This window comes from Arachis ipaensis, chromosome B7 (genome assembly GCF_059453495.1).
Source record: "Arachis ipaensis isolate K30076 ecotype BB chromosome B7, ASM5945349v1, whole genome shotgun sequence".
Classification (NCBI taxonomy): Eukaryota; Viridiplantae; Streptophyta; class Magnoliopsida; order Fabales; family Fabaceae; genus Arachis; species Arachis ipaensis.
In genome coordinates this window covers 37,325,623-37,397,711 of record NC_142442.1, presented here as the reverse complement: position 1 = coordinate 37,397,711, position 72,089 = coordinate 37,325,623, and the positions used below count along the sequence as shown (strand labels likewise).

Genomic DNA, 72,089 nt, shown 5'->3' with positions numbered 1-72,089 from the left:
GGCCCTTGCAAGTTGAAGCATGATGCTCTGCTTCACATGCCAGTATGGTACCTGCCTCAGGAAATCAAATCCAATAGCCTCAATCTCAGCCAACTTTGCGTTCTTGTTATGTTGTTCCAAGTGGAAAAACAAGTTGCTGATATAGCAAGGTGAGCTTCGCGTCTCAACTAGTTTTTGTCAAACAAAAATAAAAAAATTCACGATAGAACAAATAATAAAGTTGTTTGCTTCATGCCATAAATAGTGTGTTACATTTTTACCCATTTGATTTTTCGTATCGACTGTAGAATTCTGGACTGTTGGAACGCCGTGAATAGCTTTGCACACAAAAGGTCCTCTACAGTCCAATGCAAGATTCTGTTCAGTTTATAACCAAGTAAAAACAATTATAATAACATGACAAATAAACATTGTAAACATTCTAACTGCTACTTTTGACCCAATCCAAATTTCCTAGGAAAAATAAACAATCAATAAACACCTCGCACACTAAACACTGATCACTGATTCACAATTGCAAGTTAGAATATGTTTCTAGACATAAAAACTAAACTAAATCCACCATCGCAAAACGAGAGCAACATCAACTCACACAACAGTCACACCAAATTGCTTAAAAAACAATTAATAGATTAAAAGGAGGACCACAACCACAATATGTTGATACCATCAACATTAAGATCTTTGTAGAGCACTATTATATGCCAACAAAATGTAGTCAAATATAACACCCAGCAACTATAACTAAATATACAAGCCAACAATAGTCTAACATTCTTGTTTGCCATGAAAAAGAAACGGTTTTGCATCCCAAGATAAGACCCATGAAGAGAAGGGATGCCTTCAACAATAGTTTAAGGGGTCTCAGAGACCGACTCAACCAATTATAAACACAACGATCGACAAGGTAAATTCGATTTACACAACGCAATAATATGGCAGTCCCAAAAAGCAATGTTTACAACAAAAAACAATCATCCCAATAGATATTAAAGTAACCATCCGTTTCAGTTAAAATTATGACTGAATATCTAAGACCAGAACCCGCTTTGAGCATCATATATACATTTGCTTACTTAAAAAAAGAGACCCATCAAACATCACCTGATTCAAACAAGCTATCAATATACTAAAATAAAAAAAGTCACCATGATGAAAATCAACCATCCAAATGTTTGGTAAAGTAACCATCTAATTCGTACTTTATCTCATCATGTGTACATAGAATTATCAGCAAAGACAAAAGAAATCATACATCTAATATCAAGGAAACAAGGTTATATTGAATTATCACCAAAGAAAAAAAGAAAACTTATTTATAAGTGATTGACTTATGCAATGTGTATCGCGACTTGAGGAGCATATATACATTTACTGTACCTCAGGAAATCTTAAATAGGACTTAGGTATTACGCTTAGTTGTTTAAAGAGAGAAAAAAATAAACGCATAAAAAACATTAGTCAAGCAAGCTAAAACCTTAGTAAAACCAAATATCAGTCCCTAGAATAGAAACCAACCATCCGTAAACATGCTAAAGTAACCATCTAATTAGTGTCAACTAAAGATCGACAATGGTCAACTAATTTACGTCACATTGAATGCAAAGGTCCACAAAGTGAGGGAAAACTACTATGCTAGTTAAACGAAACGTTTGCGACTCTTCTCGCACTAACATTAAATCAATTGCAACCACTTACACCAACAGCTTATTCTACACGTTCCAATATACTGAAATTGCAACAATGGAGTTATTCACTATAAACAATCAAACATCTTAGCAAGATAAATTGTATCTACAACTTGAAGCAATAGGAACAGTAGTCATGAAAATAAGAAATTAACCTACTAACCGTAGATCGTCGACGACAGTACGTGTTTGGGGCCGTGATGAGCGGATATTTTATACGCTTTTTGACATTATTTTCATATAGTTTTTAGCATGTTTTGTTTAAGTTTTATTATATTTTCATAGGCTTTAGTGTAAATTTCATATTTTTGGATTCTACTATGAGTTTTTGTGTCTTATGGTGATTTCAGGTATTTTCTGGCTGAAATCTGAGTTTTGACAAAGTCTGATTCAGAGACAGAGAAAGCACTGTAGATGCTGTCAGGATTTGACCTCTGTGCACTCAAAAGAGCTTTTCTGGAGTTACAGAACTCTAAATGGAGCGTTCTTAATGGCTATGGAAAACTAACATCCAGGGCTTTCCAGAAATATATAATAGTCTATACTTTGCTTCGGAATTATAGGTCCAAAACTGGCATTCAACGCCAGCCACCAACCCCATTCCTGGCGTCCAGCGCCCACAGGGGAGTAGCTAGCGTCCAATTCCCAGAAGGGGGTCCCTAGCCAGCGTTCAATGCCCTTAAGGGACCCTAGCTCGTGGAGACACTCAAAGCTCAACCCAAACACTCACTAAATGGGCCCCAGAAGTAGATTCTCGCACTAAAAGACTGTTTTGCCCTTCTTATATAGTCCTTAGTCATTAGTTTATTATATATAGGAGAAGATCACTCTACTTTAGATCTTCTTCCCCCTCTTTTACGTTTAATTGTATTTCTCTATCAATATGAGCCACTAAACCTCCTAGGTTAAGGTTAGGAGCTCTGCTGAATTTTATGGATTAATAAAAGTACTACTGTTCTATTTCCATTCGTGTTTGATTTTATTCTAAGATGTATCTTCGTTCTTCAACCTTATGAATGAGTTGAACCGTCACAAGTTATCTCTATTCTACATGGGTATCAGTGTGAGTCTTTCATCGAACAACGCTGAACCACAAGCTTGATCATACATCTCTTAGACAACTAATCCACGAATTCGTTGGGGACTTCTCGAGACATCAGTTCAGCCGAGGTATGGGGAGATTAAAGTCTTTGTGGTAAAGGCTAAAACCAAGGCGCAGCATTCTCTGATCCAGAAGATTCGACCTTGTCTGTGGTGTTTTGAGTAGGATCACCAAGGGGAATGAGCTGTAGGAACTTCACCTTCATTCAGACTGGATGCGCACTAAGCCTGGTGTTCGGCCTAGAGGAACATTAGCGGCCTCTCAACTGGCGTTGATCACATACACCCTGCCATAGAAGAAATCATTCACAGTTGGAGTAGATAGTAAGACAGGATTGATCTAGAAGAATAAAGCATTACCGAGGCCTTAACCATCTTCTTATCACTGAATCTACAATTACTGAGTAACGTTATATTTATATTACTTTTATGCGCTTAAACAATCAACAACTTTTATATCCGCCTGACTAAGATTTACAAGGTGTCCATAGCTTGAATCAAGCCAACGATCCTCGTGGGATCGACCCTGACTTACTCAAGTATTACTCGGACGACCTAGTGCACTTGCTGGTTCAGTTGTGCGAAGTTTAATTACGCGCACCAGGCCGTAACAGCAAGGAGACCGTGACCCATCCAACAGTCAGGGCTTCAACTGGCTGACGCAGGAGGCAGAACAGAGGCGAATGCAGGGCGCGCACACCATACAGGTTACTCACGCTGAGACAAACCGGCGATGGAAGAAGAGTGCGTGGAATAGTGAGCGGTGCAGGTCAGGGGTCAACTGAAGTGGTTGCTACCAGCGATAAAAGACGACACGCATGAAGGAGGTTGGGCGGTGCAGGTCTGGTCAGCATTGATGGAGGTTCCAGGTTACGCGTGCCGCGATGGTGGGATTATCAGGAGTAACTCTGCAGGGTTTGGAGGGTAAGGTTGCCGTCGATACAAAAAAAGGGAATTGGAAAAAATTTGAATTAGGGATTATGTGGTTATAATTAACACAAAAATGAATAGGACTTTTGGAATTAGGGTAAAGGTGGGTTGATTTTCTTTTTTAACTCATATTGGGCCAAATAAACAGCCCATTGTAGACATTGTAAAGATACCCTATTGTCTCCCTAGCGGGATTCTTTTGTAAAACATCATACTCGTATGCAACTTTTTTTATTTTATATAAACCGCTATAGGATACAGCGGTTTTTAAATTTAACGTAATCCGCTAGAGGCACCCGTAGTTTTCCTGAAAAAGCGAATTTGGCAAAAACTGCTAGAGGTTATAGAGGTTTCTGAAGAAGATGCCAAACTACATAAATTGCTTGAGTAGCATACATGGAGATTATAACAATTATGCATGGAATGAAATGAATAATAAGATGAAATTGAATAATGAAAATGAATAAAAATTTAATATTTTTACTATCATTCAATTAAACTTATCTATCTTTTTAGACGACTATATACGAAAGATCATAGTTATAAACTTCTTTTATATTCACAAAACATAAAAGTTGAGTTCTTTTTAAACATTCTCAAAAGGTAATAAAAATAATTTATAGTATTTTAAAAAAATAATTTTAAATATGTTTTTATACATATTTATTATTGCTTTTAGTATAAAAATAAAATTTTTAAATTTTACTATAATAATTTTTTGTAAGAATAAATTATTTGGATAAATTAAATTTTAAAGATTTTAAAATAACATATTTCCAAAAACAAGCAGTTGAATATTGTACTCTTATTATGGTCTAAAATAAAAGAGTATTGTACATTCTATTTTTTAAGTAAATAAAGGTGATTGCTATTAACCTGTTGTGTTTAAAAAAATGGTCAATATAGAATGCATTGCCTGCCCTAGTGTCTTCTGTCCTGGCGGATTTATCTTCCTTTTTTCACCGAATATGCAGCAAATCCGTATACCCTCAACAACTTCCTCTCCTTCAGGATCATGTGTTCACACTCTGTGTCTCATGGAGATGAATTTTTCCAATCTTTCTTCAGAGTCGTGGTTCACTTGACAGTACATCTGGTTGAGGAGGTGCGTCTCGGTGGCCTAGTGCATTATCGATGGATGTACCCAATTGAAAGGTAATCATCAATTGAATTTGTGTTTATATTTTTAATTTCGGCAACCCCAACATAATATGCACCTGCTATATTCTCAAAGGTAGGTATGTCATCTCAAGCAGTACGTGCATAACAGATCACAACCAGAAAGCTCAATTGCAGAGGGATGCTTATCTGAGGAGATTCTCGTATTCTGTTCAAGGTACCTAGATAATGTTGAGAGTAGGATTAATCAACCAATGCGTGTTGATAATCAACTGCGTGAACTTATGCCTAATGAAAGTGCAACCATGTTCCTAGAGGTTGGAAAGGCTGTCGGGCTGCTTCTCTTTAAACTCTCACACCAACTAAAAAATTCCAAGCTCATCGTCACGTATCGGTCAATTGTTCGACCGTGGAAAAATTCTTAGAGTAAGTGAATTTGAAATTATGGATTTCGATAATGATCTACTACAGTTGGAGATTTTGACATGAAATTGTTGTGACCTATCCAGTGATTTTAGGGCCATCACAAAGAGAAAGATGGAAAGTAAAACAAAGTCCCAGACTCACATAGGCAGTGTTGTGCACAGAGAATTTTCCGATTGGTTCAAGTGTGAGGTGAATCCTGTTATCATTAATCCATTTACATATTCAAATGGTGTCCTGTCATTTGTATCCCAAGTTGATGAACACATAATTTTTCCTTGCAAGGTTTCATTGGGAAGCATCATGCACTCGAACGAATTGTAGTGGCTTGCATGTGGCCCCAATGTTCAAGTTAGCCGCTTTACATTTTACAACGTAAATGGATTTAAGTTTAGAACCTTGTGGAGAGAGGAAGGGTTGAAAACCCAAAATAGCGGGGTTTATGTCACTTCTTACATTATGAGTTATGCAAGCAAGCGCGACAGTAATGGTGCTATTGGTAACGGCTCGTATTACGAAAAATTAGTGGACATCATTGAGTTAAATTACAGCGGTCAATTCATAGTCGTCTTGTTTAGATGTATTTGGGCAAATACCACCTCTGGCAGAGGCATAAAATAAGACTTTTTGGGACACACAGTGGTCAACTTCTCTCATCCAATTCATACCGGTGATCGAGAAGATGACGAACTGTACATTCTTCCATCCGAGGCTTGCCTTGTATACTATGTAGATGATGAAGTTGATAAAGAATGGAGTGTAGTAGTCCATGTGAACCCAAGGGATTTGTTTGACATGGGTGAAGACATAGAATAATGTCAAGTCAAACTTTTCCCTCAACCGAGTTTGACTGGGTTGTCTGAGTTTGACGTCGAAGGTTTGTCATTGAGAATGGACGACGATTTAGAAGAACCCACCACTGATGCCATCGATACTTGCGAAGAGGCTACCGATTTATAGATGTATTTAGTCACCAATATAGGACATGTGCACTATTATTCTATGTATAGTCCTGTTGAGGGTTAGACACTTGCAAAATTATTAATTAGCAACTAGCATATAATAAAAATTAGAACATGAAAACACTTGATGTATATTACTCATTAGTTACAATTGCTCCACCTGGAAACTGATATTAATGATCTATTTTGTCTTAAAGTTATTTAATTTGTTGTATTATTTAACCTACTGTGCCTGGACTTATATATTGATTGACATGATTGGACTTAATAGGGAAATTGGAAGAGATGGACCTCTTTCTTTGTGGATCTAGCTTCTTGTTTTGCAAGGCAATGGAAAAGGCTTCTTCGTTCTCTTCGCTGGAGCATGCAACATCAATCGCAAGAGACTTGTGGTTCAACAAGTTGCCAATTTGAGCATGGTTGGATGCATTCTCAGCACACAGGCACATAGGTGATGCTATTACTACAGGGCATGGAGAAATTAAGACGATACGATGTCATATGTCTGCCTGCAAAAAGGGTCTTTTACTATATTTCAACTTGCCATAGTCAATCCGGTGGTTTTATTATTATGTAATTAAAAGACACCGCCAAAGGTCTTACATATTTGAGACTTTGAACATTGCAAGGATTGCTTCAATTTGGAGCAAAGTACCGCAAGAAATTCGGCTTTGAGTTCATAACTAGCACGGACATATTTCTTTTGCACCAAATACTGGAGGAGGTGAAAGTAAATTATGGATTTCAGTGATTTATTTAGCCATTTAGTTGGGTACGATAGTTTAACTCAATGGGGATGGGGCTAGTTGCTGAAGATTTTGCATAGTATAGTAGTGTTTATATATATGTTTATTTCTAGAATAAATGTCGAATAATTAAACTCTCAGATCTCATAATGCACGAGATCATGTGTTTCTGTTTGTATGGAGAGTTACCCAATTTCGTCCCCCAAGAGAGATCTGGAGTTGAATCATGAAGCTTTATAATAACTAAAATACTAATAATGATAAACTTTGTGTGTTGCAGTGCTTAGTACCTAATCCAAGTTCCAAGTTATTGTTATTATTACTATTTGACTATACAGATAAAGGTTTGATTTGCTTGGACTATTTTGTGCTCCACTACCATGGTTCTGCACTTTGCGCTGCCATTTTATGGTTTATTATAGCTTCCGCCACTTTCTTAATCATTCCCACCCTATTAGCCATTTTCTTTACTCATTCATTTTGGCTATAACTAGTGATGATAGCAGATTGTGGTTTAAAGCATCATTTCTTGTGAACATAATAATCTTTTTTGTGAATCTAAGAATCTAAACTAATGGTAACTTTTCCTGCCTTTCGAGGTTTAAAGCATTATTTCTTGCTTACATACAAACTTCATCAATGTTGGATTAAACGCTAGGTTAATTCTTCGTTGAATTTATAACTTTCATTGTATATCCATTACACCGCAAATTAGCGTAAGTATTAGTGATTAGTTGCAGGGTAGTATTTTTGGTAGTGGTTATGATAGTATAGTTTTGTAGCTATTAATATTAGTTCATTTGTGGATTCAAGGGTTGTATTATATAAGGTCAATGTAAACAACTTTGTACGGTGTCTTTGTGGGGCTGGAAAGTTTGATAAAGCCTTTTAGATAATATGTGAAATGATAAGCAAGGGTTTTGTTCCAGATGATAGTACATATTTTAAAGTAATTACTTTTTTATGTAATGCCTCCAAAGTAGAGAAGGCTTTTCTTTTGTTTGAAGAAATTAAAAGGAATGGCATTGTTCCCAGTGTTTACACCTATACTATTTTGATTGGTAGCTTTTGCAAAGCTGGTCTCATCCAACAAGCTCGCAAATGGTGTGATGAAATGTTATGGTATGGTTGACGGCTAATGTGGTGACGTATATTGAACTTATTCATGCATACCTGAAGGCAAGAAAGTTGTTCGATGCAAATAAACTATTCAAGATGATGGTACATGAAAGTTTCATGCCAAATATTGTTACATATACAGCTTTGATAGATAGTCATTGTAAAGTTGGGCAAATTGAAAAAGCTTGCCAGATTTTTGCCAGAATGCAAGGTGACATAGAAACCTCTGATATGGACATGTATTTCAAATTGGATGATGATAACAACACTGAAAAACCAAATGTTATTATATATGGGGCTTTGGTGGATGGTTTATGCAAAACAAGCAGGGTTAAACAAGCCCGTGAATTGTTGAATCAATAGGACTCGTCCAGATAGATTTTTCCCACCCAAAATCTGCATCATAGACTCCAAAGTTAAACTTTTTTATAGTCTCCTGATATGATTGGGACTGTTTTGATAGTCTAGTGGTGTTGATTGGGACTATTATAATTTATTAGTAGTGTATGTATCAATCCTTCAAAAGAGTAGGATTGTACATGGTTTGGTTAATCCAAAAACCAAACCTGTTTTTGGGTTAGCCAAAAATATAATTTGGTTAATTAACCAAATTGGTTTTATATGATAAAATTGGTTATTAACCGGTTAGAAAATTCAAAAACCAATTTTTAACCGGTTATAAAAATAAAACCTGTTTTGAAAAATAACCGATTTTTAAAAAAATGGTTTTCACATAGAAAAATTAGATTTTTCAAAAAAAAATTAAAAATCGATTTTTAATCGGTTAAAAACCGATTTTAACCAGTTAAAAGCCGATTTTAACCGATTAAAAACTGGTATTTACAAAAAAATCGGTTAACCAATTTGAACACAAGAGTTGCATAAAATTTGGTTTTAGTTTTGGTTAATCGGTTAAAAACCGATTTTTTAATTTTGGTTTTGGTTAACCACTTTTTAATAATATGGATATGGTTTTTAAAATTATTTTATTAAATGGGTTAACCAAAATGTGGTTATGGTTTTTTAACTGGTTAACCACAATTTGGTTATTTTATGTACACCCCTACGAAAGAGACTCAAATTACTCTCTTTTTGTTCAAAACCCATAAACCCCTGCCACTTCCTTAATCCTTATTATTGTCACCGCTAAAGCCTTCCACTCTCTGCACCCCAATTTAGTTGCCATTGGACCCAGTCTCCTCCTCCAAGTAGTGTTTAGAGCTGGTCAAGTTGGAGTAGCCGTCGACGTCCTAAAACCAGAATCCATCCGCGTCGTCGAGCTGTGTCCACCCGTCAAGAAGCTGTGTGGTGAGGTGCTCCTCTCTTACCGTCAATAACCTTCCTCCCGCTGCCGGTAAGCACCGCTAGTTGACTTTGTGTGGTTGTTGATTTGCCAATTGAAAGTTCACCTATTACTTATCCCTTATTTATGGATTTAGTTTTGTGTTTCCATGATCAAATTCCTCCCTTTGTTACTGTTACATTAGTTTAAAAATACTAAATAAGAAAAATCAACTTCAAGGAAGCATTGTTGCCATGCTGCACTTGTATAATATATTTGATTCACTAATAATTTAGTTTATCTTTGGTTCACTGCATTTGGTAGTATTTTTTGTTCCTAGTATTTTACTAGACATTTGATTTGCATTAGCAAGAAGGTTATATTGTTATCATATCAACATTTGTGGTGTTCTAATGGGAATTGTTTTTACTGTAATTTAGGAGGATATATTATGTAATATGCTACTTTTGAACAGTTTAGGAGCATGACAAAAGGTTCTCGTTGCCCTGTTCCTCCCTACTTTAATAAGTGCATATTTCAACCAAATTTTGATATCTATTTTAGATAAATCATCCAAATTTTGATATCCTTCTAGATGCTTCTTTTCATTCCATTTTTTATTTTTTATTATGTTGAATTGGTTGTTTATGATATTATTTGTATCCTTGAATTCAATAAATTATTATGCCCTTCTTTTCCTTGTCAAAATCATGTTGGATTTCTTGCTATTAAGTTTGATAGATGAAAAATTATTACAATAATGCATATATATTATTGACATCTTCCAAATTTGAGTTATATTCTTCAGGAATTTGTGCGGTTAGTAGCTTTGTTTTAGAAGTCTCTTTGACAGACATAACTTTCTTGTCATAACATTGTACTTGAAAAGCATTTGATTCTTGCATGACCTAAAGCTTCAGTGGCTGAATTGGAGGTAAAACATTACTTAAAACATACAACTAGTTTTTGCCAGGGAATATGCATTATTAGTTTTTCTACTTTAAATAATTAGTCATTTTAATGCTCATGTCTCAACTTCAAAGTTGGCTAGTTTAAATATAAACTTATCAATTTTATATTTAACCAAATAAACTATTGCTAGCAGTGTTCCTCGAAGTGTTTTCCACTATGTACGATTTTTAAGTTCTCCCGTCTAGGAAGCTGAGTTGATGCTTCTCTCTTTTTTTGGTTTGGATTTACTTATTTGCTGATATTTAGTGCTGTAAAATCATCATTTTTTTTTTCAGTTTGATAAAAGTATAAGTGATATCCTTGGTGGTACCCAGTTTACTGAGATGCCTAGGATGGGTCGTTACATGAAGAAATCAAAGTTAAACACAGCATGTCAGTGATACAAAAATTTATTGTCGGTCTAGATTTTCTTCTTAAAGAAAGGAATTACTTCGTTGTAAGCATAGCTCCAAACCAACAAACAACTCTCACATCAAATTAAAATATGGTTTTGTCACAAGTACAAACCCCAATAAAAATTAACCGAAGTATTTGGACTCCGGTTCGTCTCACAAGGAATTGCAATGAAGTGTATGCTTATTGGCTATGAAGGAACAAGGGGGTTTGATTTGATAAGAGGACAAGAAAATAAATGACAAGAAAAGTAAAGAGAGCAATTAAAGAAAGCAATTAATAAAGAGAGACATTCAAGGCAAGGATTGAGATCATAGGCTTTCCATCCTAGTCACTAATAACAATAATTAACAAGAATTTATCTTATTTCGTCATCTCCAACATTAGAAGAAGGTATCACATTATCTTCCATGAGAGAAAGTCAAACAAGACTAGCTAATCTCAATCTAAATGTCCCAATCAACTCACTAATTAAATTAGCAAGAGATTAGAGTCAATGGAATTAATATTAACTAACAACTCTAGATCACCAATCTAAATTGGGTTTTCATGACTCAATATTACCTAATTACTCTTTCCAAGCCAAGAATGCTCAAAGTCTACTCTAAATCCTAACCAAGCATTTTGTCAAACACTTGGTGGGTATAAATGGAAAGCATGGTAAATATGCAAGAATTATAAATCTACCAACTACCAATTGCAAAGAAAGTAAATTCACAACTCAAATCAACAATAAAAGAACATCAAACATTAAATTGCATTAAAAGGGATCCAAATCCAACAAGAGCATCCATGAACATAAAAGAAAGCATAAAAGGAAAATTAACACTACAAACCATGAAAATCAAAGAGTAGAAGCAAGAATTCATAAAGGAAGCAAGATGAAAACATGAGATTGAACCTAGATCTAGAAGAGATTAACCTAACCGAACCTAATTCTAGAGAGAAGAGGGAGCTTCTCTCTCTAGAAACTACTCTACATGATGCTAACACTTCAAACAATTGCCCCCCTTTGCTTGGACTTCAATTCTGCATGAAATACACTCAGAAACAAGTTGGATTTGGCCTTGGGTAGCTCAGAAATCACCCCCAGCATTTTGCCTTTAAGTGAGTCACGTGCTGGTATCGGCCGTACGCGCCATGTGCGCGTGCGCGTCGATTGGCTGTTTCTTCATCCGCGCGTACGCGGTATGTACGCGTGCACGTCTCTATGTGAAATCACTTCTGCACGTGCGCGCCCATCGATGCATTCCCAATTTTTTTTTGTTTTCTCATGCATTCTCCACTTTGCATGCTTTTTTCCTCATTTCTTCCATCCAATACTTGCCTTATGAACCTGAAATCACTCAACAAACACATCAAGGCATCTTATGGAATTAAAGTGAGTTAAAATCACTAATTTAAGGGCCTAAAAAGCATGTTTTTACTCTTAAGCACAATTCAAGAGAGAATTACAAAATCATGCTATTTCATTGAATAAATGTGGGAAAAGGTGATAAAATCCCCCAAATTAAGCACAAGATAAACCACGAAATCGGAGTTTATCAGTCAGCAACCTCAAATAAGATTTGCTGCAGCTTCATCTGTGCATCAAGTGGATTGTCTAATTTCCCCGTCTAGTGGTGCTGGTGCCCCCGCAACCTCATCTTTACGCCCCTTTCAACCGCCTCGTACCGAACCACTACCTGCTCCACAAACTTGCACGAATAGTGTTCAAAACTCGGAGCCGGGTGATGAAGGCTTAAACCCAGAGGAAGATGAGGTAGACTCTTTTGAGCAACACGTTGACAACCTGTTTGCTGCATTGAAGGCTCAGAAGCGCAAGGGACGCAAGACCACCAAATTTCGGGATGTTAAAAGAATTGGTATACAAGAATTTATCCCATTTATTTATGCTTAATTTTTCTATGATTTCATTGCATCTTGGCCAGAATGGTTACTCATATAGAGTAACTATAATTTATAGAGTCCGATGGGACATTCAAGCAAATTCATCTAAGTGTGAAGGAAGTTATGAAGCCAGCTAACGGTAGAAAGATCGTACTCAGGTTCAACGAGAGACTGCAACTAGTTGGAAATGAAGCTGATATACTGTGAGGTGTTCTTGGATTGCTAGGACCTGGCTACACCAAAAGGGCATCAACATTTATTCAATGCAAACTAACTACATGCAACCTATCTATATGCAATCTATCTACATGAATGCAACTACTTGGTCAAAATAAGTCAACTTTCAAGAATACATATATAAGTATAAGGGCTAAAGCTATAGGAGTCAAATCAAACCCACAATTGAATTGAATTATTAAAAAGATTTTACAAACTTGCAAGAAAAGAGATGATCATGGGTGGAAACATGTAATTGAGCAATTGAACCCTCACCGGATGTGTATCCGCTCTAGTCATTCAAGTGTATGGGGTTGATTCACTCAATTCTCCCCTAATCATGTTTTCCAAGATTTGTTTTTCATCTAACAATCAACAATTACTTTATGCATGCATACAAATATCATGAGGACTTTCCCATAGGTTGTAATGGGGCTAGGGTCAAGGTAGGATGCATATGGTCAAGTAAGTTTGAGATTTGGATCTTTGATTGACTTAAACTTCCCACCTAACCTATGATAACTTATACAATTCTAAACAACCTAGCTATCCATTCTTCACTTTTACACACACTCATGTATTCCCTTTTTGATCACCACACATATGTATTGACTCTTATTGAACTTCACTTTTGGGGCACTTTGTCCCCTTTTTATTGCTTTTCTTTTTCTTTCTTTTCTATATATTTTCTTTTTCTTCTTTTATATATATATATATATATATATATATATATATATATATATTATTTTTTTCTCATTTTTTTTCTTTTCAAACTAAAATATATACAAGAATATCAATGCATAAGGATTACACATGATTAATACATGAGTATGTTCCCAATTCCCAAGATTCTCAACACAAATACAAAAATACACTTTTATCTCTACCCACTGTTCCTAAAATCAAATGATGAACACTCTCACTAGCCTAAGCTAATCAAAGATTCAAATTAAGGACATTTATTGTTTTTCACTTAGGCTTGTAATGTGCTACAATTAAGAACAAATGGGTTAAGTATAGGCTCAAAATTGGCTAACAATGGAGGATAAAAGGTAGGCTATTTGGGTAAGTGAGCTATTTGAACAATGGCCTCAATCATATAAATGCATGTATACACAAAATAATTGACATAAAGAATCAAACAAATCAAGGATTACAATCATAGAAAGAGAATAATGCACACAAGAATGAAAGTAAGTGGTTATGTATGATGTAACCACACAATTAGGCTCAAATCTCACATGCTTGTGTTCTTAGCTCAAAACATGATCCACAAAGTATATAATTCAAGCAAGTTCTAAAAAAAATAATTTTTTTCAATCAATTGGGGTGCCCTTATAGATAAAATCCTTGGAAAATATCGTGATTTTGACTAAGCTTAATATATACATATGCAATGCAACCAAAAATCCTAAAAGACCTAAAAATGAAATGCAAAAGTGTTGGGATCAAAAACTTGTCACCCAAAAATGTCGAGCGGTCGGATGACCTCCCCACACTTAAAAGTTTGCACCGTCCTCAGTGCATCCAAAGATGAGCAAAGGGGATACGGCGACTTCCTAGTTGCTACCTTCAGCTGGTAGGTCGACCGATACTGCGTGTTCTCACTACAAGAAAAAATGTCTATTGCCACGCTTTTAAAGCGTGGTGAAAAGCTGAAAAAAACGTGGCGATAGCTTTTCGCCACGCTTTTTGAGCTACCGCCACGCTTTTGAAAGGGTGGCGTATGAAAGGGTGGCGGTTGCTCTATCGCCACGCTTTTGGTGACCTATCGCCACGCTTTTTCTTTTGCCACGCTTTTTACAACTGGCCACCTGTTAAAGCGTGGCCGTATGCGAGAGATATGGCCACGTTTTAAAAGCGTGGCCATATGGGAGATATGGCCACGCTTTTGAAGTGTGGCGATAGGTAGAGATACGGCCACACTTTTGAAGCGTGGCGAAAGCCTTGTTAAATTAAAAAAAAAAATTCTTTTCCTTACTTGATCTTCATTACTACATTATAAATTTTCAATCCTTTTTTATTACCAAACCTACAAAATTACAATTGAAGATGAAAATGAAGCAAAATTACAACATGATTTAAAACCGGAAAAAAAAGATAGAGATCATCATGACACTAGTTCTTCTTGGCTCCTAATGCAATTGTATGAACTCTTTCAACATCAATCTAAGCCTCTTCAGCCTGCAGAACTAGATCCAAATCTTCTTCATAAAAAACAAAAGGCATAATAAAAAAGTACACAACCGGTGAGTGACAACAAATAAAACAATGACTCCTTCATCAACCAGAAAAAACTAGAACACCACTTTAAAACACTTGTAGATATGTTAATCAATAGTTACACATTAACACAAGCAATAATTTTAGACTGGAATCGGTTCTAACTGCTTTTGCATTGACTGGTTAATGGAATTTTTTATTTATATTCTTCTAGAAAAAAAAACTAGTGCAAATATTTACTCCTTAAGTATTTAGCTTTGTCCTATGATGTTTGAATAAGGAGTTTCTTGCAACCAAATGATTTATAATGCTGTATCTCTAACTCATAATGATCAAGTGTCATTATCTTTTTAATATAATCTTCAAACTTCAGAAATGAACATGATTGGTTGAGATATTAATGGTGCAATGTGCTCAGATTAAGCGTATTATGAACCTATGTGCTCCATAAGAGTTGCAACCCCATCGCAAAACTGTAGCAGTTCCATCTCTTTCTATTAGAAATTTAGAACTAGCTAGCTCGATTTCTTTGTATCATAATGAATAATGAATATCAATTATCTTTTCTTTTTGTATGTGAAGTAATGAATATGATGCACATCAAAGATAGTTATAAATAACTAAGATATTAATAGGAACACAAAATCGAGACTATGTTATAAATAACTCCTAAATCAAACAAAGACGCTTCTTCAACAAATACGCAGATACAAGATCCTCACAAAGTCAAAATAGTATATCTAATAGTACTATAGTAGAGAAATAGAGAAGACTTAGATTACCAGCTCAACTTGTTTGGAGGCCCCAAAATCTGCAAGTTTAATGCAACTTTTATTATCTACAAGAATATTGGCCCCCTGAAATTGATTACAGTTGAACATTAGTAACTCAAAAAAGGAGATCTGACATGCTAATCAATGATACTATAAGAAAAATCACATTATTATTATTATTATTATTATTATTATTATTATTATTATTATTATTATTAAACTTTGGTGTCAGGATTCAGAACGTTCAAGACACAACTCAAAATAAGAATAGAATCATCAACAGAAGCAATTGTTTATTAAACAGCAGCAGTAAATAGCATGTTTCCCAAGTTCAAGCAAGCAGCAAACATAATTCATATGACTTAACCAGTTCCACAAACTGAAATCATTGCAGTTCATATAATATGGACCAAGCAACAAGCAGAGCAGCACTCAACAACAACAAACCAAGAAAAATTAATGAAACAGTAACACTTTCACAACATCTATTTTGGACAATGAAAAAAATACAATAAACATCAATCACAAGTCCAGAATTTAACACCAAAATAGCACAATAAACAAGTTCATCCAGGGCAACATTCAGAGGAAAGACAAATTCATTCCGAACAGCAGCAGTAAACAAAACAAAACCTACATCCACTAACCAGTCCAGATTCTCTAACCACCTAATTCAACTAAACTAAATTAGTTGAACTAAACAAGCTAAACAGAATGAGCTAAACCAGATTAAATGAGATGAAAGGGGAACCTGGGAAGCAGGGAATTGGAACAGGGGAAGGGAAGGGAAAGATTGATGATGATGAGTGAATGGCCGGAGCAACACAGTGGCAGCCTAGTGGTGGCGCTGGGGTAGCGACAGTGGCAGAGGGTGGGTGCACAATAAAACAGGATCTAGTAGTGGCTCTGGGCTCGCAGAGGAACACTAGACATCGGGCAACCATCATTGTAAAGATTAAAATGCAAATCAGAAGACATCAAACAAAAATATCCCTGAGTTCACGTCAGCAATAGTTAGTCTTCCAAACTGACGACATTTCTTGGATTCAATATTCACAAATTGCCTAAAGACTCAAACCCATAAAAGAATTGCTGCATTTATAATCTAAAGAGAGAAAATTATAATATTGGACCTACCCAAAAGCTTCAACCTATTTGAATTCTTTTGGAATGTATCTTCTAGCTTTCTCTGCCTTCACAAGATGGAGTTAATACATGGCACTGATAAACAAAGAAACAGAACAGTTAATGAAAGAAACAATTCCCATTTCCCACAAATTAAAGTTGAACATACATAAACAACACTTAGAGAAAGATTCATTGTTACAATTTTGCAGACTTAATGAATTACCTTCCTCTAAATACCCATGTGATGTCTTGTAAAGCCACCAAAGTTGTTTCCAACATGTCAAGGCCAGCCTGGTTTGCAAAGATGAACACCGGCACCGACTACGATCCAAACAGAGAATCATATATATCTTAAATTAAAGGCTTTCATGGAAATGATGAACTCTACTATGAACAAAACATCTGCCATACCTTCAAAGAACAGCACAAAATGGCATCCTGATGATGCCACAAATGTTTAAGCAATGACTCACCAATGAGAGAATCAGATCTCAGCAACTCTGCCCCCAAATAATAACTGTTATTAGAAGAAAAAAGAATAAAAAAGTGAAGGGCATCATTAGATACTTTTCAAGAATGAATATTCAACAATAAAGCTTGAACACAATACAACAGATGCAGACTTGCCTATAACTGCAGTAGATCCAGTTGGCTAGTGTAAGAGCCTCTGGAAAACCAAGAGAGAGTTTTGAGCCAACTGCCGGGTTTATACCAGATGGAAAAATCGCCATGGCAACCCTCTGCACAGAGGAAATCACACTACGGATGTACTGGCGTGCCATGACAGCAACATTATCCTGCAGACTACTGTCAAAAGGAAACTGGAAGGCAATAGTCAACACCGACCGAGCACTATGACATGATACCGCATCGCGTGAACCATTTGTTGTTGGGCCAACTTCAAAACCAGATGTCAAATCCAGGGTTTGACTTGCTGTCACTGAATCCTTTTTATCACCCTGGAAAACAATGATATCAACATGATTATAGTGTGTCATACATGCGCATCAGTTTCAGTAGCTCCTTTCTTACTTGAACAGTACTTTTTCTCTATTCAAATGCAATATCAAGAGATTTAACACTAAAAAGGACCAAATGTTAGTGGCTAACTAGAGTAATCCCGGATAGGAACAGAGTAGGCTGATGATGCAAAATTGTGTGCAAGATTTTAGATGCATTAATAGCACCATTCAAGAAAAAAGAAAATGAATAAATGAACCAAGAAAAAAATCACCAACAAATTAATTCTAGAGTAATGGATTCTGGAGCAGGGTGCCCACTTCTGTAATTAAACTAGAGTAAATAAAATAGGATTTGTCAAAAACACCAACTAGCAAACATACACACAACATGGAAATTAGCTATAGATATACCAAGACAAATCTTCTTTATGCGACAGAGCTGTATTTATTATGTTTAATGAATACCAAATAACCTATTAGTCAATGCACAATTGACCCATAATTAAAAAATATTAAGTTACCTTAATACCCCAATCATATTTCGGCCCTCCAGAATTATGGCTAGCACTCATAATAAATCCACCATTTGCCTGTTAAAGTATAAGGAAATGAGAAAAATGATTAGCAAGTGAGCTGAAAAGGTATATGCTAAAATAAACAGGATAAAAAGGGGTTAATTAGATTGGCTTGCCTTCTGCTTCCTTATCACAGCAGAAATAGCTGGTGTTGACAATATACCTTCCCGTATTAGAAAGATAAGTTGTCCTCAATTTCTATTAAGAGATTCATGTTAATAATAATACACACTAGAGGATTGCTGGTGGTAGTTTGAGAACTAGACCTAAAGTTTCAAGGTAGTTCACCAGTTCTCCAGCTGCGGTAGATATCCAAAACAAGCTCATAACAAATGCCATGATAACCACAGGTATTTGCTCAGTTTTGGGAGGTTCTTTTTCCATTACTAAATGAAGGCATGCAAGGCAGAAGCTTGTGGTGAGCACCACTGACCAGAGGGGCAAGTCAGTGTTGGGGAAGAGGAAAGCTATGGGATGATCAAATGGCACAAATGATTTGCAAGCATACAAGAGGGCTATCGGACAAAAAGCGATGTTGGCCAACGAGTAAAGTCTGCTCCATTGCGACGGCGCTGGCTCGGGGATCGACAGTTTGAGAGTTGCAACAGGAATCTCTCATGCTTTAGAAATCTGGATGAAGAGAGCAAGGGATAAGTCAGGACAACCTCCAATAGAATAATGTTTATCAAATAAACTAGAATTCTATCCCTGAAATGAACAGTATTGCCTACTTTATGTTAAAGATAAGAACCATTGCTTTAATTATACAATCAAAATGATCATGGTTACATCAATGCAATGAGTTTAATTAGAAAATGTGCACAGAACCATGTACACTACAAAAAATGATCAAACGAATCCAACGCCTAAATTCAAATGAGTTGGTAAGAACATAGATCAGGTTCCTTATTCCAACTACTATTTCTTTCATTCAGGTGCTAGCCAACAAAGTAACAAACCAAGAAAGCCAAGTTACCAGATCCAATTGCCATAAAAAACCAAATCCCTTTATATCAAACTCTAAATCAGAAAAATTATCATTTTAATTGAAATTGAAACATACCAATCCATAAGCTCCCGGAAATCCAGAACTGCGCTTCTCATTGTTCATAGATCCTGAAACCTTGGCATCGGAGTCAATGTGCACCGCAACTAATTCCTTCTGCTCCTCAAGATCTATGGAAGAATTCCCACTCTTGCCTCTGCCATCAACTACTCCCAAGTCCATATAGAACATGAGACCAACAAAGAATGCATAAAACCCTACGAATCCAATCGCCTGCCACAGGAAGATCTCCACGCTAAGATACACGTAGAAGAGGAACATCGTTGCCGTCAAGTAGAAGAGCACGTCTCTGACGAAGGGTACGGGGTCGAGGGAGAACAGAGCGGCGTAGAAGGCGACGAATCCGACAATGAGGGCGGAGAGTAAGGTACCGGTGGAGAGGATGGCGCCAAATCCGGTGCGGTACTGGCTGGAGTGGAGGGCAGCGAGGGAAGAGAAGACGTCGGGGGAGCCTGATACGACATCATTGGCTACATGTGCGGCACAGACGCTGGAACAGCAATGCCACCGGCAGCAGAGGCGACGGCGGGAGCCATTGCAGTTGCAGAGCTAACACCAGGAGGTGGAATCGACGGATTCTGGTAGGCAAGGCTGGACGGAGCGGCGCCTCCGGATGGATTTGGCAGTGGAGAAAAGTGCGGTGCTTGAGGAGACAGCGGCCGGAAGGAGGGGGCGGCGGGAGGCACGAAGGGAGGTCCAGTGGAGACCTGAGGCGGCACGTAGGAGAAGGTGGGATGATGTTGCTACAACGGTGGCGGGGGCGGTGGCGCGGAGAGCAGAGTCGGATTGGGATTAAGGTTTGCGGGAGCTGGAGATTGAGATAGGGATGTGGAAGGTGGAGCGTGAGGGGTTATTAGGGTTATGGGTTGTGAGTGACGGAGACTGAGAGAGTCTCGAAGCTTTTGAAGTTTCAAGGTTAGTAGGATTCAGGGTTATTGGGTTTGGGGTTATTAGTTTTTTTTTTTAAACCTTTTGGCCACGCTTTTAAAGCGTGCCAAAAGAGTATCAGGATATGGCCACGTTTTATAAGCGTGGCCGTAATGTAACCCTGTCGCCACGCTTTTAAAACATCCATGTTTCTCTCTATGGCCACGCTTTTGAAGCGTGGCAGAAAAAAAACGTGGCCGTTTTTCTAATCAATTGCCACCCTTACAAAAGCGTGGCCGTTGATCCTTTTCGCCAAGCTTTTGAAGCGTGGCAAAAAAAAGTGGCCAAATCTCTAATCTACCGCCACCCTCATAAAAGCGTGGCCATTGACCACTTTTGGCCACGCTTTTGAAGCGTGGCAAGAAAAAAGCGTGGCCATAGGCCTTTTTTCTTGTAGTGTCTTCTCCCGCTTCCATTTTTGCTTATGATGACTCATCCTGAACATAGAAAACAGGAGATAATAAGACAAGTAAATGCACAAGCAAGGAAGCATGGATTGTTGGAATGAGGTAAATCACTAGAATTGAGTGAGTGAATTAGTGTGACATTAATGAAAAATAAGTGTGTGGGTCCTAACTTGCATGCGGTTTAGAACTCACACCCTAGTATTTAGAAACCATGTCACAATTATACAAAAGAAGACACACATTTTACTCATTCTAGTGTGCTTGAAATACTTCAAAAGACTTGTAGGTTAAGTCAACCACACAAGTAGTGAAGAGGCATGAAAGCATTCAAGCAATTAATCAAGCAATTGTGAAATTGGATAATGCATGGACATTGATTGATGTGTAGGTAGACTTAGTGAACAAAATGGTATATGAAACTCACACAACAATCAATAACACATATTGAAGTTGTTGCAACACCTAAGTGACATAGAGGTGAAGCACATGGATGCTATGGAACTTAGGAAAAAGGATATAGAAGTCAAAAATCATTTCACATAGCAAGCATGGTCCACAAAGCTTGAAAAGCTCAAAAATACGTTACTAGGTAAGCTTTCGATCCAATTTCACAATTCCACAATCTCAATGCATGAAATAGGTGATGATCAATTAGAACAAGCATCCAAAAAAAATGCATTGATAATGTACAATTGCCTAACAATGGATGATGAATACATGGAGGCCAAAACATGCAATTCAAAGAGTTAAGATGCATGAGGGCAATGTAACATGTACTTGGTATTCACAAATGTTCAACATGAAAATTCAAAACCAAGTAATAAATTGCAACCTCAACAAAGGAATCCAACAATGACAATAACAACAATGATGTTAAACTAACATCCTATTAGTAATAAGCAGCAGTAAACAGTAAATAAGATTAGTAATCCAACTTATAATGGAAAACAAAAATTAAACTAACTAACTAACTAAAAGAAATGGTGTTACATGATGCTTGGTGGTGTTGGATGATGTTTGAAGGGTGAAAAGAGAAGAGAAGAAGGAAAGGAATGGAAAGAAGAGAAGAAAAGAAGGTGAGTGAAATAGGGCAATCCACGCGTGCGCGTCATGTGCGCGTAAGCGTGGATTGATGAAATGAAAGCGACGCGTACGCGCGGTTAACGCGTACGCGTGCATGGCAAAGCAAAGAGTCGACGCGTACGCACAAGATACACGTGCATGTGCCCTGGGGCACAAAGTTGGCACACTTCAGGCACAACTCTCGGGTGAATGTATGGGAAGTGGAAAATTTTAATCCACGCGTACGCGTACATGACGCGTGCGCATGGATGGTCGAAATTGCTTGATGCACGTGTACGCGTGAAGCATGCGTGCACGTGGATGGTGCTCTATTTTTCAAAATTTTTCTATGTTTTTGCACCAAACCAAGCATTCTAAATCTCTAAACAGCTACCGAAACATCACAAAACCTTATTTAACCTACTAGACTCCCAATTAAACTCAACTAATCAAACAAAACATGAAATTAAACCTATTTTACTAATATGTACAAAAGAAAAAAAATGAAAAGATGTTACCATGGTGGGGTGTCTCCCACCTAGCACTTTTGTTTATTGTCCTTAAGTTAGACTTATGGGGAGCTCTTCATCAATTTGGCTTGTGATTGAATTCATCCTTGAACATCCACCAATGCTTGGACTTCCATTGTGCTTCATCATTCAAAGTTAATAACTCCAAGCTTTGATGGAGTTCTTCACAAACCATAGACTCCCAAAGTTGATCTTCCTTGTGCGATCCGAGATCCCACACTTTGTTTTCACACCCGTCCTTGAGTTGATCATGGTGATTTCCTCTGGGTGGCAACAGAGATGAATTCTCATGGAAGCACCAAACTATCCTCCTAGACCCATTCAATTGAGTACTAGTCCAACCTTTGCTCTTTGAAGCTTCAACCATAATGAGCCTAGACTTACAACGCCAACCACTAAACATCCTCCTTTTACGCTTAATTTCGCAAAGCGCCCTAAGTTGGCCATCCGTCTCAAGCAAACCAAATTCAAGTGGGATAATAAAGCTAAGAGTTAGAAGTTTTACCCACTCAAATGAAGGATTAGATGACAACCTAGGTGGAGGAGTTCCCAACGGTCTTGACAAAACACGCTCCACTCCCGTCCATCCTTTTTGGAAGGCTTCCACCACTTGGCAAGATACTTCATGCTCTACCTCTTGCCAAGCTTCCTCAAGTTTACATTCTTCTTCACCAATGTCCTCTAGCTCTTTCTCATCACTCAAATCATACATAGGAGGTTGAGCGAAATCTACCTCATCATCAATTTCGAGCATAGTGGGGAAGGATTCTTCAAGCTCAAAAGGATCATATGTTGGTATGGAATCATCATAAATAGGAGGGCCTATTACTTGGGACACTTCTTCCAATTCTTCAGTCACATTGTGCCTTGGAGGTTGTGCACTCTCCTCTTCAACATCAACTTCGAACTCCATGGAAGAAGGCTCTTCAATTTGTGCTTCCTCTATGTACTCAACATATCCTAAGGCTCCAACCACTACTTCCTCTTGTTCAATAATCTCTACCTCCTCCTCTTGTTGCACTTCTTACTTTAACTCTTCTTCTTCACCTTGGAGCTTCAAGTTCACTCCCTCACTAAGCTCCTTGGTTACTTCTCCACATTCAACAATGGGAGTGCCTTGATTGTATAGGCTTAGTCGAGATGAGACTATGTTGCCAATGGCTTCTACCATGATAGCCATTTTCGCTCTTAACTCCTCAAACTTCTTTTTATCCTCCTCGTGTCGCCTTAAGATATGAGATTCAAGATCTCTCAATTCTAGCATGTGGGCTTCATCGGGAGGTGATGGTGGAAGAGAGGGTTCATTGTTTGAGGGAAGGTTGTTGTAATTGGAAGGTGGTTCATATTGGTAAAATTTTTGATGTGGTGTGTATGGACTTTGTGGTTCATGGGAGTATTGGTGTTGGAATGGTGGTGGCTCTAGGTATGGTTCATATGATGGTTGATATGGTGGATACGGGTTGGGATCATATGGAGGTGAATGGTGGTATGAGGCTTGTGAGTATGGTGGAGGGCTATATTGAGGGGTGGGATCATATGCATATGATGATTGTGGTTGACAACCACAATGAGGACCATCACACACATTAGATTGGTATGCATCAAGATTTGAATTGCACCCATAAGAAGCCGGAGGAGGTTGTTACCAAGAAGGGTGTCTATAACCTTGGGGCTCCTCCCACCTTTGTTCTCCAAAGCCTTGATGCAAATCCTCATTAAAGCTTCCATTTTCTACAACATAGTTTGAACCAAACTCATAGCCAAAGTGATGAGAATTCATGGTGATAAGAGAAAACAAAAACAAATTCTAATGAGAAACAAAGAAAACCAAATCCTAAAACTAACGAAGACTAACAAACAAAACCAAAAATCAAGCTATTCACAAAATATACAATAGCCAATAACATAGCACCATTGCAACTCCCCGGCAACGGCGCCATTAATTTGATACAAAAACTTGTTGCCGGTCTAGATTTTCTTCTTAAAGAAAGGAATTACTTCATTGTAAGCATAGCTCCAAACCAACAAACAACTCTCACATCAAATTAAAATATGGTTTTGTCACAAGTACAAACCCCAATGAAAATTAACCGATGTATTTGGACTCCGGGTCGTCTCACAAAGAATTGCAATGAAGTGTATGCTTATTGGCTATGAAGGAACAAGAGGGGTTTGATTTGATAAGAGGACAAGAAAATAAATGACAAGAAAAGTAAAGAGAGCAATTAAAGAAAGCAATTAATAAAGAGAGACATTCATGGCAAGGATTGAGATCATAGGCTTTCCATCTTAGTTAGTAATAACAATAATTAACAAGAATTTATCTTATTTCGTCATCTCCAACATTGGAAGAAGGTATCACATTATCTTCCATGAGAGAAAGTCAAACAAGACTAGCTAATCTCAATCCAAATGTCCCAATCAACTCACTAATTAAATTAGCAAGAGATTAGAGTCAATGGAATTAATATTAACTAACAACTCTAGATCACCAATCTAAATTGGGTTTTCATGACTCAAGATTACCTAATTACTCTTTCCAAGCCAAGAATGCTCAAAATCTACTCTAAATCCCAACCAAGCATTTTGTCAAACACTTGGTGGGTATAAATGGAAAGCATGGTAAATATGCAAGAATTATAAATCTACCAACTACCAATTGCAAGGAAAGTAAATTCACAACTCAAATCAACAATAAAAGAACATCAAATATTAAATTGCATTAAAAGGGATCCAAATCCAAAAAGAGCATCCATGAACATAAAAGAAAGCATAAAAGGAAAATTAACACTACAAACCATGAAAATCAAAGAGTAGAAGCAAGAATTCATAAAGGAAGCAAGATGAAAACATGAGATTGAACCTAGATCTAGAAGAGATTAACCTAACCTAACCTAATTCTAGAGAGAAGAGGGAGCTTCTCTCTCTAGAAACTACACTACATGATGCTAACACTTCAAACAATTGCTCCCCCTTTGCTTAAACTTCAATTCTGCATGAAATACATTCAGAAACAAGTTGGATTTGGCCCTGGGCAGCTCAGAAATTACCCCCAACATATTGCCTTTAAGTGAGTCACGTGTTGGTATCGGCGCGTACGCGCCATGTGCGCGTGCGCGTCGATTGGCTTTTTCTTCATCCGCGCGTACGTGGTATGTACGCGTGCGCGTCTCTATGTGAAATCACTTTTGCGCGTGCGTGCCTTGTACGCGTGCGCGTCCATCGATGCATTCCCAATTTTTTTTTGTTTCCTCATGCATTCTCCACTTTGCATGCTTTTCTCCTCATTTCTTCCATCTAATACTTGCCTTATGAACCTGAAATCACTCAACAAACACATCAAGGCATCGAATGGAATTAAAGTGAGTTAAAATCACCAATTTAAGGGCCTAAAAAGCATGTTTTTACTCTTAAGCACAATACAAGGGAGAATTACAAAATAATGCTATTTCATTGAATAAATGTGGGAAAAGGTGATAAAATCCCCCAAATTAAGCACAAGATAAACCACGAAATTGGGGTTTATCAGTCAGCAACCTCAAATAAGATCTGCTGCAGCTTCATCTGTGCATCAAGTGGATTGTCTAATTTCCCCGTCTAGTGGTGCTGGTGCCCCCGCAACCTCATCTTTACGCCCCTTTCAACCGCCTCGTACCGAACCACTACCTGCTCCACAAACTTGCACGAATAGTGTTCAAAACTCGGAGCCGGGCGATGAAGGCTTAAACCCAGAGGAAGATGAGGTAGACTCTTTTGAGCAACATGTTGACAACCTGTTTGCTGCATCGAAGGCTTAGAAGCGCAAGGGACGCAAGACCACCGAATTTTGGGATGTTAAAACAATTGGTATACAAGAATTTATCCCATTTATTTATGCTTAATTTTTCTATGATTTCATTGCATCTTGGCCACAATGGTTACTCACACAGAGTAACTATAATTTATAGAGTCCGATGGGACATTCAAGCAAATTCATCTAAGTGTGAAGGAGGTTATGAAGCCACCTAACGGTAGAAAGATCGTACTCAGGTTCAACGAGAGACTGCAACTAGTTGAAAATGAAGCTGATATACTGAGAGGTGTTCTTGGATTGCTAGGACCTGGCTACACCAAATTCCTAATCTGCTAGAAAGAATGGAGAAAGGTTCGCTCCAAGGACAATATTGATAATGAATGTGTAAAGGTAAAATGTTATATTGTTGTAGAGTTTGAAAATTTTAATTTGTCAGCTACTAACAAGTTAATTTTATTGTTGTAGGAAATGTTCCATTTTAATGAAGATAGTGGAGGTGCTATCAAGCATACAGTATTAAAAATGCTAGGGAAGGCTTGGAAGGAAACGAGGAACAGGTTGTACCATGGTTATTACAACTCAGAACTAACTATTGAACAAAATATTGAAGACCGTCCATCGGGAATTACGGCAGATCATTGGAGATGGTACCTTGATTATCGCAATAGCGAAGACACAAAGGTAATATATTTTTATTTCATAATAAAAAAAGTCTATTTATGTTACATTTAGTCAAAAAACGGTGTCTAGTAACCTTTACTTTTGATGGCATGATAGGAGAAGTGTAGGAAAAATGTTGTGAATCGATCGAAGTAGTTATACACTCACACTAGCAGATTGAAAAGCTTGGCATGGCTTGGAGAAGAAGAGGTAATTTACGTTTGACTCACTTTTTGAACATTCTCTTCGTCTACCTATTCACTATTTAAGCTATATTGATACAGTCAGAATGACAAGGGTGTCCAGTTAGTAAAGGGAAGTTATGGACCTTAACGCACAAATAACCTAATGGCTCCTATCTCTATGATGCAGCTCGGGCTATTGGTGTAAGTAATGTGTTGAGAATCGCTAAGTTGTTTCTCATAGGTTTTGTTTGTTAAAATTGTGTTGAAAGTTTATTCGGTTAGCAATTAGCTAATAAATGCTTATGCTCGCTTATCTAACTGTGTAGGAAACAATTGCAGAGATTGAGCAACATGATGAATCATCTAGACTTTTGTCTCAGAATAATTTGCTTGTACAAGCTCTTGGAAAGGAGCATCCGAGTAGAGTACGTGGCATGGGATATTGATAAACCCCGATTTTGTGGTTTATCTTGTGCTTAATTTGGGGGATTTTATCACCTTTTCTCACATTTATTCAACGAAATAGCATGGTTTTGCAATTCTCCCTTGATTTGTGCTTAAATGTAAAAACATGCTTTTTAGGCCTTAAATCGGTGATTTTAATTCACTTTAATTCTATTCGATATCTTGATGTGTGTGTTGAGTGATTTCAGGTTTATAAGACAAGTATTGGATGGAAGAAATGAGTAGAAAAGCATACAAAGGGGAGAATGCATGAAGAAACAAAGATTGGGAACGCATCAAGGGACGCGCACGCGTACATGCCGCGTCCGCGCGGATGGAAAATTTGCCAATTGTCGCGCACGCGCACATGGCGCGCACGCGCCAATACTCTTACATGGCCCACTTAAAGGCAAAACGCTGGGGGCGATTTCTGAGCTGCCCAGGCCCAAATCCAACTTGTTTCTGAGTGTATTTCATGCAGAATTGAAGTCCAAGCAAGGGGGAGCAATTGTTTGGTAGTATAGCATCATGTAGGTTAGTTTCTAGAGAGAGAAGCTTCCTCTTCTCTCTATAATTAGGTTAGGTTAATCCATCTTAGATCTAGGCATGATTCCTTGATTTCATCTTGCTTCTTTTCCAATTTCTTGTTTCTACTACTCTATTCTTCTTAGTTTTTATGTTAATTTTACTTTTATGTCTCTTTATGTTTATGAATACTCATGTTGGATCTTGTTTACATTTAATGAAATTTAATGTTGATGTTCTTTTAATTGATGATTTGAATTGTTGATTTACTTTCCTTGCAATTTGTAGTTGGTAGATTTTACTATTTCTTGTCATTTATTATGCTTTCCTTTTATGCCTTCCAAGTGTTTGATAAAATGCTTGGTTGGACTTTAGAGTAGATTTTGAGCATTCTTGGCTTGGAAAGAGTAATTAGGCAATCTTGAGTCATGAAAACCCAACTTATGTTGGTGATCTAGAGTTGTTAGTTAATATCATTTTCAATGACGTTAATCTTTTGCTAATTCAATTAGTGAGTTAATTAGGACTTTTGATTTGAGATTAACTAGTCTTGTTTGACTTTCTCTCATGGAAGATAACCTATACCTTCTTCCAATGTTGGAGATGACGAAATAAGATAAATTCTTGTTCATTATTGTGATATGATTGATTAATCTTGTTTGACTTTCTCCCTATGTGTTGGAGTTGACTAAATAAGATGAATTAATCATTGTATGACTAGGATAGAAAGCCTATGATCTCAATTCTTGCCATGAATGTCTCTCTTTATTAATTGCTCTCTTTACTTTTCTTGTCATTTAATTTCTTACCCTCTTATCAACCAAACCCCCTTGCATTTTCATAGCCAATAAGTATACACTTTATAGCAATTTCTTGTGAGACGACTCGGAGTTTAAATACTTCGGTTAATTTTTATTGGGGTTTGTTATTTGTGACAACCAAATTTTTGACTGGGAGGGTTTTTTGTTGGTGTAGAACTATACTTGCAACGAAAATTCATTCATTTTGTGTGAAATTCTATACCGACACGACAATTTTTCTTAAATCAGGTATTTCGTTTTGCGGCAGTTTAAAACTGCCGCTAATCCCTATAAAAACCGCCGCTAAATTCCGTTTCTCTTGTAGCATGCTAAGTCAAAAAAAAACTAAGGAAGTAAGAACCCAACAAATGGCCCACCACTTCCTAAACTTAACACTACTTAAGAACAGAAAATCAGAAACATACCTCGCCCAATTAAGATAAATATATGGTTAATAAATTGACGATACACAAACAGTACAAAACAAGCACAGACTAAGTGCACCTTATTTAAATGTAGAATGCATCGAAATTACTTAATAATGATGACACACAAACAAACTCAGTTCAACACAAACACACAAACAAGACTCAATCAATCACAAAACACATGAATGTAAATTTCAAATCTAGAATGCAGCAACCCATTGGCCAGCGGCAGACCCTTAAATGGAGTTCAGATCCACGATGGATTAGTCCTTGACCTGTCGGGTCGGGGGATACCGTGGGAAACCAAAAAAAAATTTCAAATCTAGAAAAGTTATCAAAATGTTGCTCATAATTTTTGTTTCACCCTCTTAATAAGAATTTGTGTTACGGTTAAAAAATTTTGGCATTAAAATTGAGAAACTTCTATGTAACAAAAATTTTGGTATTATTTCTTGAAAAATTCTACATAACTCAAAACTCCTCATCTTTCTTCTTCTTCTTCATTATCATTTTTTCTTCATCTTTTCTTGTTCATTTTTCCTTCTTGTTTTACCTTCTCATGATTATTTTTGTTTTACTCTCTTAATAAGAACAAAAACAAGAAAAAATTAAACAAAGAAGAAGAATAAGAAACACATAATACTGCAAAATCACTAGGAAGATGAGGAGAAAAAGAAAAAATGCAGCAACAACAGTAGCAATAAAAGAACGACGGTGAGGAGAAAACGTGTGGCAAAGAAGAAGCAATGCGAAGAAAAAGGAGGAGAAATGCGAAGAAGAAGGAGAAGAGGAAGGAGATGAAGAAGAAGGAAGATAAGAAGGAGGAGGAACGCAGGATACAAACGTTCACGTTAGTGAGGATAGTTGAAGCGTGTATCACTCTCTCACTAATGAAACTAACTTTTGTTGGGTTTGGACTAACTTGATTAGACTTAGTTACTAAAAAAACTTGAATGTGTAACAAGACTATTAATATATTGGTGTTTCCTAAAAGTTATTACCCAAATTGCTAAAAAAATTAAATAATTAAATTTAAATTTAAAAATATAAAAATAAAAATTTAAATATTTAAAAGTTACTATAAAAAATAAATTAGACATTAAATAAAAAATACTATAGAATTGATCTAATATATTTTCTAGAGATCTCGCTAGAAAACCAACTAGGGTTTAAGCGTGTAGCCAACTAGTTAAAAAAAGTTCATTATAAAAAAAATAACTCTCCACTATTCTAATTTTTTAAATTTCAAAATTAAAAATAAAAACTATTTTCCAACTAATTGGCTCTAAGTTTTTTTTTTTTTGTGACTGAAATAATCTAAAAAAAAAAGAAAAACTAAATAAAGGATCTTCTTAAATAGAGGGACAATCCTTTTTAAGACTACTCTTAAACTCCTCCCAAGGTGAAGGAAGCTTCACATGAGAAAGTTGTAACTTCATCGCCATCTTTGCCATAGTATCTGCCACCGTGTTTGCATCTCTCATAATCAAACGAAAGTCAACACGCCAATTCCAATGCATGATATCTCTTATTTTGAGTACCAATGGATCAATAAACCCAAAACCATCTTGGTGATTAGTAACAAGATTAAATGCTTCCACACAATCCGTCTCACAAATAACATCTCGTTGACCCACATCCCAAGCTAAGAGATATCCTCTCCAAATAGCAAACAATTCCCCTTGAAGAATACTATTACTCTCAATCATTCCCAAACACCTCCTTTGCCAACTCCCATTACAATCTCTAATAACACAAGCAAAACCAACACTATCACCCGAACCAAGATAACTAGCATCACAATTAATCTTGAAAGCACCAATGGATGGAGGATTCCAAAAATCATTTAGCGTAGAGGGAAGGGACATACGTTGTAATTCAAAAATATTCCTAAGCTCCTTTTCTGAAGTTAATGCCAGACAAGTCACTTTTTCCGGAGGCCAAGTTTCATGAGGATTAAAGATGTCATTATTCCTTGCTCGCCATATCCACCAAAGTCCCAAAAAGAACTTGAACGGATGCTCTCTGCTATGAAACAAGAACCAGTTCTTCAAATCCAAAGGATGACAGAAAATGTCCAACCTGTGCCATACAAGCTGAGCTTTTGGGCAATCCCGAATACATTGTAAAACCGATTCCTGGTTAGAAAGACATCTTGGGTACCTATCCGATGACGACATCCCTCTTCTAAAGCGAAAATTTGCAGTAGGAAGAGCCTCCTTAAGACACAACCAAGCCAAAAACTTATGCTTTTTTGGAACAAGCTGACACCAAAGCCAAAGCCAATTTTCCCGCTCCTCCCAACCAAAAATCTTCTTACACAACCACAATTAACCATTGCGTGAGTCATAGACTTTTGCAGCAGACTCAAACCAATACCAACCCACTTCTGGACCTGCTTGCACATCTGGATTGTAAGAGAGAATATTACCTTTCAGATTTTGAGATAAAGGAGAATAAAGAATATCCAAATGCCACCTACCAACCGACCAAATATTCTGTATCCGGAGATTTGAATGTGAACATAATCCATCTCGTTAGATAACCGTCCTTCTCTCCTCCAGCTAGAAAACCAAAAATTCTGGTTCAAATCCCCAATATACCAAGCAAACCCATCCTTCAACACTTCCCAAGCCTTGCAGAGACTCCTCCAAATGGGATAGCCCTTATTTTTAGGACAACTAAAACAGTTATATAGAGATAATCGGTATTTGGCATCCAACAATTAGACCCATAACTTGTTTGGCTATTGGAAGAAAGTCCAAATTAGCTTCCCAAGAAGAGCAATACTCACACAATAAGGATCTCTAATCCCCAACCCTCCATATTTTTTTGGAGTAACCAGTACCTTCCAACTAACAAGATTCAATCCTCTTCTATCAACTTGTCCTTTCCAAAGAAAAATTTTCATCATAGACTCCAATTTACTAATGATTCCTTTGGAAAAAATAGAGACCTGCATCTGGTACGTGGGAATAGCGGCTGCAACAGAATTAACCAAGCAGAGTCTACCAGCCCGATTGAGTAAACTCCCTTTCCAGCTTGCTAGTCTACTTCGAATCTTATCCAGGACACCATTGAAAGCTGAACGGGTCACCGTAGAATGGATAAGGGTAACCCCAAGATACTTGCCCAAGTCCTGGACAAATCTGATAGAGGATACCCCAGTGAAAACCTCTTTTCTTGTTGCAGAGACATTCTTGGAGCAAAGCGCTTTAGACTTCTCCACATTAATCTTCATCCCAGATGCTTTGCAAAAAGTCTCTAAAACCAACATCACATTTTGCACTTGTCTCTTGGTAGCTTTACAGAATAGAAGCAAGTCATCCGCAAACATTAAATGGGATATCCTTGGTCCCCCTCTAGAAACAGCAACCGGCTCCCACAAGCCCAAATCAACCTGATGACTAATAAAGCATGCCAATCGCTCCATACACAACACAAAAAGATAGGATGACATAGGGTCTCCTTGTCTAAGACCCCGGCTAGGAGTAAAGTCATTCAGACGATTCCCATTCCAAAGAATAGATAAGAAGGAAGCAGTGACACAATTCATAATCAAATTAATTGTAGGAATAAGAAAACCAAAGCTCTTAAGGGTATGAGCTAAAAACCTCCAGTCAACTATGTCATAAGCTTTCTCTAGATCAATCTTAAACTCCAGTGTGCCTTTCTTTGATTTAGTCTTCTTCATAAAGTGGAGGACTTCTTGAGCAATAATGATGTTGTCAAGAGTTCCTCGTCCCAGAATAAATCCTCCTTGAAGCGGGCCAACAATCTCTGCAAGATGAGGACGGAACCTATTAACAAGGACCTTCGTGATGATATTGTAAACTACATTGTAAAGACTAATTGGCCTGAAATCTTTCATAGATATTGGTGATTCAACCTTTGGAATAAGAACCAGTAAAGTCTCCATCATTCTCGGATCAAGAGTAACACCAGAGAATGCCTGCTTCACCATCTTCCAAACATCAAGACCAATGATCTCCCAATATTCTTTGAAGAAGAAAGCTTGAAACCCATCAGGACCCGAAGCTTTAAAGGAGTTCATGTGAAAAACAGCTGTTCTGACTTCCTCCATAGTAACTGGTGCTGTAAGATTATTGCAAGCTTCCTCATTCAGAGAAGGCAGAGGCACATCACCTAGGCAACCCAAATCAACATCATATAAATGACAGAATAAGCTTTTATAGAACGACTCTGCTTCTTGACTCAAAACCTCTGGATCAGTTTCCCACACTCCATCCTTGAGAAAAAGGCCATGAATTTTATTATGCTTCCTTCGCACAAGAGTTTGAATATGAAAGAATCTTGTATTCCTATCCCCAAACCTTACCCACTGCTCTCTGGACTTTTGGAACCATATGAGCTCTTCTTGCACTAGAGTATTAATATAATCATCAAGCAACTGTTGCTCTTTCTGACGTAAATAAATGCTATCTACCACTTCCAAACGCTTTTGTAAATAATTAATCTGCTGCTCTAATTCACATTTCTTAACAAAAATGTTACCAAATACCTTCGAGTTAAACTCTAGTGAATTCTTTTGTACTTCCGAAAGCTTGCTATGAATCCCTCTATTACCAGACCACCATGACTGATTCACAATATCCCTATACCTTGGATGAGTAGCCCAAGCAGTAACAAAACGGAAAGGTCGATTCCCTTTAGGCTGAGGACGACCTTTACAACGCACCAGAATAGGACAATGATCAGACTGAAGCCTATTTAAAACTTCTCCATAAGCCTCTGGAAAGATAGATAACAAACTACTATTTATATAGACTCGGTCAAGCTTTTTTGCCACGTCAACATAATTTTTCACCCTCCTGTACCAAGAAAATCGCCTCCCAATAGTCTTCAGATCAAACAAACCACTATCTCCTAATGAAGTAGCAAACATGTTTGCTCTTTGATGAGAAAATTGGCAGCCCTTAGATTCATGAGAAAATTTAATTTCATTAAAATCACCAAGAACAATCCAAGGTCCTTGAAATACCATGGATTGTGCAACAAGATAATCCCAAAGGAGAACCCTTTTATTAAATTAAGGACTACCATAAATACCACTACACTTCCAAACTAAATTATCAAAAACATCAATGAACTTACAACAAACACCCTTTATAGAGGATAGAAATCAAATACTCCCCTTATGCCCCTCTGCTTCCACTATACCAACAGAGTGATACCCCCAACCTAAGTTTATTACACCTTAGTTAATTTCCTAGACTTTTTTATTTTTTGGAAATTTGGTTCAATATTTTTTTCCTTTTAAAATCTATTTATTAAAAATTGAATAATAGTTTCCTCTTCAATTGGTAAAACTATTTTTGGTAGTTAAACTTTGGTGCTCACGGTCACAGAACATTACATATGCCCATTTGTTGTTGTTATCCCCCTTGCTCGCACTTCGATTTACACAGTAACCAACCAACCATCAAAGACCCCACATCACTAGTTTTCTAGTATTTTTCTACAAATCAGAATCATCACCAACCCCCTTCTGCACCCACCACCACCGCCAATATATACACACACACACCACTTTGCGATCCACCACTCTCATTGTTGGTGAGTAAGTGCTGTGTCTCCCAAAAGAGAGAAAAGAAAGAAAGAAAGAAAGAAGCAATGGCCATGGCTCTTCGTAGACTCTCCTCCACTCTTAACAAACAAACATATTCCCTTTATCGCATGGTATCCATTTACCAAACAAACTTCCATGACAATTTATTTTGCATTTCATTTCATTTCATTGAAATCTATTCTCTCTGTTTTTGCTTGCAGTCTTCTTCTCTGTCGCCGCAAGAGAGAGACAAAGCTCGCGCTGCCGTAAGCACCTCGAAGATTCTCCCTTCCTCTCTTTCTCTTATTCTTGAAAATCATGATTCGCTTTTTCACGTTTCGTTTTGTTCGCGTTGTGCTTCTGAAAATGATCGCAGTGGGTGAAGCAGCTCAACGAGCCTCTCGAAGTCATTGATCCTGAGATCGCCGAAATAATCGAACTCGAAAAAGCTCGTCAATGGAAGGTGCCTTAATCTAACTGTTTGCTCAGCTCGTAATGTTTAAACTTCAAACCATGTTTTATATTGGAACGTAACGTTTGTTTTTTGTGTTGTTCTTTAATAGCTGATTTGTAGTAATATTACCAAAATTGAAAGCGACTTTTGATCTTTCAATATAATGAAAATGTGCAGCATATTATATTTGTCTATTTATTTATTTATTTAATGCTAAATAAAAGATCTAAGAAGGTGGCGTTTGGATTTGAAAGGGGCTGGAACTCATACCTTCGGAGAACTTCACGTCACTGTCAGTGATGCAAGCTGTTGGATCCGTGATGACAAACAAATACAGCGAAGGGTATCCGGGAGCTAGATACTACGGAGGAAATGAGTATGTGCATCTTCTTATGAATTTGAAATTATGAACCCCAAAGTCATAAATTTATATTTGCTGGTGTTTTGATTTTGGGTATTGTCCATAATAATGTGTGTATTAAAGGTACATTGACATGGCCGAGACCTTGTGTCAGAAACGTGCACTTGAAGCTTTCAATTTGGATCCAGCAAAATGGGGAGGTACATTACACAAAATTGAGATGGCATCTAGATGTAATTTGGGTTATGGCGGTATTTTATTTATTTATTTTCTTGTGCTGATATCCACTAGCAATGGTTTTAAGATTTAGCCATGAGTTCTCTAACTTAATATAATATTTTTCTTTATAAGTAATTGGACATGTGGCTTTTCATGACTGATGGATGTTGAATTCATTGCCTAGCTTTTTGGTTTCCTGTTTCTAAATTCTCAAGATCACAGTTTTTCATTGCATCCAATCATTGTACTTTGTTTATCGAGTGGCAGCCATCAGGAACTTTTAAATCTATTGGAGGATTGTCTCAATACATAATTCATTGGATATGAATATCAAGTATGGGCATCAGTTTTTGAGTTAAATAATATCTAAACAATTATTTTCACTTCTCTAATTCATTCATGGCTTTTCTACTGTTTCCCTCTACAACTTAGTAAAACATGATTTTGATAGTTTGCTTTCTTGGAAGTCTTATATTCTCTGCTTTCAACAGTTAATGTGCAGTCATTATCTGGCTCCCCTTCCAACTTCCAAGTTTACACTGCTTTATTGAAGCCTCATGAGAGAATTATGGCACTTGATCTTCCACATGGTGGGCATTTGTCACATGGCTATCAGGTTATGTTTTGCTTCTGCTTATGGTTTGTGGTCATTGTATTGTCCCTGTTACCTTGAGTTGATAATCATAGCAAGTCTGTGATAAGTCATAGGTAATAGCTCATTTTTTTAGTGTTGTTTGAACAAAGAGGTAAGTGAACAATATATGAGTTTGGATCAAATGAACTGGTGTATATTAACACTGTCAAATAAGTTTCTATCGGAGTAACCTTTTACAATATATATGAGGAAAAAGTACAAATAAGCATGCTACGGAGGATACAAAAGCTTGTCAAGTAAAGAAATACAAGGAAAAAAAAACCATCTAAAAAGAACAACGTACCCTGTCATCTACCAATTACAACCAAAATGGAAGGGATAATGGACTTCATTGATAAAGTTCTGATTACATTACCATCCAAATAGACTAGTGATCTTATATTAATACAATGACTGGAAGCAATCTAAACAAATTTCAATAGAGGCAAAACATTTCTAAGCATATTGGCAAACTGCAAGTAAGGAGTTCCACACGCTTTGATCTCCCCTAAAGACTTTAGTCATACTTCATTAACAATCTTTCACTAACATTCGGCTATACTATCTCTTAAATTATTGGACCGTTGTATAGACTATGGATTGTAGAAATAATTTCGGTATCTCAGCAGAATTTTATTTTCTGGTTATACTCCAAAAATCGAAATGCACCTCTTTGCTGCTTTGTATTCACATCTATTTTGTTGTTAAATCATTATTTTATAAACACTGTATTCACTTATCATCATTGCTGAATGTTGTCCTGTGTTGTTTTAATATTGTCTGGACAAAGTGGCAACTCTATCTGACTAACTGACCATGGCAAATGTCATTGCTGAAACTTTTATGCAACACGAGTTTGGAATTCTTTTCCTTTTATCACCCGAATAAAAAGTATTAAATCAATTTCTGTCATATTTATCCGTTATTAAATCAATTTGTCATATTTATCCGTATACAAGTTATTACTATTTTCTCTTATGCAGACTGACACCAAGAAGATATCAGCTGTATCTATATTCTTTGAAACGATGCCATACAGATTGGATGAAAGCACTGGTTATATTGATTATGACCAGGTAGGCAGGTACCATTTGTTTCTGTTCATGAATATTTCCTCTAATGGGTGAAAGTCTTCTCATCAGTCAGCGCTGCTTCAATAGCTATCACTATATTTATGGCAGCAGCTAAATAGTTTCTTGTCTGATGTTTAGTTTTGGATGTATCATTGGAGATTGGTGTTAGCTCATTAACATATAACAAATTGGGGCAATTGTGAATTTCAGATATATGGGTTTTAATTTTACTCTCCAATTAAGTTTTTTTGTTTCCAATTCTAATGATTATTTGCCATTTTTTTAATTCTTTTCAAAGTAAAAACCTGCATCATGTATCATTACATGTCATTACCCTGGTGCATGCTCATTCTAATCTCAATATTTAATCTTTTCATATGCAGGTTCAGAATACTGTGTCCTCATTGTACATGATGACACAGCATTCATCATTCTGCCATCTATCATTGATTGTTACATTAGTTTTCCCTAACAAATGAGGGAGAAAGGTTCCTGAGCTTGTTGGAGAATTATATTTTCACTTATTCTCAAAGATTATGCTCTTTCAAGCATAATGTGGGTTCTGCCTTTTCTATAACAATTTTACTCGTTTAATATCTGCAGTTGGAGAAAAGTGCTGCACTTTTTAGGCCAAAATTAATAGTTGCTGGTGCCAGTGCTTATTCCCGCCTTTATGATTATGCAAGAATTCGCAAGGTAAATTTTATCTAATTACAGAAGATAATTTATTTTATTATTTAGAAGAATTAGGTGGTGATGACATTGTATCTTTTGTGATTTATTCTTATAGGTCTGTGATAAGCAGAAGGCAATTATGTTGGCTGATATGGCACACATCAGTGGATTGGTTTCTGCAGGTGTTATTCCTTCTTGTTTTGATTATGCAGATGTTGTGACAACCACAACACATAAGTCACTCCGTGGACCACGTGGGGCAATGATCTTCTTCAGGAAGGGTCTGAAAGAGATAAACAAGCAAGGGAAGGAAGTGAGTCTATGGTTCTGAATTTATTGATATATGGAATCAAGAAATTAGAAAATAGGGTAAAATAAACTACAATTATCCTGTGAAGTATATTCCCATTTCAAATTGCTGCCCTGATGTTTTTTGCCGTAAAATGCTTGATTTTTGAGTTAAGATCAACATAAAGGTGGTTTGTGGATACTAATGAAAGCAATACTATGGGGCATAAAAGTGAAGAGTATTTTAGTTTAGGAGCATTATACATGATATATATTTTACCTTACACTTACGAAATATTAGTTCCGTAGTTGAAGTAGTTGTTGACTGTGTTTGCCGATGATTAGTACTAAATATTTTGTGTATAAATTTCTTGGTATTTTGCATTATCTCTAAGTTGGGTAGTTCTTCATTTTCTGAATTTCATACTACAGGTGTTCTATGACTATGAAGATAAAATAAATCAGGCTGTTTTTCCCGGACTTCAAGGTGGTCCACACAACCACACGATTTCAGGCTTAGCAGTTGCACTGAAGCAGGTTCTAAAATAGTTTAGCCAAAGAAAATATTTTGTCATTGTTTTCCTTGCAAACACCAATATAATATTTTCTATAAAAGCTTAATAATTCTCGTGCATCTTTAGGCTGATTTAAGTTCGGTTCTTTTTCCATTTCTGTAAATTTAGGCTATGACACAAGAATTCAAGGATTACCAAAAGCAAGTTGTCAGTAATTGTGCGGTATTCTCACAGGTATTATGAATGCCTGCAATTTTTTTTTCCCGAGAAAAAAGAGAATTCTTTGTATCAGTATATGAAGCTATAAACTGTTTTTAGGTTTATCTTCTAATTGTTTGGAACTTTGCCCAAGTGTCTAACTAATTTGGGTGTAATACCTGATGCTACTGTGTTGATTGAACTGCAGAGTTTGCTAGAGAAAGGCTACGATATTGTATCTGGTGGAACTGATAACCATCTATTGTTAGTTAACTTAAGAAACAAGGTAAAGGGTTTTTTCTCTGAAAATATTATGGTAATATTTTTATTTCATCAAGAATTTGACATCGTGCCAAATTGTTTGTCTGTGTCAGTAAACTGGTTCAGAACAACCTATGTATGCTTAGTTTAAACATGCATTAGATACGGAGAATGGAAATAAGATACTAGAAATATCTCATGCTTTTATCAAGCGTTTTTTTCCTTGAGTTATACAAGTGTGTTCAAACAAACAAAATTTACCCAATGATTATACCAATTCATTTTGGCAGTAGTTTCATGTTTAGATGTGGTACTTACGGAGTTACAGTATATACATTTCTAATCCTAATTGCAAGAGATGTTAAAGCTTATAGTGTTTGTTTGATGTGTAAATTATTTATATTATAGCATCAAGGGAAAGCAACTTCTAATTACATGATATTTGGTAGGGCATCGATGGCTCAAGGGTAGAGAAGGTGTTAGAAGCAGTTCATATAGCAGCCAATAAAAATACTGTTCCAGGGGATGTGTCTGCTATGGTTCCCGGAGGCATCCGAATGGGTACAGTCTCTCGGAGTCTCAATGACCTTTTTCCTGCCTATTAGGGGACCTATGTTTATATTGTGATTATTTTATTCATGATTCAGGGACCCCTGCTCTCACATCAAGAGGGTTTGTTGAGGAGGATTTTAAGAAAGTAGCTGAATTTTTTGATTTAGGAGTCAAGTTAGCCTTACAGATTAAGGCAAATACCAAAGGTTGATCCCTCATCTTCTTTAGCTGCCATAATCTGAGGCATTGCAGGATATCATAGCTTTCTATCTCACATGCTTTTCATCTCTTATTTTATGGTTCAGGTACGAAGTTGAAAGATTTTGCTGCAGAAATGCAATCAGATGCATGCCAATCTGATATTGCAAAGCTCCGTCATGAAGTTGAGGAATATGCAAAGCAGTTCCCCACAATTGGCTTTGAGGTGGAGAAAATGAAGTACGGTAATTGAACATTTTATATGACATATCCTTGGGAGTTGAATTCTGGAAATAACAAGTGTTGCTTAATGGCTTTGTACCCACCGAGGCTTGATACAATTTTGAATTGTATTGTTGCCCATTACTAAAATGAAGAAAGGGAAAATTTCCCTTTAGTGATGGATTTGTAGAGTTTAGCATGTTCTTCCAAAGTTAGAGAAAAATTATTGTTGAATTGAAAATGAAAATTCCCTTCTATTGTCGATTGTTGTGTTGTGGTTTTAGGCTTTTAGCTATAAAATTAGATTGCACAATTGTTGTATTTTGTTATATTTGCATAGATCGTACCTGCTATTAAGGCGTTGTACATTTGGCAAATTTCGTGGTAAAGAAATCAGGGTGTACAAGTGTATTGAGTGGAGCTAGTAAGTGTAACATGCATGGTACAGCTACAAAGCTTAGAATTAATGGGAGCAAAATAGTATTTTAAAAACTTTTGGTGATAATAGAAAAAATTTTTTAGATGCATCAAAATTAAAACTCAACATTTTTAAGGACCAGAATGTTTACAATTTATGCTTATTTTCAATTCGGTTCAGAGAATTTTGTTTTTTGTGCAGCTACAATCAAATAACAAAGTAGTGGACAGATAAAGATTAAAGGTTAAAGATGTTAGGAAATTGGTATTGTTATTTTTATTTTGATGTTAATTTTTTAATAAATTTATACAAATATATAATAAAAAATAATGAGTGACATCATAAAAAATGGAAGTGATATTATCATATTTTAAAACTTTTGGAAGACCAGTGCTTGTCTCTTGTTGGGAGAATCACTTTAGCCAAGACAGTTTTGAGTCCGCTTGCAAATTTTGATGTGTAACATTCGAAACTACCAAAGGAGATATGCAACCAACTAGAAAAATCCCAAAGAAAATTCATCTGGGGTGATTCTGAAGGACAAAAGAAAATCCATCACATTGGTTGGAGTACACTTTGCAAGCTGAAGATCCAAGGCGGAATAGGAATGAGGAACCTTCAGGCTGTTAATGAATCATTCCTTATGAAGATCATTTGGAGGCTTATCACAGAATCAGACTCACTATGGCGAGAGTTTTCATTAGCAAGTATATAGAAGGAAGGGAACGAATAGAAGGGCTTAGTAGAAGGGCAAATGATTCCATCCTCTGGAAAGAATTAGTGAGATTACGGCTACAGGTGAAAAAGTATTGTAGATATGTGATTGGAGACGGGAGAAATCCACTTTTTTTAGAAGGATAAATGGGTGTCGAATTATGATAGACTTGATAGAGCTGCCATCAATCCAATTCCCAGTTCTAGAAAAGATGATTTGGTTGCGGACTATGTGAATGACAAAGGTGAATGGAATATCGTGAATATTCAGAAGTTTCTGCCTGAACACATCATAAATATCATTAAATTCATCCCTCCCCCAAAGAAAGATTTGCAAGATTCAATTTGTTGGGAATTAACTACTGATGGATGTTACACTGTTGTATCTGCTTATAAAGAACTTACCAAGACAACAAATATTGAGTGCACGTCCAAATGGATGTCAATTTGGAAGTGGAAGGGACCAGAGAGAATAAAAGTTTTCATGTGGCAGGTTTTTCATGAAAGAATTCTGACAGCAAGTAGAAGAGGCAGAATGCTAAGGACAAATCCAAATTGCCATTGCTGCACTGGACACCCTAAAACAGCACTCCATGTTTTGAGGGATTGTCCGAGAGCCTCAAGAATTTGGACTCAACTCTTAAACCCAGCCGCGGTTGCGGTCTTCTTTGGTTTAGACTTAGAAGGGTGGATAAATTTCAATCTTAAAAATGATCTTGGGAAGCACTCCCTGTTGGATTGGAAGGATGAGTTTTTTGTAGTTAAATGGTTGACTTGGAAGTGGAGAAATTAAGAGATATTCTCACCACCATTCATAAGACCCAAGAACACCAATGTAGTGATTAGGAACACAGCCCAAAATTTCAAGGAAGCTTATCAAAGAAAACAGCAGGGGATGAAAGGAAGAAAATCACAGTCTCAACAGTATATCATTGGACTATACCTCCCAAGGGATGGATAAAGGTGAATACTGATGGAGTTGTAGGAGACAACAGGACAAAAGCATGTTGTAGAGGTCTCCTCAGAACTCACGAGGGAGAGTGGTTGGCGAGATTTCAATCTAACGTGGGATGTTGTTCGATTTTGGAAACAGAATTGTGGGGAGCCTACCATGGGATGAGAATGGCGTGGGAATTAGGCATGAGAAGACTTATCGTGGAAGTGGATTCAACTGAGGTCTATGACATTTTGAACCAGAAGTTTCAATCGCAGAAGACCAATGCCCTTTTAAGAAATATACAGGACATGATAAATAGATTATGGAAGCTTGCTTTCAATCACACCCTCCGTGAAGACAACGAATGCACTGATTGACTTGCCAAAAGGAGCTTAGGGAAGCAATCTGCTTTTATCTTTTTAGATTCTCCACCAAGTGATCTCGTCAGGGTCATAGATAGTGAGAAAAAAAAGGAATTAGTTTCCTATCCTTTAGAGAGTAGTTAGTGTTTATTCTTTTGGATCTTGGTCCCTTAATTTCACCGAAAAAAAAAATAGTCGATATAAAGTTATAAACCGAAAGGCTAAATTATTTTTTTTAAAACTATCATACTAAATTAATTAGAGAAATGATAATATTATTTTCATTTTTTATAATGTCATTTCCCGCATGAATTTTTTTTATTGTATGTTTGTATGAATTTGTACAAAAAAAATGTGATATCATCAAATAAGAGTAACATTTCTCAATTAATTAATGTGTAAATTTTTTTTCTATATAGTATATACATTTTGAAAAACTAATCTGAAGCATTTATTCTTATTTTTACAAGTAAATGATACTTTATAGTTTATATAAACAACACAAAAGAGTGATGGATTTTATAAAATAAATTAAAAGTGCTTCTAAGAATATTGTCATTACCTGATGTCTTTTTCTAGTCGCCAGCCAATGGCTGAAATGAAACTGGATATCTAATATATCCGTTCCCTTCCCTTAGACCCTTACCTCAATTTTCATCCAAGCAACACCAACCCAACCCAATCAATTAACTTAATCATGTCAACACTACTCAATTCCTCTTTCCTTCCTCCATAATCAATTCAATTCACGTTATCTTTTTATGGCATCATTTCCTTCTGCTTCTGCTGCTCTCATTACAACTCTTAAGCTCCAACCACAATTCAAAACACACCCACCAACCTCCCTTCCCATAGAAAAGGTACCCCCTCCCCTCTCTTTCACTTCCTTATTCAATACATCTCTTTCATTCTTATATCAACAAGGTTTATTTACCATTTTCTTTGGCTTTGTATTAATTATTTTGGATAATATGAATAACCATAGTTACATGATACGTCATATTTAAAATATTTTATGCAAAAAATATGCATACATAGTTCTGGTACAAAGATGAATTACGTGAGAATTAGTACGCGGTCCGCTATCTAATTAGTGAATTCATGTAACTATCTGAATAACTATTTTAACTAACTTACCGACCAACTAACCTGATTCTTTTTTGAATAATGCTATATATTCAAATTTTTTTCTAGCATTATTTTAAATCTTATTATTTAACTTAGTTAGACTTCGTTAATAAAAAGACTTGGATGTATAGTATTACTTTTGTTTTTTTATTTCAACTTCTATGGATTGTTACATCCAATTAGTTAATACTGCCTAGCAAAAGCATTTAACTTCCACACACATTATTTAAGAAAGAAATCATTTCTAGTTCATGAAAATCAAACTTCTTGATCAAAGTTATAATTCAAGTCCTAAAGAGAGCTTTAGCCTAATTAACCAAACTAATTCTATTGCTTGCTTTCACTTAATTCGTAATTAACATGCATTTTATTTATGCTTTCAGAGTCAGGGCATTTCTTTGCAGAAAAGCAACTACTTCACGGATTTGGATCCCAAGAATCTTGATTTTCGTGAAACGATCTCGTTGACAAAACAAATGACAGAGCTGGACTCATCTTTCTATTTTCCCCTGTTGCAAGAATGCTTAGACAGGACATCTTTCCTGGATGCACAAGTTATTCATGGTCATGCCATTAAAACCGGAGCGCACCAAGATGTTTTCTTGATGTCATTTCTGGTCAATGTTTATGCTAAATGTGGTCGCATGGAAGCCGCACGCAAAGTATTCGACAAAATGCCAAGGAGAAATGTGGTGGGTTGGACTACATTGATGGTGGGTTATGTGCAGAAAATGCAGCCAGAGAATGCTATTTATGTGTTCCAAGAGATGTTGTATGCAGGGAGTTATCCTTCCAATTACACACTTGCCGTAGCTGTAAGCGCTTGTACATCAATGCGATCAGTTAAGTTAGGGAATCAGTTCCATGCTTACATAATCAAATACCAGATTGATTTTGACACTAGCATTTGCAATGCACTTTGTAGTTTATACTCCAAATGTGGCAAATTGAAATTAGCTCTCAGTGCATTTAGGAGAATCAAGGAAAAGAATGTTGTTTCTTGGACTGCTGCTATTTCTGCTTGTGGGGACAATGGTGACCCAATGACGGGTTTAAGACTTTTCGTTGATATGCTTTCTGAGGACACACAGCCTAATGAGTTAACTTTATCCAGTGTCTTGAGCCAGTGTTGTGAGATTCCATTATTAGAACTCGGGACTCAGGTTCATTCGCTGTCTGCTAAATTAGGATACCAGTCGAATCTGCGTATAAGGAATTCTTTATTGTATTTGTATCTCAAGTGTGGTTGCATTGATGAGGCACAAATTTTGTTTAGCGGAATGGATGATGTTAGTTTGGTTTCATGGAATGCAATGATTGCTGGGCATGCACAAATGATGGAGCTCACAAAGGATAATATTTCTGCTTGCCACTATGGAATTGAAGCACTCAAACTTTTCTCTGAGTTGCATCGGTTTGGCATGAAGCCAGACCTGTTTACCTTCTCAAGTGCCTTATGTGTCTGTAGTAGGATGGTGGCTTTAGAGCAGGGGGAACAGATTCATGCTCAGGCCATCAAAATCGGGTTCCTATCGGAAGTGGTAGTGGGGAGTTCACTGATTAATATGTACAATAAATGTGGAAGTATTGAGAGGGCAAGCAAAGCATTTCTAGAGATGTCTACTAGGACTATGATATCATGGACTTCCATGATTACAGCTTTTTCACAGCATGGTTGGTCTCAGCAAGCGTTGGAGCTTTTTGAGGACATGAAACTAACAGGAGTTAGACCAAACGCAGTCACTTTTGTTGGGGTTTTATCTGCTTGTCGCCATGCTGGCATGATCAGTGCGGCACTCACTTATTTTGAGATTATGCAGAAGGAGTACAAAATCATGCCTGTGATGGACCATTATGTTTGCCTTGTTGATTTGTTTGTGAAGTTTGGACGTCTAGACGAAGCTTTCAATATGATTAAGAAAATGGATTTCGAGCCTAGCGAGTATATCTTGTCAAACTTGGTAGCAGGTTGCCGAAGCCACGGTAATCAGGAGTTGGGGTTTCAAGCTGCCGAGCAGTTACTAAGTCATAAACCGAAAGATACCGAAACATATTTGTTGTTATTGGATATGTACCATTCTGTAGAGAGATTTGAGGATGTTTCTAGGGTGAAGAAGATAATGAAGGAGGAAAAAGTTGGAAAATTAAATGATTGGAGTTGGATCAGCATCAAAGAAAGAGTGTATCCATTTAAACCGAATGACAAGGAATTCCCTCAGAGTTCTCTAGTTTATGAATCATTGGAGGTTTTAATTTTCAAAGCAAAGAATCTTGGATATGAGATGCTAGAAACTATGGAGATAAGTGAAGAAGACAAGGAAGAAGAAGAAAAAATAACATCAACTTCCATTTATCACAGTGAGAAGCTGGCGATTACATTCGGATTGGAGAACTTGCCGAGTTCCTCGCCGATACGAGTAGTGAAGAGTACCTTAATGTGCAGAGATGGCCATGATTTTGTTAAGTATGTATCAACACTGACTGGTAGAGAAATCATTATCAAAGACAGTAAGCGGCTTCATAAATTTGTGAATGGACAATGCTCATGTGGGGATTTCGGTGTTTTATTCTGATTTTCCTCTAAGCAGCATCAGATCTTTTTAGCATAAAAATTGATACATTATTTTTTGTACACTTCTACACTTGTAATAACACGTTACTGTTTGTAGGTTGTTATTACAACTTCAGGCTATGAATGAAAAGTTTTCACTAACTGGCTAACTATTTACTTTCTTTAGAAGCTACTAAAAGAACATGAATCTTTCTTACATTGCTGAAAAATTCTGCTCAGATAATCAGTTCTGCTCTATGTATAAAATGGCTCCAAGATTTTGTGATGCAGATCATCTAAAATATATTGGATTAAACGACTTAATAATCAGTGTTATGATGTTATCTATTGTATAAGGGATGGTCTATCAATTTTCCGGAATGATGTTGGGATGATGTTGTTTATTTTCTTAAAGCTGCGAAACCTCTTATTCATGTCCTTTGGCTTGTTAGTCATGAAAAAATAATTGATTTCGCACATGAAGCAATGCCAATGGAAAAGGCTGAGGAATCTATTCAAAAAGCCCCAGGACATTTTCTATATCACTGATTTAAGATGAGAATTAAAAGTTCATCCATTTAATGCAGTTGCTCAGTTTCTAACCCCGGCATTTTACTATAGCAACCCAAGGAATGAGTTCAATTTAAAAGTGGTGGTGGGATTTTTATAAGGCAATTGGCAAGCTGAGTGAAACACAAGAGGAGGCAGATAAAATTTTACTTGAGTGAGATCCTTGTAAGAGAGCCAAGGGTACCTTTGGAACAAAGGAGGCAACTAAATCAAGAACCTATTACTTTTCTTGTAAGAAAGCTATATTTATTGATAGATTTAGTTTCATGACATTTTTTTCAGAGGAATACTAGAGAACTACCAGAATTTATTGTTTTTGGCCATCAGCCATTAATATTTAAAAATATGTGCTAAAAGTATATTATTGGATTACTAGACTAAAGGAATTGAGTTGATGGTTAAAAATGATGGCCAAAAACAATAAATTATGTTGGTCATCTAGCATTTTTCTTTTAATAATGTTACTCGTTATTTGTGTTGCAGCTGCATGGTGGGAGTCGTGCGGATCATCCGCCCCAAGTTTACAATATAAAATATTGCTATCAGATCATAGTTATATAGAACGCAATACGCTCTGGTATGAGAACAGTTATTCAGTACACTATATGTAAAATATTTTATATGGAATATACATATGACATCTAGGTACGCAAATAAATTAGTATGCGGGACACGCAAATTGATACGCAATCTATTTGGTGAATTCATGTAACTATGTATTAGATTATTGAAATTGACTCTTAGTAACAGCTTTGGTGATTTTCAAACTAACTTTCTTATTTGTAACTAATGCAATAGATCTGTTTCTAAGGAAAGAAGTGAGCCCGGGCATCAAACGCTACAAGACTGGGTATTTGTTAAATATAACCAGGAGCTCAACTAGCATTTCTGGTATTCGAATCCTTGGGATCCCATTGTCATAAAAGATATTGATGATAGCAACGAATGGTTAGTGGGAGAATTTAGCAGGCATGGAAGTGTTGAAGAAATGTTGCTTTTGGATGATGATATTTTGACATGGGGAGTTGTTACTGATGTAAATGGAGCTAATGAATCTAAAACGCACAATGCAGCAAGCACACTTGGAAGAAGTTAGTTCAAGTCCTTCTGGCTCTAGGGGTCAGGAACATGAATTAGATTAGGAAGATTTTGAGGATGCGGAAAGCTGAGGAGTTAAGTTGCACGAGTAAGCGGCTGAGGCATGTGATGTAGTGGGAAAGATGTTTGCCTCAAACAAATCCAGGTTTAAATTCTAGGCAGTGGTCACTGAACTGAATTGAAACTGAACTGAAACTGTTTTAAATAAACCAGTTTTTTCAAATAAAACACTAAACTGAAACCATAGTTTTTATGAAAACCAGTTTATTAAAAAACCAGTTTTTATGGTTCAGTTTAGTTTTAAACTAAATTAAAACTGGTTTTATTCAAACTCCAAAATTAGCTTTTTCATACTCTTTCTCTCTCTCCCCCTTCCTCTCTCTCTCTCTCCTTCCCTTCTCTCTCTTCTCTCTCTCTCCTCTCTCTCTCTCTCTCCTTTCCCTCTTTCTCCCCGTCCTCTCTCTCTCTCTCTTTCTCTCTCCTCTCTCCCTCATTTCTCTCTCCTTCCCCTCTTTCTCTCCCTCATCTCTCTCTCCCTTTTCCTCTCCCCCTTCTCTCTTTTCCTTTCCTTTCTTTCCTTCTCTCTCCTTTCTCCCTCTCTTTCTCTCCCATTTCCCTCTCTCTCCTTTCCTTCTCTCCCCTTCTCTCTCCTTCCCCCTCTCTTTCTCTCCCATCTCTATCTCTATCTCCTCTCCCCCTTCTCTCTCTCCTTTCCATTTCTCTCTCTCTCCCCTTCTCTCTCTCTCACCTCTCCCACTCTCTCTCCCTCCCTTCCATCCTCTCTCTCTTCCATCCTCTCCCTCTCTCTCCCTCTTCCTCCCTCCCTTCCACTCTCTCTCTCTCTCTCTCTCTCTCTCTCTCTCTCTCTCTCTCCCTCCTCTCTCTCTCTCTCTCTCTCTCTCCCTTCTCTCTCTCTCTCTCTCCCATCCCTCCTCTCTCTCTCTCCTCTCCCTTCTCTCTCTATCTCTCTCCTTTTTTTCCTTTTCTCTTTCTCTCTCACGCTCCTCTCTCTCCCCCTTCCTTCTTTCTCTCTCTCCCTTCTCCTCTCTCTCCCTCTTCTCTTTCCCCATCTCTCTTTATCTCTCCTCCTCCCTTTCTCTCTCTTCATCTCTTCTTTTTTTCACTCTCCCCTTCTCTGTCTCCTCCTCCTTTCTCTCTCTCTTTTTGCCTCTTCACTCTAAAGCGAGAGAAAGAAAGAGGAGAGAGAGGAAAGAAAGAGATGATGAGATAGAGGAGGGAAGAGAGGAAAAGGAGAGAGAGAGAGAGAGGGGGGAGAGAAGGACAAGAAGAGAGAGAGAACAGAGAGTGTATTTGTGTTTGTGACAGAGCATGGCGGTGGTATATGTGACAAAGGTTTTGAGAATAAAGAGGTTTATAGTAGAAGCAAAGACTTTGGGAGAAAAAAGAGAGAGATGGAAAGGGGAGAGATAAGGAGAAAAATGAGAGAGAGGAAGAGAGATGAGGGGGAGAGAAGGAGAGAAAGACAAATAGAGAGAAGGAGAAAGAGAGAGAGAGAGAGAGAGGAAGGAAGAGGGGAAGGAGAGAGAGCATGTGGAGAGGAAAGGAGAGAAAAGGAGAGAGAGAGGAAGAAGGGAAGGAGAGAGAGAGAGAGAGGAAGAAGGGAAGGAGAGAGAGAGAGAGAGAGAGAGAGAGCATGGGGAAAGAGAGGGAGAGAAGGATAGAGAGAAATAAAGAGGAATGGGAGAAAGAAGGGAAGGAGAGAGAGAGAAAAAAGGGAGAGATGGGAGAGAAGAGAGAGAGGAAGACAAAGAGAGGAGAGAGAGAGAGAGAGAGAGGAGGGAGAGAGATGGAGAGAAGAGAGGAGGGAGAGAGATGGAGAGAAGAGAGAGAGGAATAGGGGAAGGAGAGAGAGAAGCGGAGAGGGAAAATGGAGAGAAGGAGAAAGAGAGAGAGCATGGGGAAAGAGAGAGAAAGAGAGAGAGAGAGAGAAAAGGGAGAGAGAGAAAGAGAGAAAGAGAGGGGAGCAAGAGAGAGAGGATGGGGGAAGGAGAGAGAGAGGGAGAGAATGATAGAGAGAGAAGGGAGAGAGATAAAGTGGAGGGGGAGAAAGAAGGGAAGGAGAGAGAGAGAGAGGAGGGGAGAGAGAAGGAGAAAGAGAGAGAGAGAGAGAGAGAGAGAGAGGAAGGAGAGAGAGGGAGAGAAGAGAGAGAGAGGAATAGGGGAATGAGAGAGAAAAGTGAAGAAGGAAAAGGGAGAGAGAGAGAGAGAGAGAGAGAGAGGGGAGAGAGAGAGGGAGGGAGACATAATGTAAAAACTATTTTTTTTTATATATTAAAACTAGTTTTACCTTATGAACCAGTTTAAACTGGTTTTTTTAATTAAAACTGGTTTTATTTTTATGAACTGGTTTAAACTGGTGCACTGTATTGTAAACTGGTTTAAAACCAGTTTCTTATGTGACAAAGCAGTTTGGTTCAGTTTCTAAACCATTTAAAATGGTTTAGTGCAGTTTTAGTTCAGTTTATGGAAAAGCTGAACCATGCACACCCCTAGCAGTGGTGGTTAGATTAGGGTGTGTGAGTGTGTTTGTATAACCAAAAAAAAATGTTGCACGAGTAAGGGCTATGGTATAAATGTTTTGTCCCGACTAAAGTATTAAAATTGATTATTAAAGATTATAATACTAATAAATTTGACTGCGAAAGAATTAAAATTAATTTGTAACCGTAAAAAATAGATTTTGATACACAAAATTATTTAAATTCTAAAAATTTATAAAAAAATTTCAATTTATCCTTCTAAATTAACCTAATCACTCCCAATTCTTTTCTAAATCCTCGCATCTCTTATCTACTCTATCCCTACTACTATTAAGTTATTTTTCTTTTCACTTTCACTTCTTACTTCTCAAACATGAACTAAGCTCCACTTTCCACTCTCCAATTTCTTGATTCCCAATTTCAATGGGATAACCAACTACACCACGACACCTGAGTGCAAGCCTTTTGAGATTCTTCAGTTTTGTAGAGTAAATTTGTGAAGGGGTTTCTGTGATGGTTATAATTCTTGGGGTTTGAAGTAGCGTCTTTGTTGGGTGAGTTGGTTTCAATTTCAAATAAGAGAGAGAAAGAGAGAATGGTGTGCTTCATATTGTAGAAGATTGATTTGATTGATCAAAGTGCAGCGAAGAGAAAAGAAAAATGATATTGAGGATTCTTCCCCCACTCAAGAGGCCATGCGCCGACTCCGACTTCGACGCCAATTGTCAGCTTGTTATCTACGAGGATCCTCCTCCACCGACGTCTTTGCCTGAGTTGGCGGTACAGAAATTGGAGAATAAGAGTGGAGCTTAGTTCAATGTTTGAAAAATAAGAAGTGAGAGTGAAAAGAAAAATAACGTAATGGCAGTGGGGATTGAGTGGAAGAGGGAAGAGAAGATTCGGAAAAGGAATTGGGAGTGATTAAGTTAGCATAGAAAGGTAGATTGAAAATTTTTGATAATTTTTTGAGGTTTAGATACTTTTTTCTATTGGAGCCCATCTTTCATCAAAAGTTTTGAAAGTGAATTCTTCAAGTATTACCAAGTTCAAGTATTACCAAGACAAATTGTTTTAATTGGATTTTTATGAAAACACGCTTTAAATCGAATAATTTGAGTAAGTAAATGTCACAAACGATAAGTTGTGAAAAGATAATAAGTATACATATGACCATCTCGAGGATGCGTCTATTAGGATCATAAAATATCTAAAGGATTCACATGGTGGATGAATTAGTCTACATATATCTCCTTGAATTCTTTCTAAAAATTCAGGGGACTCAAATATAGTCTTTATTAGTGATAGCCTTGCAATAATTAACCTTTTCTGAGAACATATAGCACAATAGAATCTACTAGATTGAAGAACTCTCTGACTTTTTAATGAATGTCCATAGAAGTTTTAAATAATTTTTCACATCATGGTTATTCAAGGATGACCGAATCGATCATGTCAAATTATGAACCCATTTAGGCTAGTAAATTTCTGGTTTACAATAGCATGTGATTCAATTACATTGATTTTAGTATAGTATAACCCAGAAAAAAGTGAGTCACTTTTCTAATATAACATTTTTATTTGAATCATGAGTTGTGATATATAAATACTCATGATTTTTCTCATTCATTATTTTAATATGATATCCATTTCGGCGAATATCTTTAAAATTCGACAAGTTCATTAGAGACTTAGTAGATAATAGTGCATTATCTATTATGAATTTTGTTCCTTGGGAAATAAAAGGGATAAGTACTTTTTTCGTCCCTAAGGTTTGAGGTCAAAATCAAAATCGTCCCCGACCTTTTTTTCTTATTAAAATCATCCCTAACATTACAAAACGTTATAAAATCGTCCTTTTCTACTTCAATTATATTTTTTTGACCAAGTTACCCTTTATTATTAATAAAAATAATATTAAAAAAATAAAACCCCACCCCACCCTCACCTAACATCTCTTCGTCTCCCACCATCCCCCCCAAACCCCAAACCCAAACCCACCCCCAATTTCCCTTCCTCCTACTCTTTGACCCTCCACCCCAAATCCCATCCCATCCCATCATCATCATCATCAGTTCCCTCCTTCTTCCCATTTTCCGAATTGAATATATCAACGATTCTAAGTTTCTAACCCCTTACATTCTCCGGCAAAATCAACCAATTTGGAGACTGCATTGCCCTCAACCACTTGAGATCGTCCACATTCCCCCAATTCCCAATTTCTGCATCAAGACCAGCACCACGAAGATCCTCTTTGATCCCTTCGTAGCGCAAGCAGTACGACGCAAACCTCACCCCATTACTATCCTCGATTATGGGCCTGCTCCTAACTTTCAGGTAAAAATCGCTCCTTGTTGCAGCGTGGATCCGAATCTGATGTGACGCCATGGCAAAAACGCAGCCCTCAACGTCCTCGATGAGGACTGAACTCATCACGGGCCCAACGTAAACCCTAGAATCCTTCAACCTGTGAATGAATAGTGTACTCACACAACCAATTATCCTAACCTCGCAGGAATTGAGATCAGACACCGTGAATTTTCCAACCTCCGATCCCCTAAAATCACCCACCAAAAGCTCGCCGGATTTGTTCCTGAACCCCAAGGAGTCGCGATTGAGAGGTAGGGGCTGTTTGGGTTCTTGTGGAGTAACAGTGTTGTTGTTGGTAGTGTCTTTCTTGGTGGCAGCCTTGTTCTTGAAGGAGAACTTCTTCTTAGGGAGAAGCTGGGAGATGAGGGTTTCTAGGGTGTGTTTCAAATCGGCGATGGTTTTGAGGGAGGATCGAACGTCGTAGGAGGGAAGGAAGTAGGAATTTTCTGCAACAAGCTTCTCCAAATAGGAGATTGATGTTGATATTTGCTCGAAATGGGGTTTGAGCTGTGATGGGTCGGAAGAGGAGACGGAATGGGAGTGAGTGAGTTGGGATTCGATGGAGGATTTGAGGTTCGAGAATTGGGTAAGGAAGGATGATGTGGACTCGAAGGCAGGGGATGAAGATGATTCCGACTCATTGTTATTGTCTGAACGGGATTGGTGGCATTTGTTGAGCCGTTCCACCATTGACGAGTACTTCTTCTGCAGCCCTGCCTCTGCTTCTTCTTTGCTTTCTTCCATCGTTTACGGTTTACCCCTCTGCACTCGCCGTTACTGAAAGTCTGAAATCAAATGACACCAACCACATCAATTAAATTTTTATGTAAGGGTAAAATTGTCCACAAAATGTTGTTCTTGGACAAAAGGACGATTTTTTAACGTTTTGTATTGAGGATGATTTTAATAAGAAAAAAAGGTTGGGGACGATTTTGATTTTGGCCCAAGACCTTAAGGACGAAAAAAGTACTTATCCCGAAATAAAATTATAGCACTTTTGGAACCTTTTATCACATTTTCTAAGTCAATAATGGTATTAACACATTCTTCTTTTGGTACAAGATGAGTAAAATATATATTACTTTTGAAAAATGGTATGCGAACTTGTACTATCCATAAGACAAATATTCTCATTATATGTCCTTGTCATTTTTTTCAAAGACAACTAATAATAAGATCATAATATAACATAAAATAAGTAGAAGTGCATGTGCACATTAAAATTGCATTCCTGATAATAATGGAACTGTTTATCTAAATAACACTGTACATAAGAATAGTATTATATAATAGAAATTTTATTTTTATTATTATTGTTGTTGTTGTAGAACTTCACATATTTAATGATTTTAAAGTTTTTAAACATAAACAATATTTTATTAAATATTATTTATAATAATCATACTTAAAATTCAAATGCATAGTAAATAAAACTTAACAATAAGTTTCTTACATTATTTTATGACATAAATACTTAATGAACTCAAATATTAAACTTTTTCATTATTGATTAAATGATCAATATTTTTTTTAGGATTCTAAAAAAAAAATTAGACACTTCATAATGAATGGTGTAATTTTCAGCCACATCCTTTGAAACAAAATTTGTCTCATTTTCTTTGTCATCTTTCTTCAAGAATGCTTGATAAAGATCAACTAAGTGCCTTGAGGTACGACAGGTACGTGATTAATGGCTCTTTCCACCGTAATGGAAATATTTATCCTCTAGTGATTTATTTTGTTCATTATTTCTTTCTTTATCCCACTTCTAGTGAAAACCTTTTTTGTAAAAATAATATTTCTTTCTTTCATAATTTTTCTTCTTACAAAAGCCTTGCCATTTACCTCATATGGGGTTATAATTTGCCACATTTGTTTCAAGAAATGGGGAGGCGTTGGTTGGGCACGCTTCATAATTTCTTAAAAGTAGTTCATCATTTCGTTTAGCAACAAGAAGGTAAAAAATTATATCAGAATATTTTTAAAAAATTTTTTTTCAATACTACTGTTGCAGAAGCACATTTGAGGCATAGAAAGTTAAGAAATTTTTCTCTAATATGTCATTATCAATTATCTTTTTCCCACATAATTTCATTCGTGAGGTAATTCAGAACATTACTGAATTATATTCATTTATGATAATACAATGTAAAAAAAATCTTATATCAACAATGTAAAAAAAGAGTTTAAAAAAAATCATGATAATACAACATTCAACAATAGTACCTTGAAAAAGCTTAACTTTGACAAGTTGAATAATCACTATTGGTTGTTCAACAAACTAGAAGAAAGAAAATGATTTAGTTGATACATATATTCTCCAAACAGAGCGCACCTAAGCACCATCCTACAAATAAAACACAACAAATCGTAACATAAAAAATAGAGAAAACAAAAAACTAAATAAAAACTATATGCTGAAATAAGAAAGTAATGAAGCTACAGACTTTTGAGAAGAAAGCTCCACAACAACCATCTTGATTGTTTTTCCATCTTTATCATAACTTTTTTCCTCTCCAACTAAAGTCAGCAACCCAATAACATCTGTAAGCACATTAAAAAAAACCGCAAAAAAATAGAATAATATATAACAGGATCAACAACACATAATCTCAATAATGGAAAAAAAAATACAGAACCACTCACAAACTAAATAATCATGATCTTGGCTCATTTGTAATATCTCCTTAAAAGGATATAGAGTAAAACAGACTCTAGGTATGATATCATCTGGTATAGTTGTTACTATTGTTTAGAAGAGAAATGTAAGCTTAAACTCATGTTTTGTAGCTCTATAAGAGCAATGATTTGGAACAACAAAGAAATAACACATCTTGTAGCAATTTCCTTCAATAATATTATCTTTAAACCTGTTGATAAGTTGCTTCCTTATAGTGGCTTGGATTTTGTTTAACTATAAACAATAAAAAATAAGAATACATGTTAGTCAGCAACAAAAAGAAATATCAACAACATGCTAACTCAAAATAAACGACCAATAAAATCACTAACATTTTCATCCACTAAAATGAGCTCCGTTGAATTTGGAGAATCTGAATTTTCAAAGCTTGGAACAATCTAAGCTCTAATTACCCTCACTTTAAGCCTCCAAGCCTCTCTTGGAGGAACAATATTGCTAATAGCATCAAAAGATGGACTCATTTGGAAGCACTTAAACACTTGTAAGAAAGAAAACAATAACAATATGAAGATTCGTGAAAGATGAACTAAGCCAATGGTCTGCACTATTCTTACCATTTCAACCCTCTTTTATAAACAATACCAGATGAATAGTTTCAATTTTGAATTCAAATTTTTTAGCAAAATGGAGAAAAATAAAGATTGTTCACCTTGCACATGTAAAAAGATGATGCCAGGGCATCTTGGCTAGTTTTACTAGCCATTTTTTGTATGCTTTAGGTTGGTTTCATGCATTTTCTTAGAAAATAAGCAAGTATTTGGTTGAAAATACATTCATACCATGATTCAAGCAAACATTGTGAATTTTGAATGATTTCATGAGAATTATGCATGAATTGAATGATAAAATGGATGATGCATGATCCCATGATTAAGAGCAAGACTTTGATGTACTTTGTTTGATTAATTTCTGGTAACAAGAAGCAGAGAAGAGCCACGTTAGTGGCTACGTTAGTGCCACTAATTTGGCCACTAACGTGGAAGGAAGGAAAGTTGGAACGTTAGTGGGAACGTTAATGGCATCAACTTTGAAGAAGGAGCAGTGTTAGTGGCAAAAGTGAGTGCCAATAACGCTAGCGAAGGTGCAAGAAGACCCACGTTAGTCTCCACGTTAGTTATATTAATGTGGGAACTAATGTGGAAGGAAAGGGAGATGCCAAAGTTAGTGAAAAAGGGTGATCTCCACTAACGTTGGCGAAGCAAAAAGACCCATGTTAGCTTCCACGTTAACTACATTAACGTGGGAACTAACGTGGAAGGAAAGGGAGATGCCAAAGTTAGTGGAAAAGGTGATCTCCACTAACGTTGGCGAAGCAAAAAGACCCACATTAGCTTCCACGTTAACTACATTAACGTGGTAGTTAACGTGGGCAAAAGTCTCACCCAGCAGCCTGACCATGCCTTCTTCAAACAAGAATAACTTGAGCCACAAAGCTTCAAATGAGGTGATTCCAGTGGCATTGGAAAGTAGGATTCCAGAGCTTTCCAAGCATATATGGCACTACATGGTGGAATCTAAATTTGAGGGAGAAAACCTGCCCCGAAAGTGCAAAGATGAACATGGTATCAACCTGTAGTAAGGCCAGCTGACCTCTTCACCTTCCAAGAAGTATAACTCGAGTTGTAGAGCTCCAAATGATGCGCTTCCAAAGGCGTTGGAAAGTAGACATTCAGGGCTTTCCAACAATATATAATAGTATGGGGTGGATATTAAGTTGAACTTCAGAAACTGGCAATTTTCAGCCCCTGATCGCGGACGTTATTGGCACTCACGTTTGCCAATAACGCCAGCCACTATGCCAGCAACCCTGTTCCCTTCAAAGGAGCATAACTTGAGTTACAGAGGTTCAATTGAGGTGATTCCAGTTGCGTTAGAAAGCTGACATTCAGAGCTTTCCAACGATATATAATACTCTATAGTGGCCATAAAATTGGAGTACAAACCAGAGGCATCTTTTAAGCCCCAAAAACACCAACTGGGTAAGTGTGACGTTAGCCACACTAACTTCAGCACTAACGCCACACTTGTAGCGTTAGTGTGGCTAACGTTAGCACTGACATTAGCACCTGGACCTCAACTTGATTCTCTTTCAAGGACCACCCAACCTCAAGGAAGCAAGCCCACAAGTGTCAACCAATCAAGGCCACAAGAAGCATCTATAATAGGAATTTTCATTTAATTGTAAATTGCTTTTAATTTCATTTTGTAATTTAGGAGAGCCTATATAAGGGCCTTAGCTTTTACATTCAAAGGACATCTTGGAAAGAGGGGGATTGTCATTCTGGAAGGGGGGATTAGAGAGGGGTCTTCGGACTCCCTCCCCTCACACACTTTTCCTTTTCTTTCTTTTCTTTGTACTTTTCATTTATGAATTTTGAAGTTTCAATTTTAGTTTTAATCTTCATCTTTATTTTTCTGCACTTTCTTTCTTTTCTATTTTTTTGTAGAGCAATGATCAACTAACTCTTTTAATTGGGTTAGGGAGCTCTGTTGTAATTTGATGGATCAATATTAGTTTTCATTATTCTTCTTCTATCTTTTCTCTTAATTTTACTAGAAAGCTTTCAATCTTCATCCAATTGGGTAATTATCTTGGAAAAGAAGCTATTCATACTTGGATCTCTTCTGAACCTTAGAAGAGGAATGAAGAGATCATGCTAGAAATGCTTTCTCATGTTGGACCAAATTGGGGTTGGATGGGTATGTGACTATAACCCTACCAACACTTGATTTGGGAAAGCATGTGGTATAATCAGTGACCATACTTCATCTCTTCTCATGAGCAATTGACCAAGGAATTAGCTATTGATCAAGATTTGAGAGATTGAATTACAAGGAATTGTAATTCGATCACTTAAGATTGCCAAGGAGATCAATGAACGCATTGATTGAGGAAGAGATGAGAATGAACTTGATCCGGAGGATTGCAATATCTCTTGATCCCAATGTTCATTTTATTTTTAGTTCTTACATTTAGTTTTCTTGCCATTTTACTTTTCTGTACTTTATTGCTTTCTTTACTTTTATGCCATTTACATTTCCTTGTTACTTATCACTCCAATCTGATTCGTCTAACTAGGATAATCAATTAACCTTGATTGCTTAATCCATTAATCTCTGTGGGATTCGACCTCACTCTTTTGTGAGTTATTACTTGATGACAATTCAGTATACTTGTCGAAGGGGAATTTGTTGAGAGACAAAGTTTCCGTGTGCATCAAAAGAACTGAAGTTTCTCATATACTAATTTAAGGTTTTCTTGGAAAAAGAAATGATGTGATAAAAAAACTATAATTTTTAATATCACAGAAGTTTATACTGACAACCACCAACTACTCCACATTCACACATCTCACATCTCCATGAAAGATCTCTATCAACTATCAAATCAAGTAAACCTTCATTCTATACAGTAGACACAGGCAAGAAAAGATGAAACGACACAGGCAAGAAAAGATTAAACGAAAATCATAGAGCACTTACATGAGATGAACAAATCTTTTAAACAAGAGATCTATATAATAAAAAATATTCAAATTTAAAAATAAAAAAAAATAAAAGAAGAAATCTACAAGATCAATGACATCAGATTTACAATCACAAATCTTATCACTTATCAGAATCTAAATCCAGATTTTGGAAAAAAACCAAACAACCATCAATCACGAAAACCACTTCTACATCATACAAAAAATATCTAAATTCTATAAACCACATCCTAAAAACAAAACCATGAATAATCTTCCAATGGAATAAACGAAAATATATCAGAAAGAAAAATATAAGTAAAAAATCGATGAATTAAACTTTTAAATTTTTAGATTTCTGCATCAGATAACACATTTATCTAACCCTTCTCATTCCTAATATTTATTTACCCTACCCACTGTTTTTCAATACAACTTTGTCTTCTGCTGGTATAGATATTCACTTTTATTACTTCATCTTTATAAGAAATTGGATTGATTTTATTTTGATTTTTTTTAATCTAATTTGGTCTCCTTTTCAAAAACTTGTAACCACACTTTCTTGAAGTGAGGGCTTTTAACTTTTTCTTCGTACACAGGCACAAAAGCATGAAGTATGGGCCAAGTGCAATAACAACTCATACCCACTACTATTGATTATACATAAAAGCCTAATAAAAGACTACCAACCCTACTAAAACCTATAAATATAATTGGTAGTGTTTGAAACCTAGGACCTACACTACAAATAGACACATAATTACGTATATAGATATATAACTGTGATTAAACTTGTGCATGTTGTTAAAAATAATTTTACAAAAAATATAAATTATAGGAAAATTCCATGTTAGCTTGAGCTCTTCCTAATTTACAATTTAAAAGATTATTGTTGTTGTAAATTAGTATGTGAAATTCAACAACCATAACATCTAAAAATAACTAATCTAATATTCAAAATTCCAATTTTAAAATTATATTTCATTAGCAATATTTTATGGCATTTGAATTTGTCGTTAACATAGAGCCTTAGCTTGGTTAGATGGTGCCTATTATTGTTTGACATTTTTATATTTTTTTGGTTTTTATTGTTTATTATATTTTATCTAGAATCTCTTTGAAGTATCAATCACTATTATTTTCTTTCATATTTTATTTTCTATTTTTTACTTTATAACAATCAATATATAAAAGTATGTTGTATAATGGAATTTGTGACTTAACATCTATAATTTCACAATCATAATATTTATAATTTCAGACGCATAACCTCCATAATTTTAGACATTTAATATATATATATATATATATATATATATATATATATATATATGAATTTTTACGATTAATATTATCCAATTCCAAATTATATATTTTATTGTATATTTCAAATTATTTCACATTTACACTAATAGTTCATAATTTTAAATTATTTAAACTTTTATTTGATATTTATATCTATGTTTGTTTATTGATTCTAATACGATCAATTAATAATTTCATATAAATATTTATTTTATAATAATCTGTATATAAAAATATGAGTTGTATAGTAAAAATTGTTAAAATATTTTAAATTTAATATCTATAATTTTAAACATATAACATCTATAATCAATAAATTGAGATAAATTTTTTTATTATATCACAAAATAATTATTTTTGAATGTTTTTTATTTTTAATAAATTGAGACTAATCAAATTTTAGATGTTTGGACTTTTTTATAAAATGTGCTATGGTGAGTTCACAACTCTATAGAGAGGATTTGAGATTTTTTTTTTTGGATAAAAGATTGTGTAGTAATTGCAGATCTAATAATCCAATATTCATTTACTATACCATATAAATAATCGTACATGTATTTAATTTAAAGTTCACACACTTGAATATATAAGATAATAATTATAAATAATAAAAATAAAAACCGTGTCTTTCATTACATTATTATTATTATTATTATTATTATTATTATTATTATTATTATTAACTTCTATTCAACAAAAAAAAAAAAAAAATTAACTCCTAAAATTCAACAAATATAACATCTAAAAGTTACAAGTCTAACATCCAAATAAAATTCTAATCCTGAAATTATATTGCAATATATTAACATTGTTCGTAACATCTAATATTCATTTACTGTAACATCTAAAAATTACTTGTAACATATGAGACATACTAGACATAATAGCTAGAATCTCGATTTAACTCTTAAAATTTTTTAATATTACAATTTTAAATGAGTCTATCAATTTTATAAAATTTGTACTAACTCTAACGATTTTACAATTTAAATCTTGTTAAAATTTTACATTTTACGTTCTTAATCTCAATTTTCTCTACCTTACATACTACTTCTTCTAAAATTCTAATAAAATTGGAGTTAAGTGAATTTGTCAAATAAATATGAAAAGATAAGGGATTTTTTTATTCGATTTTAGGATTGTTAGATTGCATAATCACACTCTAAATAAGGAGTGAAAGGTTTTGGCTCGGTTAATTAAGAGTGAACTACCAACCTGGCCCCTGACCATTTCGCAGAATGACAAAGCAACCCCTGACGAATAAAGCAATCCACTTCAGTCCCTGTCCTATATCTCCGTGACACAAGGCGGTCCCTGTAGGTGGATCTCCGATAACTACGATCGAAAAACGCTGAGCTGGCACGGTGAGCATGTGTTAAGGTGCTGATGTGGACGAATGCTGCAAACGTGGACACCTCAAATGGTCAGAAGGTTAATTGTCCCCATCCACCTCAAATGGTCAGGGGGTAAACGACCTCCCTCTTCCATCTTCGCTCAACTGCTACGCCGGAATGGAGGAACCGCCACCACCACCCACCTCCGCCATCCTCAACGTCCACACCCGGAGCTACTGGCGGTGGAGTAAGCAAGACTTCTTTCCGGAGCCCATATTCCAGAGCTTCACCACCTATTGGGCCGCCCTTGCCTCCGCATGCCCCCGTCTAAGGGATCGCCTCCTCAGCCGCTGCTCTGACAACAACGAGCTCAACGTCCTCCCTCACACTAGCGAGAATCCCATGCGCCACTGCCTCACCGCCTGAGACCTCACCTGGCTCGCTTTCGGCTCCGTCGTCGGCTTTGGAATCTTCGTAATCACCGGCCAGGAGGCCCGCACCAACGCTGGTCCCGCCATTGTTCTCAACTACGCCATCTCTGGCCTCTCCGCCCTCTGCTACACCTAGCACTACAAGAAAAAAGGCTTGTCGGCACACTTTTTTTTGCCACGCTTTTAAAGCGTGCCGAAAAGTGGTCTATGGCCACACTTTTGCGAGGGTGGCCACTGATTTGTGATTTGGTCATGTTTTTTTTGCCACGCTTAAAAAGCGTGACCATAGAAGAAAATCGGCACGCTTTTACGAAGGTGCCCATTATTTTGAAATTTGGCCACATTTTTTTACTGCCACGCTTGAAAAGCGTGACGATAAAAGGAAATCGGCACGCTTTTACGAGGGTGGCCACTAATTAAAAATTTAGCCACCCTTTTTTTGTCACGCTTAAAAAACGTGGCTATAGAAGAAAACCGGCACGCTTGAAAAGCGTGACTATAGAAGGAAACCGACACGCTTGAAAAGCGTAGCTATACCATATTTAATTTGACACCGTAAAAAAACGTGCCGACAGAATTTCCTCCCCTAAAATTTAGTTTCCCACCTATTTTTCCCACATTTAACCTTTTTTTTTTCAAAGTTATCAAATTTTATCCTAAAAATGATAACAACAACACACTAACTTAACATTGTTATCAAATTCACTTTTAACTAAAAATGATAACAAAAACACACTAACTAAAAATAATGAAACCCTAAAAGCTAAGGCGCCGTCGTTCATCCATCTTCTCGAACCTAGCCTTGGCGTCGTTCATCCATCTTCAGCGTTCAACTTCATCTTCTCGAACCCAGCCTCTCTCTGTCGCGGTTTTGCTGTCCTTCTCGCCGTTCTGCTGTCCTTCTGTGTCGTGGTTCAGCGTTCGCCATTTCTCTTACTGTCCTTCTTGCCGTTCTGGTCGTCGTGCTGCTCGCCTCTCTCTGTCGCAGTTCTGCTCACCTCTCTCTGTCGCGGTTCTGCTCGCTTCTCTGTCGTGGTTCTGCTCGCCGTGCTGCTCGAAGGTTAGTGCTCAGTTGTGCTCCATCTTCGTTTTTTTAGAAATCAATCAAGAAAATTGGATGCCTTTGGGTATAATCAATCAATCAAGACCCACCGCCTTGACTTCAGTTCTCCGATCAGCCTCCGCGCTCATGCCAGAGCCCTCGCTCCTCTTCTCCAACGATTCCAACGCAGCTTGGCTTCCATGGGTACTCACTCCCACAATTTCGGAGTGTTTCTTTGCTTTCTCGAATTCTTGCCTTTTTTATTTGAATTATTATTATCTTTCATTTAATTTGTGCTCAGATTCGCTTTTTCGCTCTTGTTTTTCATTTAATTTCAGTTATCACTAGGCCGCTTTAGACTCTGTCACTCGCATTTCCTTCCATTTTTTTCAACCTTTTAAAAACAATAAGTTAGAAAACTTATAAAATAAAGAATAAGGCGATATCTTTATGAAAACTGAAAACTATTTCAGAATCCAAACTTGCCCTAAACTGTGCATTTTTCATTTCCATTTCTTATAATCTGTTTCTCGTTCTTTTTATTTTTATTTTTTTTAGTGAGGATTTGAATATTTCATTTGTGCTTGAATAGATCGAGGAATTTTTGCCTTATAATTAATGTGTATTACAACTGTAGTCTCAAAGTTTCTGATAACTGGTGCTGAGTTATTTCTGTTCTAATTGGACGTTTCAGCCAGTGAAAATCCATTCAAGGGAAACCTGACAAGTCTCCTCAAGCCTGGAGGTGGCGAGTTTGGAAAATTCTATAGCCTTCCTTCTCTCAAAGATCCAAGAGCTGGTAAATTTTGCTTGTTTTGATTTCTTTCTTGTTTTACGCCATGTTTGTAGCTGAATTTTGGTTTAAAGATTGTTTTGATATCGGTGATCGGTGATTTCCTTACTGTTACCCCCTCTTCAGAATTGTGCATTTGTCTTCTGGTTTAGTCACTTGCTAAGATGTCCACTATTATTTGTCTTCTGGTTTAGTCACTTGCTAAGATGTCCACTATTATTTGTGATCACAGACAAGTTGCCGTATTCTATCAGAATTCTCCTTGAATCTGCCATTCGTAATTGTGACAATTTCCAAGTCAAGAAAGAGGATGTTGAGAAGATTATTGACTGAGAAAACACTTCTCCAAAGCAAGTTGAAATTCCTTTCAAGCCTGCGTGGGTCCTCTTGCAGGTACCTTGTTAACTTTTGGAATGTGGATTGTGTGAAATGGTTATAGTATGGGATGGGTTATATAAGTGTTAACTAATAAGTGATTTGTTTTATTCTTTTTGCCTAGGATTTTACTGGAGTCCCAGCTGTTGTTGACCTAGCTTGCATGTGTGATGCATTGAATAAGCTTGGCAGTGATTCTAATAAGATTAATCCTCTGGTATGGTGTCTTGTACATGTGCTTTGGCTTTCTATGAAGTTATTCATTATATTCACCAAAGTGATTACATAACTTTAACTATACATATGGAATTTTAAGTCTTTTTGTAGCTTAGGATTACTTCTCTGATATATCATCCTTTTTTTTTCCGGCACAATAAAAGAGAAAAAAATAAAAAATAAAAAAAAATTAAATCTCATGTATTACTATACTAAAATGTAGCTTTGCTACTATAATTTTGTCTTATATCTTGGTGAGACCATTTTTGGCTTCTATATGACGTACTTTGCTAAAAAAATTCTGCAATTGTTATTCAATTAATATATCTTTTGTTTTTTGTTTTTGCTTTTGTACAGGGGACCTCTTATTCCCCACCTATCAGCTTAAATTTTTGGGATAAACGGTTTTATGACACTTCGTTTTTTTGGTTTAATGTATTCAGTTGCTTTCCTTTGCATAATTTATCTTTTGAATATATTCTCTGCTGTCTCTTTAACTGAATGGTTCTATTTTAAGTTTTTGAAACCACAAATTGCTTTGTCCTTCTTTGAAACCACAACTGTTTGATCACTTTCTCTGGCTCCTATTAAAGGAGTGTTAGAGTTTTTGTAATTCCTTTTCAACTGTACATTTACTTTTTTTTTTCAATATTCTCTTTGGTGCTCTGCTCTTGCTTTATTTCATGGAGTGTCATTATCAGATACACAAACAGATTGACATTTGTTGCTGCATGGTTTATCTACTTAGGATTTAGCATTACGTTATTTTTCCCCCCTGATCCTCTTTTGTAGTCTTTTCTTCTCTTCTAATAAAATCTCTTTTCCCACAAAGTAAAAAAGCCTGCAAAGAAACCGTTTAGAAGGACTTAGATTGTGATTTGTCTATATGATTTACAATAGGATCCTGTAACTGTTGTTGATCCATGTAGCTAACTCCCTCTTGCAGTAAAAGACTTTGTGGATATTGTTGTATTTGCATGCAATATGAATCTGCCATTGCTGTTCCCTTTTTAAGGCTTTACTGTCAAGTTCAGTCAATTTTGGTTATATAGCTCAGCTTCTGTTTGAAGAAAAATTCTGCACTATGTTTGCAGCTCAGTCGGTTTTGTAGCCCATACTTGTTTTCGGAATTTTAATAGCCCTTCTCTTGTGACAGGTTAGCCCAGGTTCTTTACTTCAAGCCCCTTTGGATGATGATGCTAGTAGAGGCACGTGAGTATGGCTGCTTAGACACAATGATTGATTAAACAGCTACCATACAAGCTGTTTAAGTGTGAAACCAAAGAAACTCTAGACTTAATCCAGTTTATTGTTCCTATCTTTTAAACAACCTTTGCAGGGTGACAAAGCATCTTTGCGACACACAGAGATGCCCAATAGATTTGATAACTCCACCTGATGATTGTCATGTCAATTATACACTATCCTTCTCTCTTCAAGTAAGATTTGTTAAGTAATAGATTTTATTTTGAGTAGTTATTGTTGGAATCAATTTTTTCTCGCCCACATATGTTGCATTTAATGTGATTATATAATTTCTGAAAAACTCAGGGCTTGTAATAATACTCAAAAGAGTATTAGTTTTTGCTTATGCTGTAATGCTCAGTGTATATCTATATATGTATATTGTCGTTGTAAGAATATCAGAACTTTCTTGTATGGCTCTAGTACGGTGTCAAAGCAAGAGCCGTTACATCGTTGCCCGGATGTAGTGTTAAATGAGTAAGGATTCTCGCGTTTTCGTGAATGGACGAGGGTAAATAAGCTAGTTCACAAGGTAAAAGGCAAAGGTCGAAGTGATAAAAGATTGAGATTTGGAACATGGAACATAGGCACTCTAACAGGAAAGTCCATGGAGGTGGTGGACACCATGACAAGGAGGAAGATTAACATTATGTGCCTACAAGAAACGAAATGGGTTGGTGCAAAGGCTAGGGAGTTGGATACTTCTGGTTTCAAACTTTGGTATACAGGAAAGGTGAAGAATAGAAATGGGGTTGGAATAATTGTGGATAAGCAGTGGAAGAAGGACGTAGTGGATGTCAAGAGGGTGGGAGATCGGATCATTTCTATCAAACTTTTGGTGGAGGGAGGTGCTTGCCATGTGATTAGCGCCTATGCACCGCAAGTGGGTTCGGACGAACAACACAAGATAAGGTTTTGGGAGGATCTAGAGAGTTTGGTTCAAGGCATACTTTTGGGAGATAAGATTTTCTTAGGAGGAGATTTAAATGGCCATGTTGGAAGAGAAGTGACTGGATATGGGAGTATTCACGGAGGCCATGGTTTCGGGGTGATCAATGCCGATGGTAAAACTATTTTGGACTTTTCCTCAACCTTTGATCTTCTCATCGCAAATACATGTTTTAAAAAGAGAGACGAACATCTTATAACCTATAAGAGTGGCATGACAAGCTCTCAAATCGACTTCTTCTTGTTGAGGATAGTCGATCGGAAATTTTGCATTAACTGTAAAATTATCCTGGGAGAGAGTTTGACAACACAACATAGGGTGCTCGTCATGGATTTTCGCGTTGAGCAAAAATTGAGGAAAAGACATCATACGAAGAACCCAAGGACAAGGTGGTGGCGGATGAAAGGTGAGGAACAAAGAAGTTTCCTAAAACGGGTAGGAGAAGAGGCAAAGTGGGATGAGAATGGAAGCGCAAAAGAGATGTGGAGGGAGATCACAGAAGTTATTACGAGAACAGCAAAAGAAAGTTTTGGTAAATCTAAAGGAATAGGACCAAGAGACAAGGAGTCCTGGTGGTGGAATGCGAGTATACAAGAAAAGATAAAGATAAAAAGGGAATGCTTTAAAGAGTGGTCTTTATGCCGCAATGCAGATAATTGGGAAAAATATAAGGCAGCTAAGAAAGAGACAAAAGTGGCTGTAAGTGAAGCAAGAACAAGAGCATATGAGGGTCTCTACCAGTCTTTGGGCACGAAAGAAAGAGAAAAAGGTATATATAGAATCGCAAAGAGTCGGGAAAGAAGAACGAGAGATTTAGATCAGGTTAAGTGCATAAAGGATAAGGATGGAGAGGTATTGGCTCAAGAGGAGAAGATTAATGAAAGGTGGAAGAGTTACTTTTACGAGTTATTTAATGAGGGACAGAAGACTCTTCTGAGCCTTGGTCGATTATGCACAAGGAAAGAAGATAAAAACTTTGACTACTATCGAAGGATTCGAGACTTCAAGGTAAAAGAGGCTCTAAAGCAGATGAAAAATGGCAGGGCAGTAGGACCTGATAATATTCCGATTGAGGTTTGGTAGGGTCTTGGAGAAAAAGGCATCAACTGATTAACCATGTTTTTTAATAAGATTTTAAGGTCAAAGAAGATGCCTGATGAGTGGAGAAAGAGCACCTTAGTACCTATTTACAAGAATAATGGGGATATACAAAGTTGTAGAAACTATAGAGAGATTAAGCTTATGAGTCATACTATGAAATTATGGAAAATGGTGATAGAACGGAGGTTGAGAAAAGAGACACAAGTAACAGAGAACCAATTTGGATTTATGTATGCTAGGCAGATCTACCACTGAAGCGATATACCTATTAAGAAGGATGATGAAGAGATATCGTAGTAATAAAAGGGATCTACATATGATGTTTGTTGATTTGGAAAAAGCGTATGATAGGGTACCAAGAGAGGTCTTATGGAAGGTTTTAGAAAAAAATAGAGTAATGATCGCATATATTCGGGCAATTAAAGACATGTATGATGGGGCCACAACTAGTGTGAAGACTCAAGGTGGTGTGACAGAGGAATTCTCTATTGGTATAGGATTACACCAGGGATCATCCTTAAGTCCATACCTTTTCACATTAGTCTTGGAAGTACTCACAGAGCATATCCAAGAGCCTGTGCCATGGTGCATGCTTTTTACTGATGATATCGTCCTTATGGGAGAGTCAAGGGAAGACCTAAATAAGAAGTTGGAGTTATGGAGAGAAGCTCTAGAAGTGTATGGTCTGCACATAAGCCGTAGCAAGACGGATTATATGGAATGCAAGTTCAGTTTGAGAAGGGAAAACCCCAATATAGAGGTGAAGATTGGAGAAAAACATCCTACGAAAAGTTAAAAGTTTTAAGTATCTTGGGTGCATCATACAGGATAATGGAGAGATTGAACAGGATGTAAATCATAGGATCCAAGCAGGTTGGTCAAAATGACGGAGTGCATCTGGTTTTATATGCGACAAAAAAGTGCCTTTAAAACTTAAAGGTAAATTCTATCGCACCGCTATAAGACCAGCTATGCTGTATGGTACGGAGTGTTGGGCGGCTAAAGGGAAGCACGAACATAAGCTGAGTGTGGCAGAGATGAAGATGTTGAGATGGATGAGTGGTCATACGCGATTGGATAAAATAAGGAATGAAGATATAAGGGAGAGAGCTGGAGTAGCACCCATTGTGGAAAAGATGATTGAATCGCGTCTCAGGTGGTTTGGACATGTGAGAAGAAGACCGATAGAACATCCAGTCAGGAGGATGGATGAGATGGAAGATGGAGAAATGGCGAAAGGCAGAGGAAGACCTAAGAAGACCATCCATGAGGTGGTCAAACGAGATCTACATGTAAACGGTCTCTCTGTAGACACGATACATGACAGAGCACAATGGCGTCGTTTGATTTATGTAGCCGACCCCACTTAGTGGGACAAGGCTTTGTTGTTGTTGGTTATTGTCATCGGGTCTTGCACAGGAAATGGTATTGTTAAATTAGAATCTTATTGTGCTACTCTGTGTTTTTGAAGATTTGTCGTGTTGAGGATCTTGTAAATGGAATTATGAAAGGAAGCATAGTTCACATTCACAGGGTAAGAACTGTGATTGTTGGCACTGATGGTGTGCTTACTACATTAGAATTAGGTAATAGAAAAGTTCTTCAAGCCTTTCTTTGGCTGCTTTCTTCTCTTCCAAATTTCTTATTACAAAATAATGATAGTGTAGTTTTGGGATTCTGACTAGACTGAGACCTTTTTCAGGTTGCACTGAAGGTATTGGAAAGGAAAACTTTTTGAATGGAGCTGGTGGTGGTGCTGGACATGGTGGAAGAGGAGGGTCTGGATATTTCAATGGGAGAGTGAGCATTGGTGGTGATGAGTATGGAAATGCTATTTTTCCGTGTAGAGGTGGAATGATTGGTAAATAGTTTTGAATACCTTTAACTTGAATTGTTCAAGAAGGGATTCTCTTTTTATGTTTTTGGACTATTGAGGTGGATGTGGATAGCTGCAAATGCTATATCATCCTTATACAAAGGAAATTATCTATTTTTATAATTTTCAGTTGATATTCAATGATTTTTGTCAATTTTTTTTATTGTTTTTGGAGTGCATTAGAATATGTGTAAAAGCACATGCCAAATTTTTATTTTTAATGATAGGAATATAGTCATGCTTTAAAAGCGTGGCAATAGGTCCATGTTTCTTCGACTATTGGCATGCTTCAAAAGTGATACCATATCTTTTACTATTGGCACGCTTCAAAAATGTGCGGATATCTTTTACTTTTCGATACGCTTTTAAAGCATGCCAATAGGTTAATACATATGGCTACGCTTAAAAGCGTGGTAAAAAAGAAAGCGTGCTAATAGAGCAATCGGCACGCTGGCAGATATGAACCTTTCAAAAGCGTGACGATAGCTCAAAAAGCGTGGCGAAAAGCTGTTGACACCTTTTTTAGCACTTTTCGGCACGCTTTAAAAGCGTGGCAGAAAGCTTATTTTCTTGTAGTGTAGTTCGCAGTCGACATCCCCGTTGCCGGAGGCTCTTTATCCTTCCTCCGCATCGAGCTTGGTGACTTCATTGCCTTCTTTACTACAGGAAACATCCTCCTCGAGGCTGTTGTAGCGTTGTGTATTGGTCTTATACAGGCTTCGAGATGGTGGCAACTATGGATGAGGATGGCGGAGGTTGGTTGGGGATGGCGGAGGTGGGCGGTGGTGGCTGTTCCTCCATTCCAACATAGCTGTTGAGTGAAGTTGGAAGAGGGAGGTCGTTTACCCCTGACCATTTGAGGTGGATGGGGACAATTAACCCCCTAACCATTTTGAGGTGTCCACGTTTTGGTTGACGTGGATGGGAACAATTAAACCCCTGACTATTTGAGGTGTCATCCACATCAGCAAGCTAACACACGTTCACCGTGCCAGCTCAGTGTTTTCCGATCGTAGTTACCAGAGATCCACCCACAGTGACCACCTTGTGTCACGGACGTATGGGACAAGGACCGAAGTGGACTGCTTTATTCGTTAGGGTTGTTTTGTCATTCTGCGAAATAGTCAGGGACCGGGTTGGTAGTTCACTCGTTAATTAAAGGCATTATTTTGAGAGTGATTTTGAATTTAATCCTTGATAAAAGAGGTGAGAAATTTTAGAATGTTATTTTGGAAAATTTTATATTCCTTTTTAAATATAATATTTGTGTTTCATTAATAATTATTAATGTCTTGCACATGTTATATATGCTATCAATCACAGACACTTTGTTGAGTTGCCGTGTCTACTTGTCAGATACATTTCGTACACGACACTCTTTGACACTCGTCCGATATGCGTGTCTGCTGTGTCCAATCGTGTCTTAATAAAAAAAATAAGAGTTATGCTAGGTGTACACCAAAATCAGCCACAAAAGTCAGTCACCAGTATAAAATACATGCTAGAATGCAAATACACATTGAAAATAAATTAAACTACACATGTATTTATACACAAATACGTTGGTAATTTTCGTGGCTAATTTTAGTATACAAATAACATTTTTGAAAAAATAAAAATTCTTATCCAGACACGCTTGGACAATCTTATTATTAACATGTATTCTTGAAATAAATTTAGAAATAGTATATATTATTGTTATTTATTAAAACAAAAACTATTTAAAATACTTTATATAGTTAAAATAAGCCACTAAAAGTAATTAAAAAAACTATTTATATTTTAATATTAATAAAATATTAAATATTATTATCTAAAAAATACTTTATATTTTATATATATATATGTATCCCGTGTTTTATCAAATTTGAAAGTTCATGTATCGACGTGTTTCATGTTATGTCATGTTCCGTGTCCGTGTCCGTGTATCATAGTATATATGTGATTGGATAAGTGTTTTAATATATTTCAAAACCATAATTATAAGTTAAATCTATTAATTGCGTGACTTTTAATTGTGGATAGTTTATTAGCTATGTAGCACTACTGATAAAGAAAAT

At 36.6% G+C, this 72,089-nt stretch overlaps 4 protein-coding genes and 2 pseudogenes across 4 annotated transcripts; 3 read left to right on the top strand and 3 right to left on the bottom strand.

Annotated features, from left to right (window-relative positions):
* Window positions 1–17,045: 17,045 nt before the first annotated feature.
* On the bottom strand, window positions 17,046–18,499 carry LOC110264954 (homeobox-leucine zipper protein REVOLUTA-like). Its single transcript, XM_088494647.1, has 5 exons — window positions 18,449–18,499; window positions 17,593–17,924; window positions 17,377–17,482; window positions 17,189–17,286; window positions 17,046–17,058 (listed from the first exon to the last, which is right to left on the bottom strand). Exons 1-5 carry the CDS (start codon window positions 18,497–18,499, stop codon window positions 17,046–17,048), a joined length of 600 nt encoding a protein of 199 aa, XP_088350773.1.
* A 234-nt stretch (window positions 18,500–18,733) lies between these two features.
* Window positions 18,734–20,104, bottom strand: LOC107607102 (cation/calcium exchanger 5 pseudogene; annotated as a pseudogene).
* A 14,580-nt stretch (window positions 20,105–34,684) lies between these two features.
* LOC107609164 (serine hydroxymethyltransferase 1, mitochondrial) lies at window positions 34,685–41,040 on the top strand. Its single transcript, XM_016311009.3, has 15 exons — window positions 34,685–35,029; window positions 35,120–35,164; window positions 35,275–35,361; window positions 35,607–35,728; window positions 35,837–35,913; window positions 36,424–36,548; window positions 37,550–37,642; window positions 38,243–38,335; window positions 38,430–38,627; window positions 39,035–39,139; window positions 39,286–39,351; window positions 39,524–39,601; window positions 40,026–40,137; window positions 40,224–40,334; window positions 40,434–41,040. Exons 1-15 carry the CDS (start codon window positions 34,964–34,966, stop codon window positions 40,577–40,579), a joined length of 1,524 nt encoding a protein of 507 aa, XP_016166495.1. The 5' UTR covers window positions 34,685–34,963; the 3' UTR covers window positions 40,580–41,040.
* Window positions 41,041–43,539: 2,499 nt separating this feature from the next.
* LOC107609766 (pentatricopeptide repeat-containing protein At1g11290, chloroplastic) lies at window positions 43,540–46,820 on the top strand. Its single transcript, XM_016311789.3, has 2 exons — window positions 43,540–43,839; window positions 44,491–46,820. The coding sequence occupies exons 1-2, from the start codon at window positions 43,741–43,743 to the stop codon at window positions 46,678–46,680; spliced, it is 2,289 nt and encodes a 762-aa protein (XP_016167275.1). The 5' UTR covers window positions 43,540–43,740; the 3' UTR covers window positions 46,681–46,820.
* Window positions 46,821–52,951: 6,131 nt separating this feature from the next.
* On the bottom strand, window positions 52,952–53,938 carry LOC107608266 (tubulin-folding cofactor C pseudogene; annotated as a pseudogene).
* Window positions 53,939–62,178: 8,240 nt separating this feature from the next.
* Window positions 62,179–66,499, top strand: LOC107609857 (uncharacterized). Its single transcript, XM_088494646.1, has 7 exons — window positions 62,179–62,392; window positions 63,351–63,492; window positions 63,599–63,678; window positions 64,169–64,273; window positions 64,500–64,660; window positions 64,767–64,859; window positions 66,015–66,499. Exons 1-5 carry the CDS (start codon window positions 62,179–62,181, stop codon window positions 64,598–64,600), a joined length of 642 nt encoding a protein of 213 aa, XP_088350772.1. The 3' UTR covers window positions 64,601–64,660; window positions 64,767–64,859; window positions 66,015–66,499.
* Window positions 66,500–72,089: the final 5,590 nt, after the last annotated feature.

What these genes read in the sequence shown, in the direction of transcription:
- LOC110264954 (XM_088494647.1), bottom strand. Translation starts at nt 18,499, where the DNA reads ATGAGTGCTAGCCATAATTCTGGAGGGCCGAAATATGATTGGGGTATT. An exon ending in TGGATCTACTGCAGTTATAG is followed by an intron (nt 17,483 to 17,592) that starts GCAAGTCTGCAT and finishes TTCTAATAACAG; the next exon opens with TTATTATTTGGGGGCAGAGT. An exon ending in TTTTGTGCTGTTCTTTGAAG is followed by an intron (nt 17,287 to 17,376) that starts GTATGGCAGATG and finishes TTTGGATCGTAG; the next exon opens with TCGGTGCCGGTGTTCATCTT.
- LOC107609164 (XM_016311009.3), top strand. Translation starts at nt 34,964, where the DNA reads ATGGCCATGGCTCTTCGTAGACTCTCCTCCACTCTTAACAAACAAACA. An exon ending in AAAAAGCTCGTCAATGGAAG is followed by an intron (nt 35,362 to 35,606) that starts GTGCCTTAATCT and finishes TGGATTTGAAAG; the next exon opens with GGGCTGGAACTCATACCTTC. An exon ending in TAAACAAGCAAGGGAAGGAA is followed by an intron (nt 38,628 to 39,034) that starts GTGAGTCTATGG and finishes TTCATACTACAG; the next exon opens with GTGTTCTATGACTATGAAGA.
- LOC107609766 (XM_016311789.3), top strand. Translation starts at nt 43,741, where the DNA reads ATGGCATCATTTCCTTCTGCTTCTGCTGCTCTCATTACAACTCTTAAG. An exon ending in CCTCCCTTCCCATAGAAAAG is followed by an intron (nt 43,840 to 44,490) that starts GTACCCCCTCCC and finishes TTATGCTTTCAG; the next exon opens with AGTCAGGGCATTTCTTTGCA.
- LOC107609857 (XM_088494646.1), top strand. Translation starts at nt 62,179, where the DNA reads ATGGAGGAACCGCCACCACCACCCACCTCCGCCATCCTCAACGTCCAC. An exon ending in CAACGTCCTCCCTCACACTA is followed by an intron (nt 62,393 to 63,350) that starts GCGAGAATCCCA and finishes GTCGTGGTTCAG; the next exon opens with CGTTCGCCATTTCTCTTACT. An exon ending in ACGCAGCTTGGCTTCCATGG is followed by an intron (nt 63,679 to 64,168) that starts GTACTCACTCCC and finishes TGGACGTTTCAG; the next exon opens with CCAGTGAAAATCCATTCAAG.